General features: G+C 45.5%; 1 long non-coding RNA gene across 1 annotated transcript; it reads right to left on the bottom strand.

The window, feature by feature from the left end:
- Window positions 1–23,295: 23,295 nt before the first annotated feature.
- On the bottom strand, window positions 23,296–47,863 carry LOC135185020 (uncharacterized). The gene is made up of 2 exons (XR_010306329.1): window positions 47,792–47,863; window positions 23,296–24,106 (listed from the first exon to the last, which is right to left on the bottom strand). It is a non-coding gene; the product is annotated as an uncharacterized LOC135185020 (long non-coding RNA).
- Window positions 47,864–72,089: the final 24,226 nt, after the last annotated feature.

Here is a 72,089-nt window from a genome sequence, read left to right on the forward strand (position 1 = left end):
CAAAGTCAACTCTGAGAGCTTTTGGTTGCTTTGTTTATACTTCCATACACACACACACATATCCTTGTCTGATATGTTTTTCTGGTGCACAATTTGCTCCATAAAATCATGTACAAATACACCTGCCCCAGCCTACCCTGCCAGAATTAGCAGAGATCCAGAGCAAATCTTGCTATGGCAACCCTTCAGGTGGCTATGAAGGAACTTTTGAGAGTCCATGCTGGGTCTCATATTGTCATTTGGGTCCCCTAGTGAACGTTTCAGTGACATTAAATGACAATTACAGATTAAAGAGCCACATCCACCATGTTCATTAAGAGCTTTGAGAGCAGCTGATTGTTTAAGGAACATGTACTGCCTGATACTTTCTGACTTGCTCATCAATGTCTTTAAATACAGCTGATATTTTTGTTTTCACCTAAATTTAAACATGCTCTAATCCATGAGCAGTAGACTCTCTTAAAAGCAGCAATAGACAGAACATTTTGTCTTTTATCTGGGAATATGCCACATACACTAAAACATCTTCTCCAAATAATTCTCTAATGCACAGAGATGCTGAATGCATCAGCAAGAAAAATGCAGTTAATGCCTAAAACCAGTAAAAAGCTTTCTATGCTCCTTGAAGAGATCAGTTTTGGTGGCCATATGACTTCTGGGAAAAGTTCAGATCTGGACTATTAGCAAATGTTGGCTCTGTTAAAGCTTGCTATAGCAGCAGAGCACTTTGCCCCTGTCAGAGAAAATCAGAATAAAGGGCATTTGAGTGGAACCAAAGAAGGCTGATGCTAGAAATTTTGCACTAGTCCTCTTGAGCTTTACACTTCATTTCTCTACTGGCTCATGCAAGCCCCACGCTGATATTTCTCAGAGCATGCTGCAGGGCTCAAAACTCTGTGTACATTACAGCTCCTGATTTAGGAGTGGCTTTATGGGGAGTACACAGGATGGGTACACACAAGATGATAAGGTTATGTAGTTGAAATTGCTGCACATTTTTCATTTGCAAAATACCTCCAACTTATCAGTTTGGATGTAGATAGATAAGCCACTGAGTAGCAGTTTGGAGCAGGAGGATGTCCCTTGTCAGCCCCTTTTCTCCCCTGGCCTGGAATTGGCTTGGTTGCTGTTCTAAGGTAGGCGTAGGAGAAATGCCATCCAAAGAAGCAGAGCCAAGTGTTTAGTTTGGATGCTCAGGCAGAATGTGTCTCATCTGAGCTGTGTTGCTCTAATTACTAGCTTTGTTCCCTCAACTTGCATGCCTTGTGCAGCAAACAAATGATATGTCACTAATCATCCAGGCAGTGACAAGAGAGACCTGATACAGCTGTGCTCAGGTGCTTGGTAGATGATGAGTTCTCTCCTGAGGTTTGGTTGTTGAAGTCTCTCTTGCCTCAGTGAGGACAAGTGCAAATCTGATATTCTGCAATCTGGACGTTTCTTTGATAAGGATATTGCAGGCAAGTGGCAGATGTGCCCCCCCATCCCCATTAGGGCTAATTAAAGCCAATTAAATCGTTCCAATATCATATCCAGAGAAATAAAGAGGACTGAAGCTCCCTTGAAGAGCAAAGGATCTTGCACATAAGGCTGGGGAGAAGCACATTGAGTCTTTCTGCTACGTGTTTGATATTAGCACTTAAGAGAGTATCACAGCAGTATCTGGGCAGCATTCTCCATTGCACCTACTTCCCACACTTCCTTGCATGCTTCATTATGCACCATTCCTCAATACCATCTGCTGGGTCCCCCCACAGTATGCCTTATCACCAGCTGCTTAGCAGAAGGTAGGACAGCCCAACAAATGAGGACACTGGGTCTCAGCCAGACCTTAATAAATAACTGTGCTTCCTGAACCCCCAGTTTGGCCCTGGTAAAAGGTAGGTGATGACCCATTCTCCCCATACACCACTCCAAGGATCACAACAATCCCTCTCACAGAGATCTCTCAGGATGCTTGAAGTTCTCAGTGCTATTCATACACTTGGAGTGGGAGAAGGCAAACACACTCAGTGTATATGCAAATACACAGATGAGAAAGAAAAGCCGAGACCTGAGTTCTGCTTATGTGGCACAATAAAGCATCAGCATCAGGTAGAAGAACCTTTAGTAAGTGTGAACATACTTGCTCCTGGACTCCCAAAGCAGCATCTCTGGGTTAACAAGGTGATTTGTACAGGCTTATTGCCTCTGCTGAAAAATAGGCTACGAGAGTCTCAGCAGTGCCCAGCTTACATTGCAGCTCTACTCCTGGGTGTTCAGATCCAGCTTGGGTTTCCTCTGAAATTACAGTCTATGTGGATAGACTTTCTGCATGATTTTACTGGCATCAAATATCTTGTCTAGATTGTGGAGACTACACTGTTTTTGTTCACATTCTTCCTGGCAAGAAATTTCTCCTTTAACATTCACATCTGCCTTCCTATATAAAGACACAGGATGCACTTTCAGATGGCTCTCCACACCTACACTGAGAACATCCTTGGAGCTCCCAGGCTGGCTAGAGGATCTCTCTCTTTGCTAGTCCTAAGGAGTAGCCTGAAATATGACCTCCACTACCAACTCTTTAAATGGTAAGCAAGATGCAGAAGCAGGAGTTGCTATTTAGCACTTCTTTGCTAGAACCTGCATTATGATTCTGGGGCTGTAGGATAGAATTTGGCTGTACGACACATTCTTGCTAGAAGGAGCAGCTTTGTCAGAGAAGCCACTTTTTAAAGCAGAGAACAGTCCTAAAACTCACAGCTTCACGTGTCAGTGCTTCATGAAACAGCTCAGGGCAAACAACCAGGAAAACCTGGGCAATCTTCTTTGCAAATGCTTGCTACATGGTCAGTACCCCATTCTACAGAGATTTGGTTGTGAAACATTCATCACCAAAGACAGAGCCTTCACAGCATCACCATTCACTGCAGCAAATGCCGTGTCCTTGGCCACTCTGTTTTAATAGACTTGCTATCTGACTGCCCAAGATAAAGCTCCCCTGGTCTAATTCAAGAGATGAGTGCATCTGACATGAACACGCAGCCAAAGCCTTTCGCATAGCCTTGTTGTTCTGCATGCAACAACAACGTAAATCCAGGAATTGGCTTTGTTCTGCGAAGGTTCAAGTCCCTCATGGCTGCCAGTAAGCTATTAAAAAAGCATCAACATTAACTGCAGGGTACTGACAGGGGCCAGAGGCTGACAGCCTTTAGTTATGAGGAGGAGGAATGCTTTGAGGCAGGCTTCTAATTTATTTCCACTTCTTTTCTATCCTTTCAAACCTCCATTTACAGGCAGCAAATGCTCCTCAAGACCTGACAATGCTGCAAAGATAGGTCCTAGGCTGACCTGAGTGGATGCTGCTCTGCTTTAGGAGTTAGACACCTGCTTACCATGGACCTCCCTGAGCCACTGAACCAATTAAATTGTCCCCAGGGGTTATGCAGGATCTCAAGGGATTACTCATCCTTGGGAGTGCCTTCTCCTTCCACCGAAGAATAATTGGCAAGCATAGTCATAGCATCCTAGGTAACATGTAGTTCTACTGCCTTTTATGTGATTTACCAGGCTTGGCATCAATCCTCCCACCTTTGGAGACAAAGAGGCAGAGATTGATGTCCTCTACAGCAAAAAAAAAAACCATCTCCAGAAGTTAATTAACCCTGACAGATATCATAATCTTCTGAAAGCATTTGTTGCTGTTGTCTCTAGGTTAGGCACATGACTCCCAGCCTCTGATATTTTGGCTTAATTAAATAGCAACAAACTCACCTCTTTGGAATTTTGTCCCCACACAGGGCAAATTTTAAGTGGTGCAAAGTGCTGCTCTTCCACAAATCTGCTGAGTGGACGTATCTGTGTGATTCATCCAGGCACAAAGTATGCACTCCCCAAAAGTCTCTGCTTCTGTTGCTTTCAAATCTCTTTTTTCCATGAGCTCCTATCCTTCCTCTGAGATTTGGAGTACAATTCACTTTGGCTGTGTGATCAGGCAGGCAGGTTTCTGCAGTGGGGATGCGTGGCTGCATTGCAGAAAAGAAATCCTCTCACCTCACTGAGCCTCAGCACACTGCAGCTATATCTCCAGGTTGGATAAGCAGCTGCTCTTCTCCTGCTCTCTCCTTTCACTTTGAACCTTGCTGTAAAGACCTTGGGTTTGCAAAGAGTTTCTTTGCTCTCCCAGGCTTAGAGGGCAGCAGGCAGCTTGCCTGCAGAGGGTTGGAGAAGCCTTAATTTCACCAACACACACTCTGTTACTATTCATTACTTTATTACTTTTCAGTACCAAACCCTTTCAAAAGAATCCAAACCCTACACTGCTGCTGACTATACCATCTGAAATTGCAGCCTGAACATGACTGAGGGGCTGTGGGTTTCCCCAGCCCTGCTCCACTCCAACCCCTTTGCTAGCCTCCATCCCAGCCATTCCTCTGTCTGAAAATTAGCAAAGCAATTAAACAAAATGAAGCACGTAGGAGCTCTTCTAGCATAAGTTTTCCCCAGCATCATATGTAGCAGGCATAGATTTGTCCTAGATTCTGCTGTCACTAAACTGGAGTATTTCCATCAGATTCATGTTCTCTTCACTAGTAGCCAGCAAGGAATTAGCATGGTCAAGGGTATGTGGTTGTCACATGTATAACCATAATGTACCTGCACAGACACCCATTAGCATCTATCCTGAACAGCACATTTAATCTCTGTAACAGCATTATCCCAAAGGACACCAGTTAAGCACTACAGCGAGCAAAGGCCTTTTCCTTTGTGTTCAGCTTCTCTTGTTTACAGAATAAAATATATTTCATAATTTTCCTGGTGATTTTGATGATAATAAGCACATTAGTCAGGACAGTAGTAGGAGGCTTTATGTCCTGCTTGACAACTCTATGGAAAAATAATCACCTTTGATTTCTGGTGTAAACTGCTGCCACCACGCATTTAAATGAGAAAAAAACAAAATACAGCAATAATGTGGTAATGGTTGGTTGGGCTTGATGGGAAACAAGCTCCTCTGTCACTTCTGCTTCTATTTTGCTCCTCTCTGAGCTAACAGGACCCATATCTAACACGCCCCAGCACATTAGTGTTATACAGCGCTGCTCTCTGCCCAACGCCAGGGCTGTGACAACTGTCCTACATCATTTCCCATCTCTCTAATTTGTCTTTGCAGCCCTCTCCTATTGCTTCACACAGCAAAACCCAGCAGGTTTATTGAGAAAGAAAGGGAAAAAAAGGCCACTCATAAAAGGGTGGCCTCAAAGCCTGGGACTTTTGTGCTGAAAGCGCATATTGCCATCCCTGCAATGACTTAGTGTCTCTCATACCACTTGGGTGTCCAGTGCTATCACTACCAGTTTGCAGAGGGCAGCTCCTTCCTGCCCAGGAGTGCTCTTGTTGGGTCATCAACTCCTACTGATGCTTTCACTACAAGGAACACAAAAAAACTCCCCCCAACTCCTAAAACTACCTCTTCCACAGCCTCATGTAAAGAACACTCTCTTCTTTTTGTCAGCCAACACTTTGATTCTCACCACTGGGACCATGCTCTGTAGGTCCAGAGAAGGGCCACGATGATTACAGTATCACAGTATCATCAGGGTTGGAAGAGACCTCACAGATCATCAAGTCCAACCCTTTACCACAGAGCTCAAGGCTAGACAATGGCACCAAGTGCCACGTCCAATCCTGCCTTGAAGTGCCCGAGGGACGGTGACTCCACCACCTCCCCGGGCAGCCCATTCCAGTGTCCAAAAGGGTTGAAGCATCCCCCCCATGAAGACAGGCTGAGAGAGTTGGAGTTGTTCAGTTTGGAGCAGAGAAGCCTTCTAGGAGACCTTATTGTTGTCTCCCAGTAGCTGAGGGGGGCCTACAAGAAAGCTGGTGAGGGACTTTTTAGGGTGCCAGGCAGTGATAGGACTTAAGGGAATGGATTCAAGCTCGATGGAGGTAGATTTAAATTAGACATTAGGAAGAAATTCTTTCCCATAAGGATGGTGAGACACTGGAATGGTTTTCCCAGGCAGGTGGTGGAAGTCCCATCCCTGGATGTTTTTAAGGCCAGGCTGGATGTGGCCCTGGGCAACCTTATCTAGTGGAAAGTGTCCCTACCCATGGCCAGAGGGCTGGAACTGGATGGTGCTTGAGGTCTCTTCCAACCCTCACAATTCCATGATTCCTTGCTCAAGGAAAGAAAAAACACACCAGAAAAACCTTTTTTTCACTGTGAACATACAGCCAGGTGTGGATACATGTGATGAACTCCATCCATCCCTCTCTGCCCCAAAATCCTTAGCTCCCAGGCTTTGGGAGCACAGCTCAGAGACAGGATGGCTGCCTTTGCTCACAGGACTCTAGACCATCACATCTTCTCTTTCCTGGCCCTTCTGCTTCACTTTGCCAGTGTGGTCTGCCTCCCCAGCTGGGAACTACAGATGTAGCACTTGCTCTCTACTCCTAGTCTGCAAAATCTGGGCCAGATTTCCAAAGGAATTCCTGGCCAGACACCCGAGTACTTAGCACCCACAAGTGGGCCTGAACTTCAAAAATACTCCAAGCCTGGCAGTTCCTACCATGATGTTTCCAAAACCTGCATTCACTCCTCGTGTGCTCCCCCACATGCCTCTCTCCACCTGCCTGCACACTGGGGGGCATCTGCAGCTCAGAGTGGCACAAACATTGTTAGATAGTCGAGAAAAACAAATGCTGCAAGGGAGAGATGGTGGAGAATAAAAACCTTGGATGCATCCTGTTCTCTTCAGGGCACAAATATCTGGAGATCTGCACGTGAACCTGTGCAAGCTTCAGCGCAGTGTCTCAGCTTAGATGATAATGGAGAGGAAGAATATAGAGTGCTACATCCAGGGTGATAAAATGATTGCTCTGAAGAGCAACAGAGAGCACTTTTTGTTCCTGTGCACCTATTCATCCACCTACGTGCCTTTCCCCCCCCCCCCTCCACGTGCTCACCACCGAGTCCTCTGCTTGAACCCTCCTGATGAAGTGCCACAGAGTCAGGATGTTGCCTGTTGCCATTCAGCAGCTCTCATGCCCTGCACAGAAGGATGTGGTCTTCATTTCTACAACCCCCCTGGCAGCTCTTTCGACTATCTTTGTCTTGAAAAGAGACAAAAGATCCCCCACGAAGATACAGCACTCCAAATAAACCAAAAAGCCTTCGGTTGTAGAAGAAAAAAATCTCTAACTCCCCAGGTTGCCCTCTTACCTCAAAGTGGAAGATTAATGTTACAATTAGGACAAAAACAATCAGGAAAATTACTTTAACTGTAAAAGAAAAGGCAAACTGAAGCAATTCACTTACTTATGTTGAATTAAGCAGAGTTTCTTTTCGAGTTCATTTTGAAGCATACCCAGAAGGAGTTTGAACAAAGCCAACATCATCTCCTCTGCAAACTACCTGCATCTCAAGGAGCTGCTGCAGCCTTTGATTTTGTTTGGTGTTTGGGTTTTTTTTGGTTCTGTTTTTAAGTCAGTGGGACAAATAATGTATCATTTGTTGGTGATGTTGTTAAAAAAAAAAAAAAACTAAAGTTAATATAAAAGAAGTAGTATTTGGTCTGGCAATATAACAGCAAAGCAAAATTGCTGTCTTCTGCTATGCTGCACTTAGAACACATAGAATCAACCAGGTTGGAAGAGACCTCCAGGATCATCCAGGCCAACCTAGCACCCAGCTCTAGCCAGTCAACCAGACCATGGCACTAAGTGCCTCAGTCAGTCTTTTCTTCAACACCTCCAGGAACAACAACTCCACCACATCCCTGGGCAGCTCATTCCAATGCCAATAACTCTCTCTGACAACAATTTCCTCCTAACATCCAGCCTAGACCTGCCCTGCCACAACTTGAGACTGTGTCCCCTTGTTCTGTTGCTGGTTGCCTGGCAGAAGAGCCCAACCCCACCTGGCTACAGCCTCCCTTCAGGTAGCTGTAGACATCAAGGACTAGGTCACCCCTGATCCTCCTCTTCTGCAGGCTGCACACCCCCAGCTCCCTCAGCCTCTCCTCACAGGGCTGTGTTCCAGGCCCCTCATCAGCTTTATTGCCCTTCTCTGGACATCTTCCAGCACCTCAACATCTCTCTTGAATTGAGGAGCCCAGAACTGGACACAGTACTCAAGGTGTGGCCTGACCAGTGCTGAGTACAGGGGCAGAATAAGCTCCCTTTTCCTACTGGCCACACTGTTCCTGATCCAGGCCAGGATGACATTGGCCCTCCTGGCCACCTGAGCACACTGCTGGCTTATCTTCAGCTCTCTGCCTGGCTGCTCTCAGCCACCCTGTCCCCAGCCTGTAGCGCTGTTGTGGCTACAGATCTCTGCACTTGGCCTTGTTAAATCTCATCCCATTGGCCTCTGCCTACCCATCCAGCTTGTCTAGGTCCCTCTGCAGGACTCTCCTACACTCCAAGAGCTCCACACCTACTCCTAGCTTGTTGTCATCTGCAAATTTACTGATGCTCCCCTTGTCTAGATCACCAATAAAGATATTGAACAGGACTGAGCCCAGGACTGACACTTCAAGAGCACCATAAGTGACAGCTGCCAACTTCTGCCAGGCTATCCACAGGCTCCTATATTTTCATATTTGCAGCCTCCCTATGTCATAAGCATTGGGGTTTTTTTATTCCCATAACACAGACAGGAAAATATCTTCATTTTATGTGACTAACCAACGTCCACAGTAGGTTGAGAGTTGTCTGAAATATCTAAGGAGGTCTGAGGCAGACTCTAAAGGTCATTCATTTCAAGCACCTTTTCAAGTGATGGTCAAGGGCTCCACATCTAAGTAGAGACAAGTGACAAGTGGTGCTCCTCAGGGGTCAGTACTGGGACTAGTGCTGTTTAATGTCTTTCCCAGCAACATGGACAGTGGGATCCAGGCACCCACAGGAATTCAGCTGGCACAACCATGCTGAATGGTGCAGCTGACATGCTGAAGGGAAAGGATGCCATCCTGAAGGACTTCAACAGGTTTGAGGTGTGAGCCAAGTTCAACAAGGTCAGCTGCAAGGTACCATACCTGTGTCAGGACAATCCAAAGCACAAACACAGGCAGAGTGGAAGATAGAGAGCAGTGCTGATGAGAGGGACTTGGGGGTGCTAGCTGGTGAGAATCTGTGCAATGAGCCAGTAATACTCACAGCCCAGAAAGACAACTGTCTCCTGGGCTTCCACAGAAGAAGTGTGAACAGGAGGTCAAGGAACATGATTCTCCCTCTCTACTACATTCCCATGAGACTTCACGTGGAATATTGTGTCCAATTCTCAAGACTCCAGCACAAAAAAGCCCATGGAACTGTTAGAGTGGGTCTAGAGGAGGGCCATGAAGATGATCAGAGGGCTGGAGCCCCTCTGCTATGATGACAGGACAAGGGTTAAGTGCTTCAAATTGGAAGCAGCTAGGTTTAGATTTCACATCAGGAAGAAATTCTTCATGAGGATGGTGAGACAGTAGAACAAGTTGTCCAGAAAAACTGTGAAGGCTCCAACCCTACAAGTGTTGGGATCCAGGTTATATGGGGCTTTTAGCAGCCTGGTCCAGCAGGAGGTATCCTTGCTCATGGCAGGGGGCTTGTGACTAGTTGATCTTTAAGGTTTCTTCCAACCCAAACCACTCTATGGTTTTATGAAATATCGAGGAAGGTAGTGAATGGTAGAGTTCATTTCATCCTTCACAGGACAAAGTGTCATGGAATTTGGCTTTTTCCTAGCAGTTCTTATGCTTAAGAATTCCCTGCTGTATCCAAGGACAAAACAGCTGTAGTGCAAAGACTGCAGAGGAAACATTGGCAGCCAGCATACACTCAGGGTGTACTAGCTCTGTCTTATGTATCACAACTGGTTTCTACTGAGAGGAAAAATTGGTCAGGACATTGAGATTATCTTGGGGAAACAGTGTCATGAGATATTTAACCTGCCCAGTCAGGAGGGATGAGCTGAAGGGAGCCAGATTTAACATCTCATCTGAGGAATGCCATCTTTAATAGAAGAGCAGCCTCCCTAACTACTGTGCTGCAGTGTCATCCTTGATGCATGCTTCAGCCATGATGCTAGTCAAATTTCAACCTCCCAGCCCAGAGGCAATGGTACTACCAGTTGAATGGAGCTCTTCTGCCACAGCAATAGCATTTCTGAAGGTGAAAGGGTAAATATCTCAAGAGGTTTTTTTCTCCTTGTGGGAAACTGTGGTTTAATATAGAGATGCTGGTGATAGCTATGGTTATTTAAGGGTTCTTTGGCTGTTACTATGAAAGTCCTAATGTTCTTTAGACATATAAATACCATTTTATCAGTGGAAACATTATCTGCCATGTTTACACAGACTGGGTCCCCAAACCGAACCAGCTGCAAAGCCTCCACTATACTACCCTAATACAAAAGCCACAGCACTACTGTCATTAGTGGTTATTAACATAAGAGAGTATGAGATGAAAATTCACCCTAATCACATCAAGCAAGCAGTGACATATACTGTTATTATGGCTGGAAGGTACCCCTGTAATTGATCCAATCCTGTCATTACAGGCAAAGAAACAAACAACTCTGATATTCTGAGCTCCTGCTAATATTGCTGGGGGGAGGAGACCACTGGCTCAAAGGATGCAAGCAAGCATAGGCAGCATGTTTGTGGGGGGAGAAGGGCAGGAATGAAAGAAACAGAGGAGGAAACACTGATGTGAAGATTCCTGTAATGAATTTGAGCTCATTTTAAGAACAGGTGTTCATTTATGCCCAGAAGAAATTGACAAACAGCCTGATCCAGGGTAAGGTGTCCCTGCCCATGGCAGGGGGGTTGAAATTACATGACCCTTGTGGTTCCTTCCAACCCTGACTGATTCTATGACAAGGTATACACCAAAGGTCTTTCTGATAAACCTTCTTTGAAGTCATCCTGCATTGCACCAAGAAGAGTTGGGGGTTTCAAAACCAGATCTGAAGAATACACACAAGAGAAATGAGCAGTAAATGGCCACTCTGCATCTGGCTTTAACCATGTTCATTAAGCCCTTCCTGGCACAACCACACAATAGCTGTAACAAAACTAAAGTGTCCAGGTTGCTATCTGTAGCCTGTTTGAATGACCAAGTTTTTGATATAGCAAGAGATAAAGAGAGACTTCAGAGAGTGGCAGTGAATTCACTCCACCTAGAAGAGCCTGTTCCCTATCTGTGAATGTCAATAGAAAGACTCTCAGTAGGGTTTCTTTTTGGACTGGGTCCTAGATGCTTTCCTAATTTTTCATTTGGAGGACAAAACAGCATCTCTAATGTTTCTTCTGCTCACTGTCTTCCAGCAGCACTGTGGGAGAATCTAGTGAAGCTCTTAGGATGGTCAAGAGCTGGCAAGTCAAATCTCAAATCCTTGTAACAAACCACTGCAAACCAATATTGCTCTTGCTGCTGAGATGAATCATAGAATCAGTCAGCATTGGAAGGGACCACAAGGAGCAGCTAATTCCAACCCCTTTGCCATGCCCAGGGACACCCTACTCTAAATCAGGCTGCCCACAGCCTCATCCAGCCTGGCCTTAAACACCTCCAGCCATGGGGCCTCAACCACCTCCCTGGGCAACCCATTCCAGCCTCTCACCACTCTCATGGGAAACAACTTCCTCCTCATGTTCAGACTGAACCTACCCATCTCCATCTTTGCTCCATTCCCCCTAGTCCTATCCTAAAAGTCCCTCTCCAGCTTTTTTGTAGCCTCTCTTCAGACAGTAAAAGACCACAAGAAGGTCACCTTGCAGCCTCCTTTTCTCCAGACTGAACACAGTAACAGAAATAGAGACAAGTTTGAGGAAGGTCACCAAAGAGAAATTTAGACTCAAAGTGCACAGAGAGCTCGATGCACGATGGGAGAGGTGCTAGAAAGGATCTCAAAAGGCCAAGACAGAATCCCTTCCTAATTGCAGTAAGGCAAACTGCAAATGCAACAGAAGAGCTTTTGTGCAAAGTAGCTGTGCCTCTCGGTGTGCCCACCATTTATAATGCTGATTGTGTCATTAGTCACCTCTCCTTTTCTGGGTGATCAAATATGCATGTGTTTTGAAAGATGGCTTCAAAGAACATTGATACATAAATCTCTGGGAAATGAAACACCCAGTGCTCTGGACAAAAAGAAACTCCCTCTCATCAGCTTATTTTCTGGCTTTTGAGGTTGTTAATAGATTCAGAGAGAGGACTCATGGCAAGGCATCTGGACTCCTCAAATGCTGCTTTAATGGAAGACAAGTGCTGTACAAATCCTTTTTAACACTCCAAGACAAAGCAATTTGTTTTCTTACTGTCAACTTTTATTAGGAGATAAATTGGGTTTCAGTTAAAGAAGGTCATTGGAGGGGGGGATGGAGAAATGAAGGAGTGAACAGAATGCACTTCTGTTGGCAAGAAAAGCAAGAAGCCAACTGTGAGAAAGGTTAGAACTGCTAAAAATATGCTAGAACAATGGATCATCCTTTCTCTGCAGTTTTGCTTCCCCCCCCTTTTACATCTGCACTGTCTTCAGAGAAACTTATTTATCTCCTTCACTGCCTCCTTATTTGTGCAACAGAACCAAACATGGCCTTCTCAGCTAACAATCACATTATGAGCAACTGGAATGCTAGCAACTGAAGAATTCATTTGACACCTACAAAACCAGTGTCCCACCTGGAATGTTTCCTCTGCTGGTTAACTGCTAGGTCACTGCTGCACAGTTCTGAAAAAGGGTAAATACCTCCCAAAGCAACCACATGCAAATATGCATTCAAAAAACAACCAACCAAGGCTACAACTACCTGAAGGGAGGCTGTAGCCAGCTGGGGTTGGTCTCTTGTCCTAGACACCCAGCTACAGAACAAGGGGACACAGTCTCCAGTTGTGCCAGCACAGGTCTAGGCTGGATGTGAGGAGGAAGTTGTTGGCAGAGAGAGTGATTGGCATTGGAATGGGCTGCCCAGGGAGGTGGTGGAGTTGCTGTCCCTGTAGGTGTTCGAGCAAAGCCTGTCTGGGGCACTTAGTGCCATGGTCTGCTTGACTGGCTAGGGCTGAGTGCTAGGTTGCACTGGATGATCTTAGAGGTCTCTTCCAACCTGGTTGATTCTATGAACCTACCAACCAACAACAAAACAAAAACATTCCAAACACACACACAAAAATCCACCCAAACCAAATAAAACCAAACCCAAGCTAAACAAATCAACAAACAAACAAACCAACCAACCCCAAATGAAATAAACAGCAGCAAAAAACCCAACCCAGCCCAAACAAACAAAACCCAAACCAAAGCCAAAATGAAACAGAAAAAGACCACACCAAAACAAAAACCAAACCTTGAGATTCACTGTATTGGGACAGTTATGAAATAACTGTGAAATGCTCAGAGGATATATAAAGGAAAAGAGGTTCAGTGGGACTGGAGCCACAGACTACATAGCAAGGCTTATACAAGTCGATTAATGTTACAACTTTGCAGCCCCAAAGGTGCTCAGCTTTGTCAACTTGCCCTGCCAAGACGAAATTAAATGACATTGAGCCAGAAAAGTTTCAGAACACAAAGTGAAAGACTGTTGCTTCATTGACAGTTTTAGATCCTTTTGTGTTGAGTGTCATTTTTCTTCTGCTCTAGTCTGTTCCCTTTCTTTTCTCTGATACTTTTTAATAAAAGCCTCTTTTGTAACATAGAACAAACTGTTTTCAAGGGATGTTTAGTCCTTCCTGGAGCCTTACACCCACTGGTTAGACCTGCTCATGAAGGCTCAGGAAAGCTGTAGAGTACAGCTCTTCAAAATGCAGTTATTGCAAGAGGGACAAACAGTGGAGAATAAAAGCTGTCTCCATGGCATCCTGGGGGGCAAAGGAACCTTGCTAGTTTGTTATTCACAACTGATGGTTTGGGTTAGTTTGGGGATTTTTTTTCCCCCCTCTTTTTCATCTGCAAGTTGTTTTTTTCTGGCAAACATCCAAAGGATTTGCCATTAGCAGTCTTGATCTCTTTATTACTGCACAGGCTTTTTTAGCCCTGACTTGGGAGCTCTTATTAATAGTCAAGAGTGAGTCCTTGGCCAGGCATGGTGCTCACAGACAAGAGGAGTTTTTTCTACCTTAGAACTGCAAGCATCTGCCCACTTGATAGGAGTGGAAAGGATAACATTTTGCCAACTGAGTACTGATGATGACCTGAAGGAGAGACTAATCCCTGTGGAAGTATCTGAAACTCATCTTATTTAGGGAAAGTTTCTGCACATTACACAGAAACATTTCATGTTGCTTTTCATCTTGCTTTATTGATAAGGATATTTTGCTAACAGTAGCTCTATGCAGAATCCCTGTTAGGAGCTCCTGTATCCATTGTTGGGAGCTCTAATTCTCTGAAATAGATTCAACATTCTTATAACTGGGAGAGAATTACTACAAGAGTTAAGTTTCGTCTTCCCTCCAACATGCCACAGAATTCCCTTGTATATTCAGAGAATCAGAAACATGCTGGCTGGAAGGCATGTCTGGAGTGGTTTAGGCTGGAGAAGAGGAGGCTCAGGAGTGCCCTCATTGCTGTCTACAACTACCTGAAGGAAGGCTGTAGACAAGTGAGGGCTGATCTCTTCTCCCAGGCAAGCAGCAACAGAACAAGGGGACACAGTCTCAAGTTGTGCCATGGGAGGCATAGGCTGGATGTTAGGAGGAAGTTGTTGGCAGAGAGAGTGATTGGCATTGGAATGGGCTGCCCAGGGAGGTGGTGGAGTTGCTTGTTCAAGGAAAGCCTGGCTGAGGCATTTAGTGCCATGGTCTGGTTAATTGGCTAGGACTGGGTGCTAGGTTGGACTGGATGATCTTGGAGGTCTCTTCCAACCTGTTTGATTCTATGAAAGAGGTCATCCAACCTTCTCCTAAAAGAAGACCATCATCAATGATGGACCAACTGTGACTGCATCTAGCTGAATTCTTAAAACCTCCAACAATTCAGAACCCACAATTTCTCTGAGTAAACTGTTTTAGTCCTGCAACACTCTCTAGAAATAAGTTTTTCCTGACATCTATCTCCTTAGCTGCAACACACACTGGCCCCTTGCTTTGCAGCACCCATTAAGAAATAGAATTCAGGTCCATTGTCTTGCTCTACCACTTGTCATCTCAACCCTGCCATCCTGTTTTTCATTGTCCACACATTCTCAGAGATGCCTTCTCTCACTGCAAGTTGTTGGTGTAAATGTTGAGTGCTACTGGCTCTGGTATGACCCACAGAGTATTCTTACAGATGATGTCAAGAGGTTAAAGGCACTGATGGCTACTCACAGCTTGAAAATTGGCTGGGCTATAACAACCTGTTTGTCCAGACCACTCTTTGTCAGCTTACACATAAGAATGTTGCAGGAGTTGTCAAAAACCTTGGTGAAGCTGAAGTTCTGACAGTCATTTCATGCTAGAATGATCTCAGCTTAGTCAAGCATAGCCAGCCCTTAGTAAACAAAGGTTGGCTTTTCCTGGTTGCCTTCTGCCTTCCATGCCCATGGACCCAAATCCCCAAATGAATGATCTTTTTGCAACGACATGAGGCTGACAGGCAGGGATGACTCAGGGCACTGTAGGTCATTCTCAATGATCACTATACCATTAGCCTTTTTCCAGTCACTGGGTTGACTTTGTTTGTCTTTTCCACTCAGCAACAGACTTGCCTGTTTTCTCTGAACTTGCTTTTGCCACCAGCTCACTAGAGACCTGAAGTGATGAATTTACTTTGTTACTCCATCACAGTTCTGCTGTGTGATGGCAGGCTAATTATGCAAAAGATTTTTCCCATCTACCAAGATATAACTAGTCTGTTATCTAGATTCCAGCCCAGCTACAGTTCCCTTCTGAGTAACACATCCCCTTCTTCACATAGGTTGAATGAGCTGCTCCGTGGGCATGATTACCTGCAGTGATTACAGGGAACATTAAGACCACAATGTTATGTGACTGAGTTATGCAAAAGAAGCCTTTGCCACGATCATTGAATGGAATAAAATGCACATGGCCCTGCTTTTTGAGTCAATATTGCACACAAGAGACCTGCACAGACTACTTTTCAGAGCCACTAAATATCAGAGCTGGTAAAAAAAAAAACAACAACCAAATAAATAAATAACTGACAAACCATTTTCTTAGCTCTGTTCTTGGAGAAACACAGCTTGGATTTGATTTGCTGCTATTCATGAGGGTCATGCTGTGCTCTTTTTTCATGCATATTTAAGTGGCTGTTAGTGTTTTGCAAAACATTCCCAGAACTTGCAAGTATCATGGGTTTGTCCTGTAAGTGGATTACATTAGATTTCACCATCAGCCCAGTAAAGACCTTTTGGCATACACCTCACGGTCCAAGTTCAGAGCTCTGAGGTGCAGAGAAGCAACAGGCATGTTCACATCCTCTGTACATTTCATGCAGTCATAGAATCAGTCAGGTTGGAAGAGACCTCCAAGATCATCCTGTCCAACCTAGCACCCAGCCCTAGCCTGGGTCCACCAGACCATGGCACTAAGTGATTGGCATTGGAATGGGCTGCCCAGGGAGGTGGTGGAGTTGCTGTCCCTGGAGGTGTTGAAGCAAAGCCTGGATGAGGCACTTAGTGCCATGGTCTAAGTTGACTGGCTAGGGCTGGGTGCTAGGTTGGACTGGATGATGTTGGAGGTCTCTTCCAACCTGTTTGATTCTATGATGTTCTTTAAGCCGTAAGCTAACAGAGAGGGCAGGCTGAATTGACATTCCCAGTGCTGTGAGTGAGGAAGACGGTGAGGACATTTGTAACAGCAGGACTTCAGAAGTAACAAATCTTTCTTGTGCAGATACTGTTGTTTTAATAAGAGGTTAGATCTGGGATACATCAGTGTATTCCTGTATCACAGAAGACCACAGCCCTGGCAGAAAACCCTCAAGCTTTGAATACTGAAGTGAGAGAGACCGATATCCTGAGCTCCCAGGGTGAGGAAAATAAGCTGCTAAAGAAAGAAACTAATTCTGCCCCCTCCCAGGCATGGAACTTGCTGGCACTCTGTGAAAAATCAAGGGAGTATCTCAGAAAAGAGGTACTGAGAAGATAGAGAAGACAGAGGCAGTTGTAGACATTCCTAAATATGCTTGTATGATTCACAGAATGAAAGAAATCACAAGGAATCTCTGAACCACAGCAGCTTGGGTGTGTGCCTTGCTTTAGGATGTGTTTTTTGTGTGTAAGAAGTAGTTTGTGAGTTTACAGGCACTTAGCACTTCACAGCATCCAGTCGTTTCCTTTCCTGGCCACAGGGTTTCAGCTTCTCTGCCACATGCACAAGGCAGAAGAATTTCTGTAGCAGTTTCTCAAAGCTTAGATCGAGTCCAGGCTTATTAGCACATGATTATCACCTTAGATCATACCAACAGCAGTACAATCTGCTTCTGGGATGCACATTTTGCTAGACAAGACTGCAGACAAGTCACTGGGGCTGTTTCAATTACTTCAAAGTGACAACACTTAACTGCTCCAGAAAAAAGACACAGGTAAAACTCATAGAATCAACCAGGTTGGAAGAGACCTCCAACATCATCCAGGCCAACCTAGCACCCAGCCCTAGCCAGTCAACCAGACCATGGCACTAAGTGCCTCATCCAGGCTTTTCCTGAACACCTCCAGGGATGGTGACTTCACCACCTCCCTGGGCAGCCCATTCCAATGCCAATCACTCTCTCTGCCAACAACTTCCTCCTAACATCCAGCCTAGACCTGTGCTGGTGCAACTGGAGACTGTGTCCCCTTGTTCTGTTGCTGCTTGCCTGGCAGAAGAACCCAACCCCACCTGGCTACAGCCTCCCTTCAGGTAGCTGTAGACATCAAGGAGGAGGAGGTCACCCCTGATCCTCCCCTTCTGCAGGCTGCACACCCCCAGCTCCCTCAGCCTCTCCTCACAGGGCTGTGCTCCAGGCCCCTCACCAGCTTTGTCACCCTTCTCTGGACATGTTCTAGCACTTCAACATCTCTCTTGAATTGAGGAGCCCAGAACTTGCGCTCTTGCCTTTTTTTTACCTCTCTCTCCCTCATTCCTGGTACATCATCATTCACGATTCAGAGCATTGAAAAATGCAGTGTTGTTTTGGGAGCTTTTACTTTTGCAGCTTGCTAAGAGGTCTAATTGATGCTTTGCCCAGTGGCCCTGTTTTCTTTCTGCCTCTTGCTACACAGTAACAGTTGCTACCTTGCTTCTTGTTCTGAGTTTCTGGATACTGAGCTGTTCAGACAAATCGAGCCTTGAGCCCCAGCGATACTCTTTCAGCTGAAAATATCCAAACAGCCAAGCAGTGCTGAGAGGTTTGTAATGTCCATTGTCAAGTACCGCGGGACCTGACTCTGTAAAGTGACTCCTCCAGAGGAGGAGGAGTTCCTGTTTGCAAGCACCCACTGGAGGGTCTCTGAATGCTCTGAGGCACAAAAAAGAACACAAACTTAATTACAGCTCTTTGCTGAATTTTGACAATCTTCAACTCAGCCACAAATGGAAAAATGACGTCTTTGCTTCAAGAGCGGAAAGCAGCTGGGTGAGACAGCTCCAATCACTTGAGCATGGAAGTGGGTGTTGTGAAGAGATCAGAGATGCTAAATGTCCTCCTATTATACTGTGTAAGCAGGCTGGGGATGGCTTTGCTGCTTAATGATTGTCACAGGTTTTGAGGTTAGTTTATGGACCACCAAAGAGAACGAAGGTGGTACTCGGCAATGTAAACTGAACCCCAACAGGGATGGTTTGGGAGTTATCTGCCCCCACAGTTCTTATGAAATCACTCAGACTAGACTCAGCTGGCTGGAAGTTAGAATCATAGAATCAGTCAGGGTTGGAAGGGACCACAAGGAGCAGCCAGTTCCAACCCCTCTGCCATGCCCAGGAACACCCTACCCTACAGCAGGCTGCCCACAGCCTCATACCTCCAGCTATGGGGCCTCAACCACCTCCCTGGGCAACCCAGTCCAGCCTCTCACCACTCTCATGCTCAACAACTTCCTCCTCACATCCAGTCTGAACCTACCCATCTCCATCTTTGCTCCATTCCCCCTAGTCCTGTTGCTCCCTGAGAGCCTAAAAAGTCCCTCCCCAACTTTTTTGTAGGCACCCTCTAGATACTGAAAGGCCACAAGAAGGTCACCTGAGAGCCTCTTCTTCTCCAGACTGCACAGCCCCAAGTTAAGGGATGAAGCTTTATATTCACAGCTCAGCATGGTATACAAACAGGGCTATGATTATCTATTAGCTTATTAAAGACAAGGTCAGGGAAACACATTTTGTGTTTGGCATTGGAACTGGTGAGGCTGGAAATAGTTTATGGATCTCACAGCATGTGTCTGTCGTTCTTAAATCCACCAAAGCTGCTGTCCTAGCAAAGCTGCTGACATCTAGTAAGAGTCAGTAATGACCAACCAAGTCTACTTCATTGCAGAGTAGGTCACAGTTATTCAGTCATTGGGTCAGCTTTTAATATCTTCATCTACCATCATGCTGCTGTTCCACTGACATCAACTAAACTGCACAAGATTACACTGCTAGCAAATTTGCCCCAATATAGTCAAAACTGAAACAGTTTGAAACTTACTGCAGTTTCTCTGCTGGAATGCATCAAATCTTACAACTCCAGGGAAGAGCTGTGAATTCCCCTTGGCTTAGGGGAGGATTTCAGCTGAATGCTGACTACAGCATGACAATTTGCATTGCACATTGGCACAGTCCTGCCTTTTGTTTCCAGACAAGTGTGGATTTAAGAGTAGATACCCAGCATGCAAAAATAAAAGCATATATTAACACACATACCTTTTGATTTCATCATCTGACTTCATCAGGTGACATAAACCCTACAGACAGCTGCTCTTAGACAAGATTACTTACAAGAATGTGTTGCATGCAGTGTCAAGCATGGAAATATAGAGCAAATGATCAGAGCTTCATTTGTTTCATTATTTATTGGTTCTAGATTGGTCTTACCATGAAAGACAGGGGCAGGAACTGTGCTTGTCTCCTTTTTGGTTTGTGTGATAAAGCCCACAATGCAAAGAGAAAGCAGAGCTGGCTATTTATATCAGCTCCATCGGAAGTGGTGACAGGTATAATTACAGAGGAGAAATTACAGGGCTTATTTCAGTGGCATTTCTCCTGCTGTTCCAGAGAAGATAAAAGATTGAAAGTGTTCCTGACATATCTCCAAAGCAAAGATGCTTCAGTGCACTGTTCAGGGTATTTTCAGGTTGATTAAAAGCTGACTTCTCCAATAGTTAGAATCATAGAATCAACCAGGTGGGAAGAAACCTCCAAGATCATCCAGTCCAACCTAGCACCCAGCTCTGTCCAGTCAACCAGACCATGGCACTAAGTGCCTCAGCCAGGCTTTGCTTGAACATCTCAAGGGACAGTGACTCCACCACCTTCCCGGGCAGCCCATTCCAGTGCCAATCACTCTCTCTGACAACAACTTCCTCCTAACAGCCAGCCTATGCCTTCCCTGGCACAGCTTGAGACTGTGTCCCCTTGTTCTATTGCTGGTTGTCTGGCAGAAGAGACCAACCCCATCTGGCTACAACCTCCCTTCAGGTAGTTGTAGACAGCAATGAGATCGCCCCTGAGCCTTCTTTTCTCCAGGCTAAATGACCCCAGCTCCCTCAGCCTATATAGCCTCAGCTAGCAGAAATAGTCCTTGGGATTCATATGAAATCACAGAAAGAAAGATGTCAGGTTAAGACCCATTACACCATTTCCATTCCAGTACTGCAGGGACAGCAGACAATCTGACAATAGTGAAGACTGAGCCAAGTTAAGCCTGGATGACACCAGAGCTTGCTGCTTCAGGGCTGCTCTTCAGTGATTTCAGTCTCCAGGAGTGCATCACTTCACAGCACTGAGACAGCTGCTCTCACAGCCACTGTTCCAAAACCATGTTTGTCAAATGAGACACTATGCAAAGGTGCCTGCTTGAAACACAGCAAAACCTTTACCCTTCCTCCCAGAAAATCAAATACTAAGGAGAAGACATTTAAAAGGCTCTTAAAAGGAAGCCTGAAGAAAAAGAAGCAAGAACAGAGAACAACAATAGCTCAGTTGCTTCCCCTTTATTGGGTTGTTTGAAATAATGCTGCCTTGTTACCTAGCAACATAGAGCTTATTGCTGGGCTAGTTACAACCTAATTCCTATTTGTCATAATTTGTGTAATCAGAACTGATCATAAATAAAGACTGAATACAATCAACTGACTTATGTTTGCAATTAGAATCAATCTAAATCAGAGAAGGACATTAACATCTCAGTCATTGGTTTTGGCTGACTTATTCCCATTCTGATACTTCCACTTGGGTATTTACCATATTGTCCCTTACTCTAATCACCAGTGAGGGTTCTGGGTATGTTCATCAGCAGGATCCACAGCTCCAAACAAGCAAAAGGAAGCATTATACCCAACTTTGGCTAGACTTCCTTGGTCCATTCACTGTCCCCTTTCAGTCGTAGAATCAACCAGATTGGAAGAGACCTCCAAGATCATCCAGGCCAACCCAGCACCCAGCCCTACCCAGTCAACTAAGTGCCTCATCCAACCTTCTCTTGAAGATCTCCAGGGATGGCAACTCCATCACCTTCCTGGGCAGCTCATTCCAATGCCAATCACTCTCTCTGCCAACAACTTCCTCCTAACATCCAGCCTAGACCTCCCCTGCCACAACTTGAGACTGTATTCCCTTGTTCTGTTGCTGCTTGCCTGGCAGAAGAGCCCAATCCCACCTGGCTACAGCCTCCCTTCAGGTAATTGTAGACAGCAATGATGTCTGCCCTGAGCCTTCTCTTCTTCAGGCTGCACACCCCCAGCTCCCTCAGCCTCTCCTCATAGGGTTTGTGTTACCAAATCCCCCAGGTCATCCACATCATCTCAATGAAACTTCAGGTAACCACCCCCTTGCTGTCTTGCATTTGTTGGCCCTGACCACTAGAACACAGCACTGCAACTGATGCTGAGTGTAGAGCTCACAGAAGCAACAGCACTAAATTGCTTCAACACCTGTCCCAATATCTCTATGTAGCATCTTCTCTTGCTGTCAACAAATGGCTTTGGTGGCACACTGGTATAATGCTTACACAGCAGCTCTCCTTACAGCTGAGCTCTTATATACAAGACTCATCTGGCAGCTGAATATCTATCATACAGCCTGGGAAGCAGCTGAGTAGCAAACCTCAAGAATCTGAGGGTGCTTAATCAAGACATAATGGGAAAGTCTTCAAATATGTAAAAGGCAGCTGCAGGGAGCTGGTCTCTGGGATACTTATAGATGGAGCAAGGAATCAGAGACTACATACAAGAAGAGGTACTTGGACAGCAGCACTGCCTGGGGTTTAGGGCCACAGAGCACAGGAATAGCACCTGGGGAGGCTGTGAAACAGAACAAGGATTGCTTTGGAGTCACAGCTGACTGATGGACTCTCCATTCAGTAAGCAGGGGAAGCCCTTAGATTCTTGTACACTCTATCCCTGTCTGAGTCAGTTGAAGCTGGCAGACTTGAGGATGGTGGTTGGGTATGACACATCCAACCTGTGCAGCAAGGGTTGCTTCACAAGCATTGCTTTTCCAGAGCTGCTGGAACCAATCTCTCTGCATCTTCACTACCCCTTTGCATGGATGTGTCTGGCCCTGTTACTCTCCATTTCTGTGTTTTGCTCTTGGTGGATCTTTATGTTACAGAAAGAGAATCTGTTCCTATACATGAATAAATCATCTGAGCTGCCTCTTTGCAGCACAAGAGTGATTTGCAGAGTAGTAGATTAATCTATGTACCACATATGGTCTAAGCACATTGCCTTGTTTTCCCAGCATGACTGCAGAAACGCTTAACTTTGAGATTTTTCTGTTCACATGTCACATTCACAAACCTCCAGGCTTATTCCACCCTGTGCATGGCATTCCCCTCACTCCTTCCTCCTAAAAGGGAAACCCTTTTGTGAACAGATGCAATGGGGGATCATGGCGTGAAGTATTGGCCTGTGCCACTACACAAGGAGGGCCCCAAACACTCCCAGGAGCTGTTGCTGCCTGCCAGGAGCAGGAAGCCCACTGCAGGCTGTGCTGTGGAGCTCAGAAGTCAAAGCAGGACATTCAGCCCCTTAGTGTTTTCAAGAAGCCCAAATCATGTGCAGCTCTCCAAAGAGAACAGTCCTGGCTCTTTTCTGCTGTTGTGTGAGCCCAGGGCAGGCTTCACCTGCAAGTGGGCTCCAGCAGTTCAGCAGAAGTCATTCTTGTCCCATTTTTGGAGCATTGCCTGGGATGCTGCTTTTCTAACTGCCCTCCTTTCTCCCTTGCCATGGGGATATCTAAATAGCCCCATTTTTCTGGAGCAGCTTGCTCAGCAGCATGCATGGGGGAAAGCAGTTTCTGTTCTGATGTCCTGCACTCACATGAGGAGGGATGGTCAAATTGTTCCTATTTCACTTAGCATGCTTTGATTCCTTCCCTTCTTTAAATGCCCTGCCTGCTCAAACAGAAACTGTGCTAGCACTGGCCCCAAGAGCTTCCCCTGTGGTACCCCACAGCAGAAGTGAGTTACCTACTTTCTTCCTCCTCCTCCTTTGTACTGGAATAAACTCAACAGGCCCAGACAAAGCCTTTTCCATCTGTGCCTATCCAAATTAGTATAAACAAGAGATGTCAAAACAACTTGCCCATGTAACACTCACTCTCCTTTTTGCCCATCTGGAACAATTTCTCACAGGCTGCAGCCATCACAAACTGCAGACATCTTTGCAAAGGGCATCTCTGCTTCTAGCTTGTGGAAAGCTACAATGCTATAGGCAAAGATCTCCTCCTTCCCTGAAGTGCACTCAGTTTAACAACTGAGGGGGAGAATTGATTCTTGTGACTTTAGACGTGACCCAGGTGCTACATTCATGTGCATCACCAAGACACTTGGGATCAGAACGTGCTGAAAACAATACACATCTGTGGCAGCAGCAGCACAAGCAGTACTCAGGCCAGGTGGAATATGGAGGGAGGCTGCTCAGAGTGCCTTTCCCCTTCATTTGGATGCTCTGTCTCAGCCCTTTGACAGGCAGCAGCAAACAGAGAAGCATGGCTTTCTGTAAATGACTGCACATGCTGGCTCCTGCTGGGAAAAAGATGAGATGCTAAGGAACACAAGCAAAAGCTATCCTTCACGGGAGCACATTCCAGGACCCATTCCAAAGGACACACAGCTCCCCCCAAAGCTATCACCATCCTCCTTGAGGCACAGGAACATCAGCAACCTCCAACAACATAACTTGCTCAGGAAGTGGACAGACTTTCCTCAAGGGCTTTTAAGGTGGGTTTCTGAAAGAGTCCTGTCATGGCAGGAAAGAATAGGAGCAGCTGTTTTGTAGTATCTTAGAGGTGATGATCTCCTTGTGTCTTTCTGGAATAGTTTGTTTTCAACCTGCAGTTCTCCTCAGAGGAGCAGGTCTGTAATGGGCAATATCTTTTTAAACACACAACATATTCATCTGTAGCTCAGCAGGTGTCTTGGCAGGATTAGAGTCTCAGCAACTGTCCAGCTTTCCTACTTGAGTTAGCAAAGACAGCTAAGAGAAACCTAAAGACTCAGATATGACCTGGACTGGGCTGAGAGTTGGAGAGATGATCCTTGTCCTATTTCTGTCTGTGTAATCCTTAATATGAGGCACAAGTGTTGCAAATGTATGAGCCTTAAGCCCATTTCCCTGCATAGTACTTATCACAGGCTCTAGTTTACTGAAGCCTGGGTGCTGATCTCCCCTGCCCTGCTACAACTTGTCCTTCTGTACACACCAAATCTAAATCATATTACAAGCTGAGCTTTGCCTCCAGTGATCCATCTGCCTCATCCATATAGAATCTCAAATGCAGTCTCAGCATCTGCTTATTAAAACATAACTGCATTTTTTTACTCCTAAACTTTGGGAAGGTTATACATACATATAAAGGACACAACCCTATTGAACTTTAAGGCTCAGAAGACCAAAGATTGAGTATTACTAATGTGTGTTTTAAGCAACCTCACAGCTTCTGGGATTCTGACTCAGGAACTGGAACATCTGGTACAGGCAGCACTTCTGCCATGAAAGAGGTTGGCAGGCAGGTTTGTGCATCTCCAGGGTGAATTTGGAGGAGTTTGTAGCTAAAAGAATAAGTCTTATTAACCAATAAAGGTAATCCCATAGTATTCCCTTCATTCCAGGGAATTCCAGTTGTTAAACAAAAATAGAAGCTTTAAAGAACACTTAAGCCTCAGGCTGATCCATATGGAGGAGACTGAAGATAGCTGAAGACATTAATATAAAGCAAATTTCTTGTCACTCCCCATGTGGCAGTCAGCACAGGCTACAAAGAGATGTTAATAACAAGACAAGATGGCAGATGAGTGACAGCTACACAGCAGACTCTCCTCAGGAGCCCTACACTTGCTCAGGGAGCAGTCTGGGTCTCCAAATGGGGAATACTTCCCCCCACCACCCCTTTTAACATTGAGAGAATCAAACCAGAATTCTCCTATTAGATGTTAAGCAACTCAGTCCACAGTTCAATCTCCCATCACAAAGCCTGCAAAGAAAGCACCTGGGGAGTTCAGCTGCATGAGATTTGGGTGCTTTGATAGGCACCTAGTTGATTTTTTTTTTTGAAGGGTAACAGCTGAGAACACAATCATAGAATCAGTCAGGTTTGGAAGGAACCACAAGGATCATAGAATCAAGCAGGTTGGAAGAGACTTCCAACATCATCCAGCTCAACCTAGCACCCAGCCCTAGCCAGTCAACCAGACCATGGCACTAAGTGCCTCAGCCAGGGCTTTTCCTGAACACCTCCAGGGATGGTGACTCCACCACCTCCCTGGGCAGCCCATTCCAATGCCAATCACTCTCTCTGACAACAGCTTCCTCCTAACATCCAGCCTAGACCTCCCCTGCCACAACTTGAGACTGTGTCTCCTTGTTCTGTTGCTGCTTGCCTGGCAGAAGAGACCAACCCCACCTGGCTACAGCCTCCCTGCAGGTAGTTGTAGACAGCAATGAGCTCTGCCCTGAGCCTCGTCTTCTGCAGGCTGCATACCCCCAGCTCCCTCAGCCTCTCCACTTAGGGCTCTGCTCCAGGCCCCTCACAATCACCTATTTCCAACCCCCCTGCCATGGGCAGGGACACCTCACACTAGGTCAGGCTCTCCAGAGCCTCATCCAGCCTGGCCTTAAACATCTGCAGGGATGAGGCTTCCACCACCTCTCTCAGCAACCTGTTCCAGGGTCTCACTACTCTCATGGTGAAGAGCTTGTTCCTAACATCCAGTCTGAATCTCCCCATTTCCAGCTTTGTTCCATTCCCCCCAGTCCTATCCCTACCCGACATCCTAAAAAGTCCCTCCCCACCTTTCTTGTAGCCCCTTTAAGGTACAGAAAGGCTACAGTAAGTTCCCTTTGGAGATTTCTCTGCAGACTGAACAGCCTCAGCTCCCTCACTCTCCTCATAGCAGAGCAGCTCCAGCCCTCTGATCGTCCTCGTAGCACTTCTCTGGACAGCTTCCAGCACATTCATCTCTGCCTTTTGCTAGGGGCTTCAGAACTGGATGCAGTCCTCCAGGTGGGCTGCTCCTGTCTCACTTCTGATAGTAAGATGGACAAACTAATGTTCTTCAGGTGCCTTCAAAAATACCCACCTCATCAGCTGGCTTTGTGCCATCATCCAGCCACTCCAGCTTGTTTTTCTTTCAGCAGTGTTAATTATTGTGCTGCTTGTTAAAAAGACATTTTCATTACCCTTCAATCCCACGAAATGACAGCAAACTGCTGCAGCAGACAGCAGCATAAACAGTGGAAAGAAAACTGTTCCACCTTTAAAAAATTCACAGTGGTCTAAAAGGACAAGGAATAAACTCAATTTATTATTCACTAGAGAACATATTTTGTTATCCTGAATAAACACCTCATCAATGCTCAAAATCTGCCTGGAACAGCAGGGAAAAGGAGCTCACAGGATAACAGGTATTTATGCACTGCTTTTTAAAAGCAAGCAGACAGTGATGTGGCATGAATGTGAATAAGAAAAAACTGTGGGTTTGCTGGCTGCTTTTCTTTTCTTCTTCCTTCCTTTCCTTCTCCCTTTCCTCTTTTCTTTCTTACTTTTCCCTTTCCTCCGTCTTTTCCTCCTTCCTTTCTTCCTTTCTCCTTTCCATCTTCCTCTTTTCCTTCCTTCCTCCTTCCCTTCTCCCTCTCCTCCTTCCCTTCTCCTTCCTTTCTCACTTTCCTCCTTCCTCTCCTCCTTTCCTTCTTTTCTTCTTCCTTTCCTCCTTCTCTCCTTCCCCTCCTTCCTTTCATTCTTCCCTTCTTGCTTTCCTCCTTCCCTTCCTCCTTCTCTTCATCTCCTCCTTCCCTTCTTCATTTCTTTTTTCTTCCTTCCCTCCTTCCCCTCTTCCTTCCCTCCTTCCCTTCTCCTTCCTTTCTCACTTTCCTCCTTCCTTTCCTTCTTTTCTTCTTCCTTTCCTCCTTCTCTCCTTCCCCTCCTTTTCTTCTTCCTTTCCTCCTTCTCTCCTTCCCCTCCTTCCCTTCCTCCTTCCCTCCCCCTCTTTTCCTCCTTTCCTTCCTCCTTCTCTTCTTCATCTCCTCCTTCCCTTCTTCATTTCTTTTTTCTTCCTTTCCTCCTTCCCCTCTACCTTTCCTCCTTCCCCTCTTCCTTCTTCTCTTCCTTCCCTCCTTCCTTTCTTCTTTTCCTCCTTCCTTCCCTCCTTCCTATCCTTCTTCCCTTCCTCCTCCCTTCCTCCCTTTATTGAAACAAAAATCCCATCCAACCCCTGCCCTTGTTGGTTGGTGTTTGAGCGTAGAAGGTTTGTGGAGCACTGCCCTGCCGTTCTGCAGTGGGATTTCACATGGTCACGCTGTGATGCACCAGGGGAGCGCTGACTGCTTTGCCTTAACACACCAGCCAGAGAGCTGCAGTGGTTCAGGAGCTGATTCATGAGCTGCTCATACATCACTAAGGGACAGTGGCATCTGGTAGGGAAGGCAGGCAGATGGATAAGGGTGGTGACAGTTTCAAACATCTAATTTTAATCTGCTGCCACAAGCTTGCAGAGGCCCTAAATGACTTATGCCTTGCCTAACTGTACTGAGACAGGCAGAGAGGTCCAGCTTGCTTTGTGTAAAGAGAATAGTAACAAGGTGTGAGTTTATAGCAGCATGGGCTGGAAGTAGGAAGAGGCAATCAATTACTCCAGGAAAGATGCTAAAGCAGCATAGCCATAGTCACCTGGCACAACTACAGTACTGAAGAGCAGTTACAGAAAGCAAAACAGAGGAACTTATGTTAGCAAAAAAGGAAAAGTTTGGGTCTTTTCCCCATGGTGTTCAAAAGTATTTTTCAGATGGAGTGGAAAAGTCACGGAGCTTACTCTGTACCAGGGTGCTGACTGAGCCTTTATACATTGAAAAAGCACCATAAGCACTCAGATCCTATCGGAATCTTCACCCAGGCTGATCCAAATAGGGCCTGTGGCTTTGGGGAGCCCTCAACACTTAGTCTTCAGGGGATTTTCTTATTGTTACTGAAGGGAAGCTGATAGTCAGAACACAGTCACATAGTGGTCAGAGTGGAAGTGTGAAATCTCACTGCAAAGCCTGTCGTCACAGACTGCTGTGGAGGTACTCCACGTGTACATATGCACCTGTGCTGCCTGCTGTAGGGAAGTTACAAGGGACAAGCATTTCTATTGGATTGCAAAATATCTTCCTGGGGATCACAGAATGTTAGGGGTTGGACAGGACCTCCAGAGATCAGAGCCCAATCCCCCTGTCAAAGCAGGATCACCTAGAGCAGATCACAGAGAATGCATCCAAGTGGGCTTTGGAAGTCTTCAGAGAATGAGGCTCCACAGCCTCTCTGGGCAGCCTGTTTCAGCACTCCAACCCCCATTGTAAAACAGTGTCTCATGTCAAGGTGGGACCTCCTGTGCTCTAGATTGTGCCCATTTGTGCCTTGTCCTGTCACTGGGCACCACCAAAAAAGAGCCTGGCACCTTCAGCTTGACACCCACCCCTCTGATATTGATGGGTGCTTCTAAGGTCCCCTCTGAGCTTTTTTATTCCTGCCATGATCACTCAGGGAGCTGGGGTTGGTAAGCCTGGAGAAGAGGAGGCTCAGGGGTGACCTCATTGCTGTCTACAACTACCCGAAGGGAGGCTGTAGCCAGGTGGGGTTGGGCTCTTCTGCCAGGCAACCAGCAACAGAACAAGGGGACACAGTCTCCAGTTGTGCCAGGAGAAGTCTAGGCTGGATGTTAGGAGGAAGTTGTTGGCAGAGAGAGTGATTGGCATTGGAATGGGCTGCCCAGGGAGGTGGTGGAGTCACCATCCCTGGAAGTGTTCAAGCAAAGCCTGGATGAGGCATTTAGTGGTCTAGGTGACTGGCTAGGGCTGGGTGCTAGGTTGGCCTGGATGATGTTGGAGGTCTCTTCCAACCTGGTTGATTCTGTGATTCAATTTTTAATCCCCTTACAAGTGGTTAGGTAGAATGACCTCCCTTTTGCACTCCATGACTTACCACATATTGAAAGTATCATAGCAAGAATAAAACCATACTGTTTTGCTCCTCAGCTGACCCTCATATTTGTGCACAACTCGTACATCAACACTGAGGTCTCAGACAGCCTTGATTATCCTGTACTGCCATTGTATTTTGATTACTGCCTATTGTCCCCTGGAGATGTGCTCCAAGAAATATCTGCACTTACATGCCAGAAAATTGCTTTATTTAATATAAATTGAGGAATATGAAAAAACCAAACAAATAAACAACCTCTATGAGTATGAAGGAAGCTTTTTTTTTCCCTTCAAGGACAGCAAATATTGTTAGAGATCAAATAATAAAAGCAGCACATGCAATTGCATATGCTTATGTGCTGCTGCATCAGTGGCTACCACTGCTGGGATACATAAACTAAAACAGCAAGTGAAATTATGCAGCTGCTTCCCTATCAACACAGCTTAAATCAGTGCTTTCATCCTTCTAAACCTGAAGCATAGCACACAACACCAAGCCCTTGCCTTCTGCACTCAGCTATGTTGTCACTTACACATTGCCTAAGCAGGAAGCTTCAGGACACATTTTAATGCCATCAACATATGTTAGAAACAGCTAATACAAGCATCAGTTTTGCAGTGTGGGGCAGAAAACTCTTGCATTCATTTGTCGAAACAAGAAATCTCAGCAGCAATATGCAGTTCTGCCACACAAAGCCTGGCCACTGCTGTGGCTCTACTTGCAACAAACCTCTCCTCCACAGAACTTCAAGCTTCCAACAAATAATCAGTAGCAGAGACTCAGCTGAAAAGTTTATTTCAGTAGTAGAACCAAGCCCAGAGATAAGTTGGAGGAGAGCATCCATCTTCGAGCAGATTTTGCCTCCAGAGCTCTGGGTGGACAGGAGCTTTTCACTGAGGCTCCTGTGATGACAAGTTGCTTTTCTGGGTGATCATCGAATCACAGAATCAACCAGATTGGAAGAGACCTCCAAGATCACCCAACCTAGCACCCAGCCCTAGCCAATCACCTAGACCATGGCACTAAGTGCCTCATCCAGCCACGGAGTGGCTTCCTTGGCAGGTGGCAGTGAGTTGACTGCTTAAAAGTGGTCTCTGCAGAAGAAAAGGCAGCAGGCACAAATGGCTTTTTTGACTAGGGGAGATAGAATTGGTGTGGCTGAAGTAGGCAGTGGATTCTCCAGGTGAATCTGTTGTGCAAAGAAACTGCCTGAAGTCTGTTTGGGGCTACACTGCCTGGATCATGGAGGGTTTAGAGAGTGAGGTAGGAGGAAGTGATAAACTTTGCTTAGAGAATGGGGAGTCAAAATGGTTGCTGGCAAGTTTGGTCAGCTTTGCCTGTTCAGTGTGCTGCTACCAGCTGATGCTTTCATTAATTTTCTTACTGTGTCTTCCTCTTGCATAGAACTAAGCAAGCTGGAAGAGACCTCCAAGATCATCCAGGCCAACCTAGCACCCAGCCCTAGCCAGTTAACTAGACCATGGCACTAAGTGCCTCATCCAGTCTTTTCTTCAACACCTCCAGGGACAGCAACTCCACCACTTCCCTGGGCAGCCCATTCCAATGCCAATCACTCTCTCTGACAAAAACTTCCTCCTAACCTCCAGCCTAGACCTCCCCCAGCTCAATTTGTGTCCCCTTTTTCTGTTGCTGGCTGCCACTGAAGAGAAACAGGCCAAGAGAGAATGTGTCAGGTAAATGCTCTTACTCCAAAGTTCAGCAGAACTATTCCCAGGTCTGGATGCTGCAACACTGTTAGAACAGACAGGGAAAAAAAAAGGCTGTAGCAGTCTCTCATGTAAATTTAAAATAGGGAGATTTAATAAATGAAGCATGCTTAAAAATCCATCAGTAGCCCAGACTTAGTTCTCAGAGTTGATTCACTTTATTCAGTGATGTCTTATTTTCTGCTCTCTGCATATTGAACACTTTTTAGTAACACAAATGTTGAAAAATTATCTTACTATTATAGCCCGAGGATAAGGGAGGTAAAACTTGTAGGGAGAAGTTATACCTTGTAATAAACCAAGAGATCTTTATCAATGATACTCCAGAGCTGCTGGCTACCCTTCCCACTCCATGGTTCTAGCTAATTACTATAATTGGGTCATACCTACAATCCATTTTTCTCAGCTGAGGTTGGCTTGATATTTGTATTCATCTCTACCTGAACAAATGAGGCACTTGTGTAGCCAAAATCTTCTGTGTATTTAGGGCTATAATTACCTGCCTAAGACATATTCTTAGACAATCAATGACTTTCTGCCCAAAGTGCCACACAACAGCACAGATTTTCTCTGCTGTTATCTGAGAGTCGTTGATTTTGATGGCAGAAGAGAATAGCACAAGCCTCCTGGTAGCCACAGCAGCTAGGAGCTGTAGGGCTTGCAACCAACAACCCTTTGCTGATGGGGCCTGCAGTAGCCTTCATCTTTAGATGCAACTCCCAACCTTGCTTTGTATTGAATAGGTGGTCTTATCTCTGGATTCTTTCTTCAGGCTGTCTCAAAAGACAACAAGTGATGCTATGTTAACCTCTGCATTCTTCACATTCTCATGCTCTCCTTGCTATTAAGGAAATGTGTTGCTGCTTCTACTGAAAGGAAAGCTGGACTTTAGAAACAGCTCTACAACAGTTGAATTCTTGCCTGATACTATGGCTGTAAAAGTGCTAGCCCTGTTGGGTGGCCTGGATGTCCTAGATAGAAGCCCATATGTCCAGCACCTCTCAAGATGTCTTGTGGGAAGGTAAGAAAGAGAAATGCAAGGAAGAAAAATGATGAGCTGTGTTGAAAGTAAGCTGTGCTGCTTCCCAGGAGTTACAGGATGCCTCTGTGAGAGAGAAGGCCAAGACAATGGGCAGGTGTCCCAGGGGAAAAAAAACAAGGCATGGAGGGGAAGAATCTGTTAGAAAAACAAGGTTCTACAACATCTGGTTTACATTGATGCTCTGTGTTACAGGATGAAAAGAAGTAGCTCTATCAGTAATAAGAGGGGATTCTGCTGCTGCCCTGGTGGAGTCTGGCCACATTTCTCTCCAATGTCCTGCTCGACTTAGTGGGAAGCCTAAGGAACCAAAAATGGTAGCACAAAGCAAACCCACTTAGTGAGAAGCCTAAGGAACCAAAAACCAAAGCAAACCCTGTAACACTGCAAGGCAAGAAACAAGAACATCAGGTTGGCACTTACTGCACACAGATGTGCACAAAGACAGGGAAACTCAAACACTGTGCTAGTGACCTCACAAAACAAAGTAGTGGTATGAGAGTGTTGAATAAGATGCTTATTCCCCTCACTGTCAAATCTAAATTTGATCCAGGACTCAATCCCAAGTGGAAAACTTTCTGGGTGCAAAATTATCTGCTCCTTATCACTCCAGGAAAGAAGATGATAATTTCTATGAGGATGCTTGTAGCTAAATATAGCTCTTCCTTAGGTGACTGATTTTATGCTGAAATGCCTCCTTCAGAGCTGGGGAGAAGAGGGTTGTTAGACCTTTGGACAGCAGGAGTTATCTGTTCTTCACTCTGTTTGCCTTGGTTATTCATCTACTGAATGAAGTTAATAGCTCATTTCCAAGAAGCATTGTGAGAATGACATTAAAAACAGTGGGGCAAGCTGATAGCTCTGGATGTGCCAGCAGCTTCCTAACGTGTCTGAGGAAGAGCACAATCTCACTGCATTATTGCCTCCAGCACAAAAGCCTTGTTTAGAGGGGGCAGAGTTTGAATGTCGATCACGTAGGAAGGAAAGTTTTCATTTCATTAGAAATGACCAAAGCCTTTTATTGTTTGTCAGTGGCAGTATGTGGACTGCAGCCACTGGAGTTACACAGGTAGTAAGGGAGTGGGAATGTGCCTGTAGTAAGGGTTTGCATTTTCTGAAATCCATTATAAGCCTGCTGATGGAGTTGTAAGAACTGAGGATGCTCCAGCAGCAGACTGCTTATCCATGAGTGCTAGATTGTGTAGTCCTGCTCTAGCAGGAGGACTGGACTCAATCTCCTTGAATCCCTTCCAACCCCTCAGACTGAACACGAGGAGGAAGTTCTTCAGCATGAGAATAATGAGAAGCTGGAATGGGTTGCTCAGGGAGGTGGTTGAGGCCCCATGCCTGGAGGTGTTTAAGGCCAGGCTGGATGAGGCTGTGGGCAGCCTGATCTAGGGTAGGGTGTCCCCACCCGTTGCAGAGGAGTTGGAACTAGACGGCCCTTGTGCTCCCTTCCAACCCTGACTGATTCTATGATTCTAATATCCTGTGATCAGGGATGGTTGATCTCCCCTGATGGCTCTGTACCCATCTATGTGGGAATGCAAAGTGAAGAAGGATGACAGGCAGATGCTGACCTTGGCTCCCACCAGCTGCTGGCTACCTTATCTCAGAAAGGATAGATAACAGACACCTCATTAATGAGGAAAACAAGGTGTGGTTTATGCTGATGGAGGGGGTTGTCCTTGTCTAATTCTGCTAATGTTTAGGCATGTGCCTTATGCCCTGAGGGTATTTATTGAGAGCTGAATGATCAATAAAGGTCTCTGGCATAATTCACATTGAATCGCCTGGAGTCCATGTGGCATTGCCTTGATCACACTGATCTGTGGGGCCTTGACCACAGTCCCCACAGCAAGCTAAACAGGTTCTGCAACACATCTGTACTGGTCACACTGGGAGTAGTGGTGCTACTCCCAGCAACAAGCAACAACCATCCAGCTGTAGCAAAACACAGGTCACCACAACACATTGCCCATGGTCCAGGTATGGGCTCTAGGAACAAAACGGGATCTGCAGGATCCTGTCACACCCTGGGTTTAGAGCTTTAGCAACAATTTCAGTATTTCATCCTTGAGCACAAGCATGAAATTAACTTAGATGCTAGCACTTGAACCAGCCAACTCTAGGATTTCAGGCAGAAGACAGAAGTCCATGGTGTGTGCTGGCAAGTGGCTGTGCTTCTACAAATATGCCTGCAGACAGCTGCTGGTGTGGAAACAGGAGTGGGTTAGGCATAGGTGAGGTTCAGCCCAGGGCATGCAGCAAAACTGTACCAGGTGCTCTGAGCCAGTTTATCTCCAGTTGACATCCACAGTTTTGGCCTTCTCATCTGTTAGCAAATTAATTCTCAGTAAATGGGGCTTTGGAATAATTTGCTAGCAACTGTATTACTCCATTTTAGCAAGTCTCAATTAAAAGCTGATTTGCTTTCAGTAAAGGGCTTTACTTCATTCCTGTGCTCATCAATATTATCATTTCTGGGCATTATTAATCACAGCCATATGTAACAGGCAAGGGAAGAACAAAAAGTGGCAGCTGCCTGAAAATGGGTTTACAGTAAATGGTTTTCTCCTGTGGAGACCTCCAGGATGCATTTAGCAATGCTCTGAAAATAGATCAAAAGTGAATTAGTGAAACAGATCGAAGTGCATTTACTTTAATCCAGGGGAGTTTCCTTCATTCTGATTCCAAGTCCTGATAAAGTTCTGGTTTTGATGCCCATCCTGATAAGATTCTCATTCTGCTTCTATTTGCTCCCTGATCCTGCTGTATCTCCACACTAAGGCAGCTATGAACACAGTGCAGCCTGGTAACAGGTTGCTACACTAGCAGCAGGCTCAGCTAGTCTTGAATAGCATTTGCTGCACTGTTGAAAGTTTAGTTTGCAGTGTTTCTTTATATACTACACAGACGTTGCCACTTCATCCCTCAGCTCCTTTCCAGAATGCAGATAAATAGTTTAGAAACCTCACCAGCAAAATCCTTCTCTGATCCTAGTATTAATCCCAGTTTCTAGTCCATGGCATAACTCTGTCTCTCACCTCACATTTCTTTCCTGAGCAGCTACAGAAATGCTTATTGAAGTAGCATGACTCCAGCATTCACATAGCAGAAAAGTGCTCCATATAGACAGTTTGACATAGAGTGAGGTAGTCTTCAGTCTTAAGAGGTCTGGGGTGACTTTACTGTTGATAAATGATGCTTGTTTCCAATACCCTGGGTCCTTCAACACCAGAAAATTCTGCCACATGAAGCTTAGCAAAGAGAGCTGGGGAAAGGATCCTGCTGAACTCCAAGAGCATGCTTGTGCTCAGTCATGACCTCACATACTGCTGTCTGCCTTGGCATAGTCACATTTCCCATGTCCCAGCACCAATGTTTTGACTTTCAGCTTAGACTCAGCTGGATAAGTAATTTTCCCCCCCTTCTAATCTAAGTCAAATGTAGAACAGCAGCATCATACCCTAAAGCTAGTGAGTCACCAAAAATTGTGCGAGACCTTGGCCCACTTTTCACCAGGTTACCTGGCTCTAAAGGATTTAACATCACTGTTGTGTCATGAGATATTCTGAAGCTCTTTCTGCAGTGCCTGTAGCCATATTTCTGAATATAGATTTTCACTTTCCAAGTTTAGAGATGTAGTCACTGTGGATCACACAGCTACTACATGTGCAAACAGAGTGGGTAATGAAAGAAGTTTAGAGCAGGTCAAACAAACTTGTACCTTATACTGAACTCTACTCCAGGAGGTAATAACTGCAGAAGGTCAGATCTGAGATGTGAACCTTAGCCACAAATTCCCTTTCCAACTGTTAAACAGCACCTGCCAAATCCAGTAGGAATCCTTTCACTAACACTGCTTTGCATAAAGCCTTGCACTAAGGCTTTGGATAAAGCCCTCAGTTACCACACTGTGGTGAAGGTTAGTGTTCATTGTATTACAAAAAGTAAATCAGCAAATATTTAACTAACAATAATCATTCTGAGTAAAAGAGAAGTGGCAACGCTCCCCTCGGAAGCTAACCAAAGTAAATTATGTGAATGATTTAGAACAGCCTCATGGCTGGATTCTGAAGAGACAGTTCTATCTCTACAGCACTTCAGTTTCTAGTGCTGGTCAGTTGGCACAGTGGCTCTCAAGGCAGCTAGCACTGACACAGAGGTGGAAAAGGGACAGAACATTTGAGAGCTGCAGAGCTTGTAATAGGAGAAAGTTTGTTTGGAGAGTTGCACCCTGGTGCATCTAATCTTCAGGAGTAGGAGATTGTTTCTTTTTACAGAATCATAGAATCAACCAGGTTGCAAGAGACCTCCAAGATCATCCAGTCCAACCTATCACTGAGCCCTAGCCAGTCAACTAGACCATGGCACTAAGTGCCCCATCCAGGCTTTGCATGAACACCTTCAAGGACAGTGACTCCACCACCTCCCTGGGCAGCTGTGTCATGTTCCTTCCCTGCTCCTAGAGTTCCATGGTCTATTCTCAAAGTTTGGCCAGACAAGGTGAGCTACTCTGACATATAAAAAAGCAAAACCTGTGGCTTAGGCTGTTTTAGCAACAGTCACTGATGTGGACAACATGACCTCTAAAAAGAACTCTCACCTTCTCCCTCACACTTAAAAAAAAATAAATCACCCAGACTAGACTCAGCCAAACTGGGAATTGGAATGGAGCTTTCTGTTTTACAGCTTAGCACAGCGTACAAGCAGACATTTACAATATATACAGCTAGGAGGAAGTTCCTCACAGAGAAAGAGATTTGCATTGGAATGGGCTGCCCAGGGAGGGAGTGGAGTTGCAGTCCCTGGGGGTGTTGAAGAAAAGCCTGACTGAGGGTGACCTCATTGCTGTCTACAAGTACCTGAAGGGAGGCTGTAGCCAGGTGGGGTTGGTCTTTTCTGCCAGGCAACCAGCAACAGAACAAGGGGACACAGTCTCAAATTGTGCCAGGGGAGGTCTAGGCTGGATGTTAGGAGGAAGTTGTTGTCAGAGAGAGTGATTGGCATTGGAATGGGCTGCCCAGGCAGGTGGTGGAGTCACCGTCCCTGGAGGTCTTGAAGAAAAGCCTGGATGGGGCACTTAGTGCTGTGGTCTGGGTACTAGGTTGGCCTGGATGATGTGGGAGCTCTCTTTCAACCTTGTTGATTCTATGATTCTAGTCCCACAGAAACGGACCTTATTATCTGCATTTAAAGCACCTTAGCTCTTGACACTACAGCAGCAGAAGGAAATAATTCCTGTATTTTTAAAATGTCTTTGAGCAAATCTTCTAGAAAAGTTATTTCAGGTCTTTATTAGATGTGATTCTGCTCCTAGAGATAGTGACTTTTTCTTTTTTTAAACCACCAGCTGAAAAGTTACTTCTATTTTAATGACTAAGAAGTGGGCTTAGGGCTTGAAAATATGTCCTGTGTATATAGTACTGACCACACAGATTTCAGCACTGAGTCCCTGTACAATGTTCCAAGTAGATTTTTTTCCTAGGGCTTTCCTTCAGCTACAACAGAAGTCTCAACAGGGTTTTTCTACCCTTAAAGAAGTTTCATTCAGACAATGTTCTTACTTTGTTAAAGGTTATTTGGTCATCTGCTGCACCCAATTAATCAGAAGACTAAAGATACCCATCACTTGTGTTGATCCAAGTGTCTTTTCAAAGTCAATTTCTTTCAATTCATTTACTCAAAGAGAGAGAGAGAGAGAACTCCTTTTGCCCTACATGGAGCGAGCAGTTCACTCAGACTATAAAACAAAGCATGAAGCTCCAAAGCCCAGCTTTTCTTCACCCTCATTAGTTCCTGAGTGGTTAAAAGGTCACTTGAGATGGAGTCTAGGTATGGATTTTAGACCTTGATTAGAAAATAGTCTATAGTCATAAAGTCAAGCAGAAGAAGCTGCTACGAGTCAAAGCTGACTGCATAACACTTTGGAATATAAATTCCTTGGAGCAGAAACAATTTTTTACTATAAAATGGCATCCTGCCAGCCCAGTGGGACCAAACTTGGTCAACCTGTAGGCATTATGGTAATGTGTGAACTTTAAAAAGTCTGGAAATAAGGTTGACTGAACTCCATAGAGCAAGAAGTCTCTGTTGTGGTGTGCTCGAACAGCATTCACTAGGCTGAGGTCCCCAGTGCCCTATCCATACAAGAGATACAAGACAAAGAGACTTCTCTAGAAATGCCAAAGCAGTGTCAGGAGTCTGCTGCATGCCTCAGGCTGCCATAGTTAAGTCAGACCAGGTTCAACTGCCAGGGGCATGGGAGTCAGGCACTGCATCGCTTTTAGCCTCCTTGAATTCCATAGCGTGAGTAAACAGCTTACTTGCAGTGGAGCTGGGAGGGGCTTTTGTGTACAGGCTCAAACATGCTTTAGATTTACAAGTGGAAGCTTTGAGCCCTGTCATCTCACCATCCTATTGCATGTGGTAGGATAACAGCCACTGGCCTCCCACTGCAATAAGTACTGGAGGAGTTCTCATCTCTCCCAGCCCTATTATTTAAGGATCTACTAACTGGAAAGCAAAGAATCGTAGAATCAGTCAGGGTTGGAAGGGAGCAACCAGTTCCAACCTCCCTGCCATGGGCAGGGGCACCCTATCCTAGATCAGACTGGCCAGAGCCTCAGCCAGCCTGGCCTTAATCCCCTCCAGCCATGGGGCCTCAACCACCTCCCTGGGCAACCCATTCCAGCCTCTCACCAGTCTCATGCTCAACAACTTCCTCCTCACAGCCAGTCTGAGCCTACTCACCTCCAGCTTTGCTCTATTCCCCCTAGTCCTGTCACTCCCTGAGAGCCTAAAATGCTCCTCCCCAGCTTTTTTGTAGGCCCCCTTCAAATCCTGAAAAGCTACAAGAAGGTCACCTGGGAGCCTCCTCTTCTGCAGACTGAGCAGCCCCAGCTCTTTCAGTCTGTCCTCATGGCAGAGGTGCTCCAGCCCTCTGATCATCATCTCTTTCTAATATGACTTTCAGGTCTTAATACATTTAAAAGCAGATGAAGGTTAACAAATCCAAGTTCTAGTATAGTAATTTGGGAGTCTTCTTGAGGAACACCTCTCAGCAGTGAAAGGGTATAGCCAAAAGACAATACAAGGGCCTCCTTTCTTCTCCTTTCATCCATTTTCAGACATTTGGAATTTAGCTTCCCCAGCTGCTGATACTGTAAAAATGTTGCTTGGCAACATGGCAACAGGGGAAAAAGAAAAGCTTCAAAAACATTAGGAGTTTTTGTCCTTAGAAATGTACTAGTTCAGCACATCCAACCTCCTACAGATCCATTTTAGAGGAAAAGAGGCACAATGATTTCACCCCTGTGAGCCAGTTCCAGCAGTCTCTAAGGCAAAGCACTCAAGATGGAAGAGAAGAGGTGCCCTGAGATGAAGGGGTTGGAGAGGGCCCTACATGGGAGTCGTAGGCAGTGTGCCAGCTCTGCTCCCCTATCTAATGCTGTGTTGGACTTGATCTGTGAGGTCTCTTCCAACCCTGATGATACTGTGATACTGTATTCATCTGCTGTCTCAGGCAACAGATGACACCTGTGGGCAAGGCTTTAATTGCATGTGAAGAGGCTACATCTTCCTCCAGAGGGTTCTGCCATAACATCAGAGTGTGCATCCTCAGTAACAAGATGCTCAAACAGTGACTTGTGGGGAGATAACTCTGCTGACAGAAGTGATAGTAGTAAGGTTGAGAAGCAAGCACAGGCTGCTGAAGAGACAGTAAACCCAAGGCCTTAACTCTTCAAAGCAGTTCTAGAAGCAGTCACACAAGGAAGAGACAACCAGTTAATTGTAGTTAATAGTCACTTAAGTCAGCATTCACAGAACATGTTACAGAGTGATTGGTATTGGAATGGGCTGCCCAGGGAGGTGGAGGAGTCACTGTCTCTGGAGGTGTTCTGGAAAAACCTGGATGAGCCACTTAGTGCCATGGTCTAGTTGATTGGATAGGGCTGAGTGATAGGATGGACTGGATGAGCTCGGAGGTCTCTTCCAACCTGGTTGATTCCATGATTCTTTCCTCCCTCTCTCCTCTTGCACTGGAACTTATTTCAGGGCATTTTTGACCTTCACAGATCTGTTTCTGATTTATACTGCTGAATCAGGGTTATAAGTATCTCATCCATAAGTCAGAACACAGCTTTACATCCAGACAAGATATTCTGATTTGTTCAATCCAAGGAGCAAGTGATGCAAGTTCTTGCAAACACAGAAGTAAGCTTTTTAAAGCAAGATTCCAAAAGGCATCGATCTTTATTTAGCTGGAAGTAAACAATAGTCCAACATAAAGAGTTGTGATGGCAGCACAGAGACTCTTCAGCATTGTAGGGCACCATTCCTGTTGATATTAATACAAAGAAGAAATCTAGATGGAGGGTTTCATAAGATCAGCGTCAAGGAGTTTGCCAGGTTTGAGTTGTATCTATTGAGCCTTGCAGTTAACAAAACAGAGGGAAATATGTAAGGACAGGTTGTAGAAGTGGGAGATTCTAAGCAAATCCCATACAGTATCATACATAGCCCCTAAACAATGGTGGAAAACTGCAGAGAAGCAATCTCTGAATGCAGTGGTGTGAAGATCAGGACAGCTCACCTGCAACAAAGAGCCATTGGAACACCAAAACATCAGGCCAAATCAGCAAGGATTTGGGAAGTCTTTGAACAGTGTGTAGGGAACTTAACACTCCTCCAAAAGATTGCTGGTAGCCTGCTAACTCAAACTTCTGCTGCAATGCCAATTTAATTAACATGCTTAACTGCTCAGAGATCTCCAAGATTATTCATGGGATTGGCAGACTTTTCTCACTGCTAATTGTGTTACTTTGCAATGAACAAGAAGGAGATGAATGAGTACAGTAGCCCCATCTTTTCCTGCCGAAGGAGGAGAGTCACACCAAGTAATTTGACTTTGACATACTGTCTTGTTTTCACAGGTTTGGGTTGTATAAATAAACATGTGTGAGCTGCTGAAAGCTAATGAGCTGGATGGCAGCAGAATGAAGTCCTCCAGTGGCTGCTTTCAGCACAGCGACTTGGCAGCGCATCCTGGTGCAGCCATCCGACACAGCAAAACTCAGTTTACCTTCCAAAGCACCACACTGTGCCATGCAGGCTCCTTGTCTGGACAGCATCTCTGTCTGTGAACACTGCCCAGAGGCTCTGATCAAAGCTAAAGTCTCCCTAGCTGAACTGCTGCCATGAGAACTCTTCTTGTTTGACCATCACTTCCTAACAACAGGAGGGGACAGAAATACAGTGGTGGGAATTGCTGGCATGGGCAGAGCCTGAGGTTAAAGCAGATAAAACAAAGGATACTTAAGGGATGATGACATTGCAGAATCTCAGAATGGTAAGGCTTGGAAGGGACGTCTAGAACATGCAGTCCAACCTCCATGCCAAGCAGGTACACCTAGATCAGGCTGCCCAGGATTGCATTCAGGCAGGTTCTCAAAGTCTCTAAAGAAAGGCTGAAAAGCCTTTCAGGGCAGCCTGGTGCTCCATCACCCTCAAAGTCAAGAAGATTATCATCAAGCTCCAGAGGAACCTTCTGTGTTCAAATTTGTACCCACTGGCCCTTGTCCTATCAGTAGGCACCACTGAAAACAGCCCAGCCCAGTCCTTGTGACCTCCACCCTTTAGATATTCACATGCATTTGTAGTAGGCACCCTCAACCTTTTCTTTTCCAGCCTAAACAGCCTCAGGTCTCAGCCTCTCCCCCTGAGAGAAATGCTCCAATCCCCTAATCATCTTCATGGCCCTCAACTGAACTCTGCAGCAATTCCCTACTTAGTAGTTTAGAACATCCTTCCTAAAGAGCCTGATGCTCCCCGAGTCATTCATCTGTTTACACTGAGGCTGGAGCAGCCAGAAAGGAGACTATCAGCAGCATAAAAAGGCACAGAACTGTTTTGGGTCCTTGGGGTCCTTCTTGCTTTGAGAAGAGGCCTCCAGCTACACCAAGGGACAAGCTTGCAGTTTCTTTGTTCTGTGAAGATGAAGTTTGGAATTGAGCCTCAGGGCTCTTCTACAAGGAGTCTAAATATAAACTTGCACCCATAGATTTGGTGAAGGCTTCGATGCTGATTTCAACCCTAAATGTCAGTGCAAGATTAAATGTTAAAGTCAGTAGTTATGGCTTGTAGCTCCTGGAAATACACACACATGTCTAGAGGCATCCAATTCCTTCAGTTTAATTGCAGACATAATTAGCTTCTGTACCTAGGCATAAGGAGTGAAGAGCTAAAGGCAAAGTTAATAAAAGTTAACAACAGCTCTTACTCAAGTGGTACCTTCAGGATTTCTCCTGTCAACCTCCAAACACCCTTGCACAAGTGTAGAGGTGCTGTTAATGTCAAAGTTTCTAGGGGATCTTTTTCAGGCTCCGTTCCCACTCAGAGGGGAAAAAGTTTGACTCGTTGGGCATTTAAGAGAGGATCAAGCTCTGATATACCACCAGTGCTCCCCCACCATCCCCCATGTCCATGGAGAAGCTGTTTTCTCCCAGGCTGAGCACTGAATCAAAGCAAGCTCTGCAAGAAAGCAGTGCTCCCAAACAGGGAGTGAAACAGAATTCCAGACAGGCACTCCTTCCCATATAGCCTACATATATTTGCACTCTAATGCCTCTTGACCAAGCCCACTGAAGCTTGTGGATTCAGAAGCAATATTAATGTGTGTTTGGCTGAGCTCTGACTTGATTTCTACAGCCTATAATACCATTACAATATTGCATTATGACAAACTAAGCTCAAATCACTGAGCATAGTGGTCTGTACTTTAGACCTCTACTGCTCAGCAGAGAAATCACATTTGAAAATAAGATTCAATTCCAAGTAGCTCAAGTTTTCAGCTCTTTATTCCCTTCAGGAATTAGCTCATCAAATTGCTCTGTGTTTTACTCTTAAATAAGTATGTGAATAACAAATCATTCTCTTCAGTTGCCATTAGCCCTACTGAATAACAAATGATTTCTGATGTTTCTTATTCCTTTCAGAGTGTAAAGCTTGGCAGTTAGCAGAGGAACATCACCACACACAAAAAAACCGAGTAAGACACTTTGATGTTCCAGATGAGGGAAACAGCCATGCAGAGGCACAGACTCAACATTGCTCTACATGTGGATTCTGCAATTTGCATAGACAAGAAGCAAGTCCTTCCCTTCCCCCCAGTTATACTCATACTGAATTTGCAGTGTGATCATAGAATCAACCAGGTTGGAAGAGGCCTCCAAGATCATCCAGCCTAACCTATCACCCAGCCCTGGCCAATCAACCAGACCATGGCACTAAGTGCCTCAGCCAGGCTTTACTTCAACACCTCCAGTGACAGCAACTCTACCACCTCCCTGGGCAGCCCATTCCAATGCCAATCACTCTCTCTGTCAACAACTTGCTCATAACATCCATCTTAGACCTCCTTTGGCAGAACTTGAGACTGTGTCTCCTCATTCTGTTGCTGGTTGCCTGGCAAGAGACCAACCTCACCTGGCTACAGCAATGAGGTCAGCCCTGAGCCTCCTCTTCTGCAGGCTGCACACCCCCAGCTGTTACTGTGTGCAACTACCTGAAGGGAGGCTGTTGCCAGGTGGGGTTGGGCTCTTCTCCCAGGCAACCAGCAACATAACAAGTTGAGCTGGGGGAGGCCTAGGCCGGAGGTTAGGAGGAAGTTGTTGCCAGAGAGAGTGATTGGCAATAGAATGGGCTGCCCAGGGAGGTGGTGGAGTCCTCATCCCTGGAGGTGTTGAAGAAAAGCCTGACTGAGGCACTTCGTGACATTGTCTACTTGATTGTCTAGGGCTGGGTGCTAGGTTGGCCTGGATGATCTTGGAGGTCTCTTCCAACCTGCTTAGTTCTATGCAAGAGGAAGACACAGGAAGAAAATTAATGAAAGCATCAGCTGGTAGCAGCACACTGAACAGGCAAAGCTGACCAAACTTGCCAGCAACCATTCTGACTCTCCATTCTCCAAGCAAAGTTTATCACTTCCTCCTACCTCACTCTCTAAACCCTCCATGATCCAGGCAGTGTAGCCCCAAACAGACATCAGGCAGTCTCTTTGCACAACAGATTCACCTGGAGAATCCACTGCCTACTTCAGCCACACCAATTCTATCTCCCCTAGTCAAAAAAGCCATTTGTGCCTGCTGCCTTTTCTTCTGCAGAGACCACTTTTAAGCAGTCAACTCACTGCCACCTGTCAAGGAAGCCACTCCGTGGCTGGATGAGGCACTTAGTGCCATGGTCTAGGTGATTGGCTAGGGCTGGGTGCTAGGTTGGGTGATCTTGGAGGTCTCTTCCAATCTGATTGACTCTGTGATTCTATGATCACCCAGAAAAGCAACTTGTCATCACAGGAGCCTCAGTGAAAAGCTCCTGTCCACCCAGAGCTCTGGAGGCAATATCTGCTTGAAGATGGATGCTCTCCTCCAACTTATCTCTGAGTCTCTGATACTGTTTTTTTGTTGGAAGCTTGAAGTTCTGTGGAGGAGAGGTTTGTTGCAAGTAGAGCCACAGCAGTGGCCAGGCTTTGTGTGGCAGAACTGCATATTGCTGCTGAGATTTCTTGTTTTGACAAACTGCAATAAAGAGCAATGAGAGTCCTAAACTGCATCTATATGACACAGGAAGATGACAGGCAGGCCTGGGATCTCTAGCAGCTCAGGAGCAAGTATGGGACCAATCAAACCCATGTAGTGACATTAAAATGGCACCCAGATGCCTCTTAGTAAGCCCTGCTGATAATAATAGCATCAGCCTAAGACAGCTTGGCTTTCAGCTAGCTTTGCCCACACCCTGAGCCAGTATGCACTCCCAGACCACACTGGGAGACTTTGCCAGTAACAGTGCTGCCAATATGCCAGCACCAAAGCCTTATGTGAGGTATGATGTCCACAGAGAAACTGTAAGTAGGATGCTTAAAGACCTCCTTGGCCACCCTCAAACAGAAGAAAACAACTGACTCATTTTTCCAGGGCTGTGGGGTGTAAGATGCATAAACAGCTTTAAAAACTTCCTTGCAGCTTTTAGAAGTTTTCCTCAGAATGACAAAAAAAAAAATCCCAAACCAACAAACCCAGGCTTTGAGCCAAAAAAACAAAGCTCTTAGCATAAAACTTTAATAAAGAACAAAGAATATCTATTTCATCTCTCCAAGGTATCTCCAGCACTACACAGAAAGGGATTTCAGCAGCTATTAGCTGACTAGTTTCATTGTAGTTTGAGAGACTCATTACAGTGCTCTACAATTATTGCCAACTCAGACTAAATTACTGGCTTCTCTGGAAGTGAGAGATGTAAACAGCACTTAGGAGACAAAGACCTGCTCCTGTCAAGTCAATACGAGTCCAGCAACGTCCCCAGTCTGTGGAACAGCAGTCAAATGTGTGTCCACTCCCCAGCAACAACCTCTCCACATCACTTCACCTTCAATTCGAGCAGTAGAATGAAGCAGAGGTATTGCACAGGTTCAGCTGAAGGCTGGGAACTGACAATGCTTCAACCAAAGCATTTTTACTCATCTAAAAACCTTCCTCAACCCTCATGTTCACAGCCCAAACCCTCCCTTGGTCCTCCAGTACTGGATACAGTCTCACAGCTTACTAGAGGAAGGGAAGGAGAGATTCCAGCGCAGAGCCACAACGGTGATGAAGGAAGTTGAACATCTTCCTTATGAGGAGAGCCTGAGGCAGCTGGGGCTGTGCTGCTTGGAGAGGAGGAGACTGAGGGGGGACCTCATTCATGTTTGTAAATATGTAAGGAGTGCCAGGAGGCTGGAGCCAGGCTCTGCCGGGGGATGCCCAGTGACAGGACAAGGGGCAGTGGGTGCAAGTTGAGGCATAGGAGGTTCCATGTGAACCTGAGGAAGATTTCCCTGTGAGGGTGGCAGAGCACTGGAATAGGCTGCTCAGGGAGGTTGTGGAGTCTCCCTCTCTGGAGATATTTGAGAACTATCTGGATGCATTCCAGTGTGAGCTGCTCTAGGTGATCCTGCTCTGGCAGGAGGCTGGACCTTTCTAGGTACCTTCCAGCCCCTGACATTCTATGAATGTGCATTACAGGAAAGGGAACAGGCAGCTGACCAGTGGAGATGGTGAAAGGGAGGATGGGGGCTCCCTTTTATAATCTGGCACTATGACCTACAGGTCACAAAACCTCAGTTTCCTTCTGAGTGAAGCTCCAGCAGAATGCATCATTGGGTTATTTCAGAATACCCTGAGGTGGAGCTCAGAGCCCTATGCAAGGAGAAGCAGCCTAGTCATAGAATCAGGGACCACAAAGATCAGCTGCTTCCAACCCCCCTTGCTATGCCCAGGGACACCCTACCCTACATCAGACCACCCACAGCCTCAGCCAGCCTGGCCTTAAACACCTCCATCTATGGGGCCTCAACCACCTCCCTGGGCAACCCATTCCAGCCTCTCACCACTCTCATGCTCAACAACTTCCTCCTCACATCCAGGCTGACTCTCCCCACCTCCAGCTTTGCTCCATTCCCCCCAGTCCTGTCACTCCTGAGAGCCTAAGTCCCTCCTCAGCTTTTTTGTAGCCCCCTTCAGATACTGGAAGGCCACAAGAAGGTCACCTGAGAGCCTCCTCTTCTCCAGACTGTACAGCCCCAACTCTTTCAGTCTGTCCACACAGCAGAGCTGCTTCAGCCCTCTGAGCATCCTCATAGTCACCTGCCTTTCTTCAAGGACCTGCAGAAAGCAGGTCAAAAGAATTGACCTCCAGCTTTCCTGGTAACTACTGAAGGAGCTGCAGATTGGGGGTGGTAGGAATTAGAGACTGATTTGATATAAAAGACAATGAAGTTTTTAATCAGAACTGGAAGAAAAAAACCCAGGATAGCTCATGCCAAGACCACCAATGGAGCCCAAGTGATATGAAATGAAGCAACCAGAGCAGATGACTGAAACAAGGCAGTAGAACCACATCACTGAGAGCAGCCTGTGCCAGCCTGGGGCAACTTAATGCTTTGGTTTTGTCAGAATCAATTTTTGTAAAGCAAAACCTATTCATTCAGAAGATCTCCCATCAGTTACTCTGCCATGCCTCCTCTCCACCCCCAATTTAGTACCTTAAGGAAGCAATTTCTTGCAGAAGAAAAGGGGAGTAGCTCACTGCTGCCATAACAGGGCACCCCTGCAAACCCACCTGCCTCCCAGCACTGCAAATTACCAACACCAGACACAGATCCATAACGCTCCTCAGCCACACAGCAGCTCAGAACCCAGCTTTAAATAGCCTTCCTTCTTCTCTACTGGTCTTTGCCACCTCCAGTTAAACCACCAGGCATCAAAGGAGCCCAATTCCAACCTCCACATCCCTTAGGAAGCAGCCCAGTCCTCTCCACACAACCTACAGAAGTGCTTCAAAAGTATTTCAGCAAGAGCTGATGAGCAAAGGACTTGCTTAAGCTTGTACAACCTCAGGGTAACAGACACAGTTTTAGACTCTCAGTAGTAAACACCTTGTGTCCTACCTTGCAGTTTTAAGCTGGCTTGAGCCTTCCAAAGGTGGAGAAAAGCTTGCAGCAGACACTTGCAGTAGCTCAGCACCCACACAACCAGCACAGCTTTGCTCTCTTTATAATGCCTACCCAGCACCACCTGCAGCTAGCACCTCCCTTTCACCAGCTGTGTTGAGTTGAAGGATAACAAACGTTTCACCTAACCCATCATGTCCAGGTTCATGTTCACTCCAGGGCAGTGTGTTGTAGGTGCTACCTGCCCACTGGAGAAGCAGCCTGTTCTGCTGAGTGGGATGTGGCAGTTCTTTGGCTTGCTGTCTTGCCTTGTCACCTCAGGACAAGTCTCTTGATCTCCCTGGTCACCCAGTGGTCAAAGTAATCTTGGGCCCAGCAAGCTGGGCAGGCCAGGAGTTCAGACAGAAATTATAACCCACCTGGAAAACACAACCCCCACTTAAAAATGCAATTACAAAGGGCACCAAAGCCAAGATAACTTCTGGTATCTCAGCTCTGCGGACATCCTTTCAGGGCAGAGCTCAGACCCCAGCACACAGCAAACTGGTGGTTGTTAATCAGAGTTTCCCTCCTCTGCAGCCCAGGAGGGAAGGTTAAATGCCAGCAAGACCTTATCTTTCTCCAAGCAGCCATTTTGGGTCTCTGTGCAGAGTGGTGATGAATAAGGGAGTATTTCTCCTTGGCAAGGCTCTCCATCATGTTAAGTGAAGGCTTGACAGGCTCTGCTGCATGCAGTCTGCCCTGCATTTTGACTTCAGGAAAGAGTGAGCAGCAGTTTTGCTTCCAGGGTCATGGTTTCAAGTTGGCAGTAGCACAAACAACGGCACAAGGGTTTAGAGAAAGCAGAAAATGCATGGAGTAGGTAGGATCCCAGTTGGAGAGGTGCACAAGTCCAGTGAGTGGGAAGGATGTGCCTGATTCTCAGTTTAACTGAGCTTCACTGCTGCTAACCTCTCCTTTCTCCTCACGATCTCACGCCTTACAGCAAGCAGATCTGAGTGTATTTGGTACAGATAAACACCCTGTTTGCCCCACTGTGTTCACTATCCTCTGCATTAGACTGATAATAACTAGGTTAGAGGGTACTAACCAGGTTAGGGAGATGTTTGTGAGCCTTGGAAGGTACAGAACGTGCAAGGGTAGGGTGGCTTCTTGAGAAGGACTGCAGAACAATAAACATGCACTCAGAAAGTGGCTGAGTTGCTGGGCTGGGAATCAGCTGCATTGCCCTGCCCTTCTATGGGGGCATGTTGGGAGAGAGGCACAAGTTAATGAACACACTGTTTTAATTGTCTGTCCTCTTTTGATTTTTATGTTAATGTAAATTAACAGTTGCAGTTTGCAGTCCAATAAACACTGAGGATTTACTTTTAAAGGCTGTTCACATTTCTGATACACTCACAATTAAGGAGATGTTTAAACAACTCCCAGAAGATCTCTAAAGCTTTATCTGAGAGTCCCATTATATCTCTTCTCAGGCTCCTGTCCCACCTTGGCTAGCACTGACCTCTCTCTCCTCTGCTTTCCCTCCTTACTGCCAGCAGGGTGAGTGAACCAGCACATGCATAGCAAGCACAGCTGCTTCAGCTTTGGGAAATAGTATTCCTGATGCTGTTGCACCATCTCTTCAATCCAAGCATTGCCAACATGCACGTCAAACCCTCTTACCCTTTTTGCTGTTCTCTTGGCATCCCCTAAATACCAGTTAGGCAGTCTTGTCTCAAAGAAGCTAAGCTGACAGCTAGACTGGTGGTATACTACAGTGCAACCTACCCATGAAGAGGTTGGAGCAGTGTTAAGCTCTGCCAGTGCCAAGAGAAAACTCCTCAAGGCTGTATGGAATTCAAGCTCTCTGCAGTCCTGATTAGACATGGCCAAGGTTTTCCCATGCTGTCCTGGCCCATACTGTCTTTAATGTGCATAGACTCACAGAATCATAGAATCAACCAGGTTGGAAGAGACCTCCAAGCTCATCCAGTCCAACCTAGCATCCAGCCCTGTCCAATCAACCAGGCCACGGCACTAAGTGCACTAAGTGCACGGATGCAAGTGATCCATTGCACTGTGCTGTCAATCACAACAACTCTTTCACCTTCTAGTAATAGTTTCTTTCATGGTCTCCAGTATGTTTTCAGATGCTCTTGCTCTCCTGTGCAGTTTTGCTCACAGTTTCCCCTATCAGTGCAATAAGCATGTTGAGCAGGAGGATGTAGGTAAGGATGACACAGAGAACCAAAAGGCTGACAAACACAGGCTGCAAGCTGTAGTTCTCTGTCAACTCCAGGTCCCCCATGCCAATAGTGAACTTGAAAAGCTCCAAGCAAGTGTAATAGAGACTGTTGTAGGACGTGCAGTCTCATTTCACGTGGCAGCACCTGGGCATATTCCAAGCTGTTTGTGCCTTGCCCCTCATTGTCATCTCCAGTTAAAGTCACCACAGCTGTTGCCAAAGAGGGGTCACATTTATAGGATGAAGAATCAAGCGGGGATCATAATTGCAAGCAATGAAAAGCAGCACAGAGGTAAGAGATTGTATCTTCACAGTCCATTCTCCCCAGTGACACTGCTCTGTAAAATACTCTCCATAAATGATGCCAGCCTGGAGAAAAGAAAGCTTGGGGGAGACCTTAGAGGGACCTTCCAGTACCTGAAGAGGACCTGTGGCAAGGCTGAGAAGGGACTTTTTACAAGGGCTTGTAGTAATAGGACAAGGGGGAATGGATTGAATGTTGAGAGGGGCAGATTTAGACTGGAGATTAGGAAGATATTCTCTGTGATGAGAGTGGTGAGACACTGGAATGGGTTGCCTGGGGAGGTTGTGGATGCTTCCTCCCTGGAGGTGTTTGGAGCCAGGTTGGCTGGGCTTGAGCAACCTGGGCTGGTGGAGGGTGTCCCTGCACATTACAGGGCAGTCAGAACTACATAGGTGTTGGCTAGGGCTGGATGCTAGGTTGGACTGGATGATGTTGGAAGTCTCTTCCAACCTGCTTGATTCTGTGATTCTACGATTCTATGTGAAGGGTTCTATGTAAGACTGAGCACACAGCTTGACCTAAATGTGGAAATCACACTACAGAGGGATAAATATGTCTGTCACATAGCTAGAAGATAATGTAAGACCTTCACTGAAGTGGTACAGAATTAAAAGGTAAAAAGGTTCCTGTTAGAGCAGCTACAGGATAACAGAGAAGAAAGACAACTTAGACATTTGCTGTACAACTCATACATTTGTTGTACAGCAAAAGTTAGTCAATTATTCCACACCACACTCCCCCAGAAAAGAACATTAATATTTGTAAATTAATATTATCATAAAATCATAGAATCAACCAGGTTGGAAGAGACCTCCAACATCATTCAGTCCAACTTAGCACCCAGCCCTAGCCAGTCAACCAGACCATGGCACTAAGTGCCTCTTCCAGGCTTTGCTTGAACACCTCCAGGGATGGTGACTCCACCACCTCCCTGGGCAGCCCATTCCAATGCCAATCACTCTCTCTGACAACAACTTCCTCCTAACATCCAGCCTGAACCTCCCCTGGTACAGCTTGAGACTGTGTCCCCTTGTTCTGTTGATGGTTGTCTGACAGAAGTGTCTGTTTGTGTTTATTTGTCACCAAATTCTATCCTCATTCCTCCCCTTTAAGACTATTTTGATGACATCTCAACTTTTCTAAATCCTTTCACATAGTTCAAAGGCTCAATGCTGGGCAGCTCTGTTACTCAGATATGCTTTTTAATATTCAGGCCATAAAGCTGTTGAACTATGAAGTTGATTATTATTCTGTGGGAACAGAGAGAATTTGGACAGCCAGAGTGGTACCACTGGAAACAAAACAAAAAGCAAAGCAAAACAGAAAACCCCTAACAGCAAAACAAAGCCAAGCCTTTGCTAGGTCAGCTCCTGTGCATTGCCTTAGGGAAAATAGATGCCTCCGTTGATTTAGCAGTTTTTATCCCTCAGTTCAGGAGGAGGCATTTGGGAGGAAATTATGGATGTTTCCACTTGGAGGAAGTTTCATTTTCAAACGGCTCTACCCTCATCAGCTCTGCACAAAAGGCACTCAAGGTCTCTTTTTGGTTCTCGTGCTAGGAAGGAAGATTTCAGCTCTTCAGGGTAGTGTGGAGCAGGATGACCAAACAAACGGACTTGCAGATTGTGTCTTAGGTTAGGAGGAGATTCCAAGCCTGGGTACACTGTTTGAGGTTTGTTGCTTGGTAACTTGATCATAACCATGAACTCAGGCTGGTGGCTTCACATCCCAGAATCATAGAATCAAACAGTTTGGAAGAGACCTCCAAGATCATCCAGTCCAACATAGCACCCAGCCCTAGCCAGTCAACCAGACCATGGCACTAAGTGCCCCATCCAGGGTTGGTTTCAACACCTCCAGGGATGGCGACTCCACCACCTCCATGGGCAGCCCATTCCAATGCCAATCACTCTCTCTGACAACAACTTCCTCCTAACATCCAGCCTAGCCCTCCCCTGCCACAATTTGCTACTCTGTCCCCTTGTTCTGTTGCTGGTTGCCTGGCAGAAGAGACCAACTCCACATGGCTACAGCCTCCCTTCAGGTAGCTGTAGACAGCAATGAGGTCTGCCCTGAGCCTCCTCTTCTGCAGGCACCCCCAGCTCCCTCAGCCTCTCCTCATTTGCTCAGACTCTATCAAGCTCATCCATTTCTGGACTACACATTTGTGTTTTGCTGTTTGTCCTGGAATTTAGAAACAGGCATCAATGTTTTTCATTGCTGCTCAGGGATCAATATGGAAGTGTCAGAAAAGTGTCTGGCAAGATATGCCTTTGAATTCTCCAGAGAATTTGATGTGCTTAGACTAACACAACACTGCTATGTTCCATCCATGAGAACATTCCTCTTATCCTAGGAATGGAGAGATGCTGATGAAGTACCTCAAAGGGTAAAGAGCACCTGGGCCTGTACACGAATAGCTGACAGTCCCTCAGCAATGAATGTCTGCTCCTCCCTGTCAGTTTTCTGCTCTTCAAAGTCTTTCCACCAGGTTCTCCACAGATGTAATCCAGTATGTTCTGGCTGAGTTTTATCAGGCATTCCCAGATGGTAGCTTTTCAAGAGAGCTACTCTAATTGCCTGGGGAATGAGGACGTCAGTGTCCTCACTAGCCTCTGGCATGGCACATCTCAGCAGAGCCACTACTGCTTGTATCTGTTCTAGTGCCATTAGGTTACCATTTTTGACATATTCTTATTAGACCATTTTGAAATGTTCAGCACTTCTGGCAAACCCTTTCTAAAAGGCTTTTCCTCTTACATACCCCATAAGTTTATGGGAAAGCAGACAAGCCAGTGCCTGCCAGCACCTGCTAAAACCTCTGGCCAAGACAGAAGAAACAAGAAACTGTTTGCATATATTCCTCCCTTGGCTCATTTATCTTCTTTATATGCCACTTAAGTGTGAATTGATGGCTTGGTCCTGTGCAGTGTTTCTTCGAGGGAGCTGCCAGTGCAGTAATGAAATGGGTGTCCTGCCTAGCCAGCCAACAATTATTGCCCCCTCTATCTCCAGCCTTCACAGCCTGAGGCACAGTCCATGAGTCTCACAGAAATTGCTCCTCTGACATGATGGTTTTGTTCCTCTTTTATGACCTGTAACACAGCTGTGGAGTCACTGGAGAGTCAGGTTTGCCCGGCATTGCTTTGGAGAGTGGAATTCCTTCCAGTAAAACACAAATCCCACAAACAAGAGCACCTAAAGCTCTAAGGCCAGGTGGCTGGAGAAGGCAGAGGGCAGATGGACTCAACACTGACAGCCAAGCAGCTTGAAAAGATTTTTTAGCTGTTGCATGCAGAGTCAGTGGGCTTGGCAGTACCTGCACACCAGAAAACAAGCTACAGGCTTCACCAGAAAACAAGCTACAGGCTTCACCAGAAAACAAGCTACAGCAAAGAGCTGGAAAGCCAGGCAGGGAAAGAGTATGAGTAAATGGGAGAGCTGTGGCACTCCAGACTCACCAACAAATTTAGATGGACTTGATGATCTTAAAGGTTGTTTTCAACTGAAACAGTTCTATGATTCTATCATAACCTGTCTCCTGCCAGGAGTTCAAGAGATGCACGCTGCAGGCTGGCCACATCTTTGCAGATGGTCCAGGAATGAACCTCAGCTATGAGCCCACATCACAGGCATCAGGGGCTAAATGCATAAGCCAGTGTGGAGCCATCAGTTTCAAGGTGGCTCAGAGTGTCCAGCACAAGTTCTGGAGAAGCTTCTGAAAGCTGGAGTAGACCTGACTTTTCTATCATGGCAGGATTATATGGGTTGGAATACGTAAGAGAAAAGCATGCAAAAACCTATGAGAGAGTTAGATCAGCCAGTGGAGTCTCTGACACTGGCTGCAAGAACAAATGAGCTTTCACAGCTGCCCAGGCTTTGTTAGCCCTCTGCTCCAATGGAAAGGTAGCAGTGTCTTGTTCCCCTTTTGCTTGCTTTCTTTGCATGTTTTCTACTTTTCCAGTGTAGCTTGGACATCACAGAATCACAGAGTGGCATGAATTGGAAGGCACTTTAAAGACCACCTAGTTCCAACTCTGCCACCATGGGCAGATGCACCTTCTATGACACCATTGTGTTGGTTTGAGGCTAATTGGAATATTTTACTGAGAGAAATTAAATCCTTAGCTGTGAGAAGAAAGAAAAACTAAGACCAGTGCTCTCTATCACTCATTCTTCTGCTGAGAAATGCAACTGGCCAAAATATAGATAAGACACTCACTGCTCACACACCTCTCATTTAGTTCTCAGATCTCCTCCTCCTGTCTGGTGGTCTGTGTGGTTGCATCTGCCTTAACTCTAATCTGACCTAACCCTTCATTTCCTCTAGCCTTCTTGTTGTCTTTTTGACATCTCATCTCAGATCTCTCCAGATTTATCATGTGAGATATACCAGGACTGATCTGGCTACTTCTGAAGGGAGGGAAAGAGGGGGAAGAAGGTTTGGGATGGGAGCCTCCGGGCAGTCTGATTGTTTTGGGAGGGATTTTGTGTTGCTGTATTACTTTTAACTTGCATATTTTGGTATATAGCTGTAAATATCTGTAATGTATTGTAAATGTCTGCTTGTGTATTGTGCTAAGCTGTGAATGTAAAGCTTCACTTCTTAACTTCTGGGTGAGTCTAGTCTGGGTGTATCACAGTATCACCAAGGTTGGAAGAGACCTCATAGATCATCAAGTCCAACCCTTTACCACAGAGCTCAGGGTTAGACCATGGCACCAAGTGCCACGTCCAAGCTTGCCCAAAGCCTCATCCAGCCTGGTCTTAAACATATCCAGGGATGAGGCATCCACAACTTCTCTGGGAAATCTGTCCCAGTGTCTCACCAGCCTCACAAAAAAGAAGTTCTTCCTAATGTCTAATCAGAAGCTCAAGAGATGTCCAGTTTTCCTCTCAACAGCCTGGATGAAAACTTGATGTTCCATCAGAATTAACCTAGAGCACCACAGCAAAGGGAGGCTTAGAATTTTCAGGTCTAATTGAGTATGTGTTTTTAAAAAAAAATCTTTGGATGCCTTCTTTTAGTTATTTTGGAAACCTCTAGGGAATTACTGCCTGGTCAGGGAGGGCTAAAATTATTCCAAGAGCATAAGAAATCCTCTAAGAAACCTACCATGCTTTTAAACAATGTAAACTGTGGTGAAGGCTGAAAAACTTTGGTTCCTTTCCCACCACTTCACATTTTTTATGCACTTCCCATTTCTAGTGGGAAGCATGTTGTGAACTTTCCATTCTCCAAGGTGCTTTCAGCAAGTCTGAAATGAAAATTCAGTGGCAAAAGCTGTGTCTGAAGTATATCCAACTAGGAAGGTTTTAGCTGAACAGTGAGGCTATTTTAAAGCACTTATCCAGACTGAGCCTGGAAGCTTGTATGTAGTTTTAGCAGATCCTTGAAGGCTCACATCACAATGAGGCAACATTACACAGTGCATCCTTTTGCCATCTTCTCCTTGGCTGATGGTTTAAAAAGAACAGCAGAGTGCCCAAGCTCTGTGAGAGGTATTGAATGGTACTGGTATTAAAAGGTACAGGTAGTGAATGTTGATTTCTGTAGGAACATTTAGATAAGATCCAATGGCTGTGGTGAAAAACCCTTTAGAAAAGCCATTGCAATGTTCCTCACCAACAAGAGCTGCAGCATGTGCCAACTATTACTGTGAAGGTGAGGAACTGCTATTTTAGGTGTTCACACAGGAGCTAATCCCTGTCCTGCTGCAATCAGCAGCTCTGTTGAAGCTGATTGCCTCAAAAATTAAATTTTAGCCACCCTGAGAAGATGTGTTCTGTGCTTCAGATGGGAGGAATCACAAAGGCTGGGTGAGCAAGGAGTGGGGCTTTGCTTTGGAATGAACAACTACATCAGAGCATCTGTGAGCACCTTAGGCTGAGGGACCATGTGATGGCACAGGGCGAGTGGATGTCACTGGGACCCCAGAGGGCTTCTGGGCCAGCTTTGTGCCAGTGGAAGGAGATAAAAGGATAAGTCAGCAGGGCTTCTAGAATCGTAGAATCAACCAGGTTGAAAGAGACCTCCAACATCATCCAGTCCAACCTGGCACCCAGCCCTATCCAATCAACTCCACCATGGCACTAAGTGCCTCAGCCAGGCTTTTCTTGTACACCTCCAGGGACAGTGACTCCACCACCTCCCCGGGCAGCCCATTCCAATGCCAATCACTCTCTCTGGCAACAATTTCCTCCTATCACTTTCTTATTCCCCTTTTATTTTTAGTATTTATTTGTGTCATTCCTATGTTCTTGTGTCCTCCATGCTAATTTGTTATTCTATTATCTGTGAAGGTGGCTTTGCAACACAATTATGGAAAAGAAATCAACATTCCCAGCCTGCTGGGTTCGACTTGCTTTGATAACTGTCGTTTGAAAATCTTTATTTAATTAATATACAACATTAAGTTGCTATTTTGGAAGTTTGCAAGCCTGCTCTGTCTCACATCCACTGAACTCGTTACTGATCTTTCCAGACTGCTTGCATCTGTAGTAATTTGTGATGCATTATGGTTTGTGTTTTTGTCAAAAGCTAAATAATAATGAAAGGACACAAGGGGGGAGGGGGGGGAAATATCTCCCAGATGTTTCTTTTTATTCTTGAAAGCTGCATCTGTTTGTTTCTATTAGAATAAGAAAGGCACTTTCCCAGGCACAAATAACAATAGGCTGACCTTTGATTATTTATTTGTCTTAGGGTTTAATTTATTCTGTTTAATTATGAGATTAATATTCGGACCTGGGACGTTGCTCTTTTATTTTACTTTTCTTTTCAGACAAGTTCTACCTGAGTGCTGTGGAAATGACTCATTGAGCTGATTCCCTTTGTGCCAAATAAATGCTACTCCCACTCCTTAGGCATTATTTCTGCTGGAAACGCATGTCAAAAATTAGTGAAAAGCCATACGGGAACGGAACTGTTAGAGACTGCAAACCCAAGATCTTCAACTCATTTATGAGAATGCAGTGACTCAAAGGGTTTTTTTTCCCCCATTTTTCCTCTTTCACAGCCTTGAAGTACATAAAAATTCCTATGTTGAGATCAGGGGAGGACTGTTCTGCATTTACCACTGACTGTGGGACTGGTGCCAAACTGCTGCTGCCCCTGGGACAGCTCAGGCTTTCTCACAGCTACCCAGGGGAGCACAGCAGGATGTGACCACAGCACAGCCCTGCAGGTGAGGAGCTTTGATCACTGCCATGCCAGTGAGGGCAAACCAGCACGGGAAGGTGAAAGAGGCTTCACTCTTTTGTCCATCATTGTTAGTTTTTTAATAGGCATCCTTAAGGCAGATTTCCTGGGAAGTCAGGGCACCATGCCAGTGCTATTAAGAATGTAAATGCAGTAGTGTTTCTTTTCCTCTGCTTTCTAATTGCCTTTGCCCTCTGAGAAGAGAGCTGATGTGAAGAGGGACCCATTACTATGAAACCAGCTGGGTCTAAATTTAAGCTAATAAACCTTTTCAGAGACTTCATTTCATAACACAGTGATGGAAAAAGGAGAGTTCATCCAAGAGTTAGGATCACAGCTAATACTTCCTCTTCCTGGAAATGATCATACTGGGTTACATTCTGTACCCATATAGGTTTTACTTAAGAGTAAAAACATGAGAGGGAAAAATGTACATATTATTGATGTGACTCTAGAGTGGGGAGAGATTGTCACTCAGTATAGCTGTTCAGTGGTTAAACATACAGCTGTGGAAACCAGGAGAGGTCTTTGTGGCTTTGCAGTAGTAGGTTTCCTCCATAGAATGATAGAATCATAGAATCAACCAGGTTGGAAGAGACCTCCAAGCTCATCCAGTCCAACCTAGCACCCAGCTCTGTCCAGTCAACTAGACCATGGCACCAAGTTCTGCGGGGGTGGGACATAGGTGTTTGGACAGATGTCCTCAGAAGATCCTACTCCCATTACCAAAGAAGGTTTGCCTAAATTTGTGTGCACTTGCAGCCTGGAGGGCCAAGCAGAGCCTGGGCTGCAGCAGCAGAAGGGTGGCCAGCAGGGCCAGGGAGGTGATTCTCCCCCTCTACTCTGCTCTGCTGAGACCCCACCTGGAGTACTGCATCCAGTTCTGGAGCCCCCATTACAAGAAGGATGTGGAGATGCTGGAGTGTGTCCAGACAAGGGCCACTGGGAAGATCAGAGGGCTGGAACAGCTCTCCTATGAGGACAGACTGAAAGAGTTGGGGCTGTGCAGGCTGGAGAAGAGAAGGCTCCCAGGTGACCTTCTTGTGGCCTTCCAGGATCTGAAGGGGACTACAAAAAAGCTGGAGAGGGACTTTTAGGCTATCAGGGAGTGCCAGGACTAGGAGGAATGGAGCAAAGCTGGAGGTGGGGAGATTCAGACTGGACATGAGGAGGAAGCTGTTCAGCATGAGAGTGGTGAGAGGCTGGAATGGGTTGCCCAGCGAGGTGGTTGAGGCCCCATGGCTGGAGGTATTTAAGGCCAGGCTGGTTGAGGCTGTGGGCAGCCTGATGTAGGGTAGGGTGTCCCTGGGCATAGCAGGGGAGTTGGAACTGGCTGCTCCTTGTGGTCCCTTCTAACCCTGACTGATTCTATGATTCTATAATTCTAAATTTCTTGCTGAATACCATAGCCAAATGAGGAGATTTGTGCCTTGAACCCAAGAAACAAATGAAAACCCTGAATCTGCAAATCTTTATGTGCACAGAGTAACTTCTAAAAGAAGACAGCTCTTTGTGTTCAGGTGTTCCTTACATGCTTCTGTCTGTTCCACCAAGGACATAGTATAAAGAGTGAAATACCCAACTCAAGGAGGAGGGTAGTTTCCAATAAACAACTTCAGGGTCATGTATTTCTCTGTAAATCTCACCCTTAAATATATATATATATATGTTTTAAATCACTGCTGCAATATTCAGTTTCCAGCTATAAAAATACATAATCAGCCAGGGCTGTGGATGAGCTTTGCCCTCTGACACTCTGTCACTCCTCAGTGGTACTTGCTTTTTCACCTTCAGACCTTCTTTCCCTCTTTGGCTTCTGCTTGGTTTTCTCTGCAAACTGTATTTGACATTTTGCATGACAGATGTGTTACGAAGAAAATAAACCCACAGCATTTCATTGTCCTTAAGTATTCTAGAAAGCCTCTTCTGTTGCTTTCCTTAAATGCAGATGTACCTGCAGTTGTATCTTGAGTAAAGTTTCCCTCTAAGTAGATTTGAAGACCCTTAAAATTCATGAGTCCTTTCTGAGGCAAGACTCAGGTGCACATCCATCACAATTTCAATATTTTATGCCTTCCCTCCTTATGTTTTTGGGTTGGGTTTTTTTTGCTTCTGAGTTGCTGTTTGCTCCTGAAATCGCTGAATTGTCAGCCTGATACTGCTAAATGAGCTGTTCACCTGAATCAAAATTGTTGGCCATCTGGAGTCCTGTTTGAAAAAAAAAAAAACCACCCAACCCTGGCTTAGGTATAGGAATAACTCTCCCAGTTCCTCTCCTCAGCCTCCAACGAGACAGAAAAAGATGCGCTGTCGGGAGGCTGACTGGGAATGGTTGTTATCTGAATTAGTGATGGGCTGTGATTATCACGTCCTCCGAGCTGCCTTCCCTTTTCTGATTAGCAGATGCCTTTCTGTCTGAAAGCACCAGCCACTCTCTTCACTTCCTTGAAGACAGCTGCAGCTTCCCGGGGAAGAAGGAGCAAGAGAGTTGCAGCTGCTTTACCCCTCACCGGAGACTCTGGCGCTCACCGAGCAGAAGCATCAATAAGATAAAAGACGTCTATAAGATTGATGTTTGCCTTGGCCATGCATTATGCTCTCTGTACAAAGCAAGTCTCACCCAAGAAAGTTCTTTGGCAAATACTTTCTTTGCTCCTGCAATCTTTTCACAGTAAACACTCTCCCAAGGCCAGGCTTCATTTGCTAAAGCAAAGGGTTTTTTTATCAGAGAGCTGGGCTGAAGGTCTGAGATAATAGTAATTGGAAGCTATTTAGAATCATATAGAATCATAGAATCACAGAATCAACCAGGTTGGAAGAGACCTCCAAGATCATCCAGTCCAACCTAGCACCCAGCCCTATACAATCAACTAGACCACGGCACTAAGTGCCTCATCCAGTCTTTTCTTGAAGACCCCCCAGGGACGGTGCCTCCACCACCTCCCTGGGCAGCCCATTCCAATGGGAAATCACTCTCTCTGTGAAGAACTTCTTCCTAATATCCAGCCTATACCTACCCTGGCACAACTTGAGACTGTGTCCCCTTGTTCTATTGCTGGTTACCTGGGAAAAGAGGCCACCCCTCACCTGGCTACAATGTCCCTTCAGGTAGTTGTAGACAGTAATAAGATCACCCCTGAGCCTCCTCTTCTCCAGGCTAAACAGGCCTAGCTCCCTCAACCTCTCCTCATAGGATTTACAGCAAGAAGATGAGAAGGATTGGTGTAGTTTTGCCATCTCCAGTCTGTACTTCACTGCTTCTCACCAGAACACAGGTGACAGAGAAGAAAGTGTACATTGTATATGTGCATTGTACATTGCAATGCAACCAGCATATGCATTTTCCCAACTGTGACCATTAGTCTCCATTTTCCCTTTGCTACTCAGAAATGAGAACTAGAGGGGCAATGAGCCTGAGATTTCTAGTCATGAGATATTGCAAGCACCTTTATCTCTTTTAGTTAGGAATTCAGGAGACCACCCTGTAGCATATTTTTTGCTATCTAAAAAACTACCAAAAGTACAGACAGATCAAATGGGGAAAAAAAAAGGAAAGCTTCAAGAATTCCTGTACTGGTTGGTAAAGACAACCCAGAAGTTCTTTGTTTCTCAGCACAGATCATCAAAATGTTTACCCAGGTATTCAAATGCTTGTTCTGTTAAGAGCTGTCTTGACTATTTCCTCCAGCATGACCTGTTGGACACAGTGAATTAAGAAAGCATTGTGTGAATATTGGAAAATGGTCACTCAGTGCAGGATTATATCACAGACTCACAGAATTTCTTAGACTGGAAAAGACCTTCAAGATTATCAAGTCTAATCATTAGGTTCACACTGACAAGTCCTTGACTAAACCAAATCCTTCAGCACATCTAATCACTAAGAATCGCTGTTGTTGGAAAGGACCACCAGGATCATCCAGTCCAACCTGCATCCCAGCATCCTCAATCACCAGACCATAGCCTCAAGCACCACATCCACTCGCCTTTTAAAGACCTCCAGGAATGGTGACTCCACCACCTCCCTGGGCAGCCTGTTCCAGTGCCTGACCACCTGCTCAGGAAAGAACTTCCTCCCAACAGCCAACCTAAACCTTCCCTGATGCAACTTGAGGTCATTTCCTCTTATCCTATCATTAATTTGGGAGAAGAGACCAGCTCCAGCCTCACTATGACCTCCTTTTAGGTAGTTGTAGAGGGCAGTAAGGTCCCCTCTCAGCCTCCTCTTCTCCAGACTGAACAACCCCAGCTCCCTCAGCTGCTCGTCATAGGCCATGATTGCCAGACCTCTCCCCAGCCTCGTTGCCCTTCTCTGCACCTGCTCCAGCACCTCAATGTCCCTCCTATACTGTGGTGACCAAAACTGGACACAGTACTCGAGGTGTGGTCTCATGGGTACTGTTTTGAGCAAGCACTTTCAATCCAGTTTTAGAGAGCTAGAAACAGCAAGAACAGCTCAACTCACAAAGCGAGGGCAGAAAGGACATCTCCTGGTGTATGAGCTGGGGGGGCTACACTTAAACACACACAGCTGTAAAAATTTGTGTGGCCAGGAAGTCCCTGGAGTCACTCCTGAAGCATTCAGAAGCATCTCCTTCTTAATCTGAAATTCCATATCCAGAATTCTATCCCTATTTCATTTGGATCAACCAGCCCCAGCACTTTTCCTCCTGGTTTTGCTCCCTATTTATTTTTCAGGTAACAAGTCACAGAACAGAATTCTTGCTTTGAGAAGTCTGCTGAGGCAGCTGAAGCAGAGATTAAATATTGGTATTTCTGAAGGTCTCTTTTGCTTGTTGCTATGACTTCCTGCACATCTCCTTCCACTGTCTCCCTTGTTGTCTGTGCAGTACACTCCAATCTAGCATCCTCTTGGCTGACTCTACTGCTATATACTGGAAAAAAAAAATCAGTCTCCAACAGAAAAGTGATAGAAATGGGGAGAGAGGGAGTGAGGGAGAGGAAATGTGAATGTTGCTATTAATTTTCTGTATAACAATTTAGGGCACACACATTCACCTGACCAGTCTGGCAATGAAATAAAAGAGCTTAAGGAAATCCCTCTCTCTTTGCTGGAGGAAGGGGTCTGTTGTTTGACTTCTTCATAGGAAAGTTTGCCTGCAAGAACTGCCACAAATCATTCCTCCAAGCTGAATATGCAAGGAGAAAGCAAAGTATGGAGTGGCTAAGGAGATGAGCCTCCACCACTGCAGCAAAGCCTGGTGCTTAGGGAGAAGGGTTGTGCTTCAGGAAGAAGCTGGCAGCTGCTCACTGTCTGCCAGGAGAAAGCAAGAACTGACTCAGAGTTCTGTCTTGCCTTTTGCTTGGAGGGAAGTGTCTGGTGGTCTAGGACTGGAGGAAGCAGTACCACCCAGGTCTGCACAGCCCTCCAGGTTCCCTGTTCTGGAGGCAATGGACCACTTTGACCTTGCAAAATTTCACAGATAAAATCTGATTCTCCATTGTCCCTTAAATATTACCATAAGTATAGAGGGGGACCCTGAGCCCTGGCTGAATCTTTGCAGTGACATCTCCCATTCTGTCACACAAAACACAGAGGAATTTGCAGTGTTGAAGCCATCCTCCATCTCCTGCTTCCAGCTACAACTCTGAAAGAGACAAATTCTGTTCCAAAGAAGCAACTTACAGTAGCATCCAGTCCAAAGGACACTTGACTAAGTGCCAAGCATCCTGCACCAGAAAGGTTTCAAAATGCATTGATAGAAAGAACTGCAGTGAGATATATTCTGCTTGATGAAAAGAAACAATCTATGCAGCAACTTTTGGAGAAACAACCTATGCAAAGACTTATCACACAGGCTGATAAGGGAACTGCTGGTGATAATGCCCTCCTGATGTTACTTAGCCATAAGAAATCAGGATAAGGGTGATCAGGACAAAGAAAAGATGCAGCTGTTGCTAAGAAAACTGCAACGTCTCACTTTCACTTCAGTTATTAAATAGCCTATAGGAGTGAGTGGATGTCAGGGGCTAAAAAGTGAAAATATTCTCAATTTCATTTATTTTACTTTATTTTGTGTGTGTGTGACTGGAGAGGAAAATGATGACTTGATAGAGAAAGGGGATCTGGGTTTACATACTGTCTCTTGTTGAGCTATACACTGGAGATATGGAGAGTCACACTACTTGTGATTATTGTGATCTAGTGGTGACAGTACCATACCAAACTTCCTTCCTTAAATGTCCAATGGATATCCTCCTGGTATGAAAATGAGCAGTGCACATCTTTCCTGTCTGTCATTCCCTGGAGGTGCTCAAGGAAAAGACTGAATGAGGCACTTAGTGCTATGGTCTAGTTGGGTGCTAGGTTGGACTGGATCAGCGTGGAGGTCTCTTCCAACCTGGTTGATTCTATGGTTCTGTGATTCTGGTTGTAGCCAGGTGGGGTTGGTCTCTTCTCCCAGGCAGCCAGTGATAGAAGAAGGGGACACAGTCTCAAGTTGTGCTGGGGGAAGTATAGGCTGGATGTTGGGAGGAAGTTGTTGCCCCAGAGAGTGACTGGCATTGAAACAGGCTGCCCAGGGAGGTGGAGGAATTGCTGTCCCTGGAGGTGTTGAAGCAAAGCCTGGATGAGACATTTAGTGCCATGGTCTAGATGACTGGCTAGGGCTGGGTGCTAGGTTGGACTGGATGATTTTGGAGGTCTCTTCCCACTTGCTTGATTCTATGATTCTATGGTTCTATATCCTTGGTCCCTCTGGGGCTCTCAGTGGAAGGGGTGTTGCAGAGGTGTGCTTGCCCATAATGTTAAGCATGTTCTTTGGGAAAGCAGCCTGAGCTGAGGTTGAGATGATGGTAGATGTTTAGTCAGCTTGGTGAGCAAGATGAATCAGAGAGGTAGGTACAGAATTTAGTCAGCCTATTTTACTAGCAGCTTAAGGATATGTACAGCTTGGGACCAAAATTCTGGGCAGAAAAAATGCAAGCCTAACCCTAGCAATGTTGTAACCTCATTTTTGGACATGGTAGGTAGTACAGCAACAGGAACTCGTGAGACATGAAATCCAGAATGCCTCTGAACTTATCTCAGTGGTATGCTTTGGAGAGCACTAGCAGCAGGGGATACATAGGGATCTCTCTGCTCTGAAAGAGGAAATTGAAAGTTTGACCTAGCATTCACAACTTCTTGGCCTGCATATATCTGCTTTCTAGTGCTGTCCTCCCTCTGAGAGGGAGCTGGGAGGCTCTGCTCCATCCTTGTAGTGCTTGTATTTTCTTTTCCCAACACCATCTCCTGTACTAGTTTGTTAAAAAGGAAAATCAAATATCTAATCCACTGCAGCTGTGTGAATAGAATCCTGCTCAGGGCATTAGCTCTGTCTTGTCGAGGAACACAATGTGCCATTAAAACAAAAAGATGCCTCCAGCCTTGGGACAAAGGAGCAATGAAAACTGAATGCTACCCACTTGTGTCGTGTGTGCTCTAAGCCAGGGGACAGGCCCAGAGGAGTGATGTAAGTGAAATGTCTCCCTCTGGTCCGTGCCAGCCTGGGAGAGGATATAGTCATATGAAAGTAATACTTCAAAACCTCCAGAGTTTAATTCTAAACCTTCTTCTTCTTTTTTTTTCCCCCAGCATAAGCAGATCTGCAGTAGCTCAGAAGAAAGCAATCCTAACCTGCCCCTCACTGTCAGTCTCTTGGGCATCTCTTTGTACCAGGGCTGTGTTTGTCTCTGAAGACACATGGAGCATCATAGAATCATTAACACTGGGAAAAAACTCTAAGAGCATCAAGTCCAACTGTCAACCCAACACTAGCATGACCCTGAATATGTGATGTGTGCTAAATCTTCATAACTAATCACTGCCTGAGTTCTCTCAACGCCTATAACAAGAGAAAATAAAGATGCTGTTGTGGCATTTAAAGGTCTTCCTAAAGGCTGATCTCTTAGAACCCAGTGAAACAATGAGAGTCTCACTGGGTTTCTTTCACTAATTTCCACCACCAGTGACTTCAGATGTGCCCATGGAAAAGAATTCTTTGGGGAACATCTGGATGGGAAGAGATGGAATGCTTGCACTGGGAAGAAGATGACTAATAGCACAGTTTCCTCAGTGGCCTAAAGGTTTTATTTTGCTTTCTTCTGAAGGAGCTTTGTTGATCTTGCAGCTGCTGGGTGGCAGATGTAGATTTGCTGGGGTAAGGCCCCCCTCTTCCCCTCCTGGGTCCCTGCTAGCTGCGTGCCTGTACAGATTTCCCTTTAAATACGTGGCTGCATATGCGTCATGGATGCTGCCCACTTGTTTGCTGGCAGCCCTGTCTGCAGATGCAGTAATTAATCATCGGGTGACAGGGTGGCAGTTCCCCTCATTGACTTTGGGTGATTAAGAAGGGCTCTCTTTCTCCCTGCCTGACAAAGAAAAGCAGTGAGCCGAGAAAAGCTGCTCACTTTGGAACCCCCTGCCTTTCCAATGCCTCTAGTTTCAGAGAATCAGAGAATCAGTCAGGGTTGGAAGGGATCACAAGGATCATCTAGCTCCAACTCCCCTGCCATGGGCAGGCACACCTCACACTAGATCAGGCTGTCTGGAGACAATTTCCAAAGCCATTTTCCATACAGAAGGATCAAACCAGCTAGCTGGGACCTGGAGGATGTGCTAACTCCAGTCTTCTGCAACTTCCCCATTTGCCACATCCCCAAGGGTCTGTTTTGGGCAGCAGCTGAACAAGCCCAGCATGTTGTATGGCTACCAGACCCCAAGCCGTGCGAGAAGCTCTGTGGTACAGCTGAGGATTTTTCTGCAAGAGGACTTTTTATTGTTCTGGGACAGATTATTTGCAGCTCCCCTGAGGCATTGAAAATACACTTGCCACTATTGAATTTTGGTTCTAAGTGCTAATCTAGTGCTGGAGGCAAAGAGGAACAGGAAACTGTTTTCCGTGGTATGCATTTAAAATCAGTTCCTGAACGCCTGAATTTGGGCAGATCTCCCACCCAGCTAAATGAGAGATTTTTTTTTTTCTGGGTAAGAAGGTTAGCATTTGGATATAAGCTGCTATTAAGAAATGGAGCAGTTTTCACTCATAAATATTCATGTGGCTAGATGGAAATGTGTATTTATCAGCAGAAAACTTTGCAGATCCTTTATTTCAGTTTATACTGGGGAAATGAGGCAGCTTATCACCAGTTCACCCTGCAAGCACCTGCATTTACCCAGTGACTTGCACAAGGTAGCAACCACGTCAGCCTAACCCCCTCCAGCTGCTATCATTCTTCTTTATTTCAGGTAGGAAAGAGCCATTTCTCATCCTAGTAGTTGCTTTCTTTCACCTGCTTGCATAGGAAATCGGTTTTTTCTCCTCTTTTAAAGGTCTTGGTGTAATAATTATTAATATTATCATTATTGCTCAAATGAGTAAAAAGAAGAGCAATTAGTCAGATTTCACTGAGGATGATTACATTTAATAATAGTGAAAGAACAAACCTGCAGATTAAATATAGGGTGGGAAACATCATTCTCTAGCTGCCCTCCCTTTAACTACCTAGAATCATAGAATCATAGAATCAAGCAGGTTGGAAAAGACCTCCAAGATCATCCAGTCCAACCTAGCACCCAGCCCTATCCAGTCAACTAGACCATGGCACTAAGTGCCTCAGCCAGTCTTTTCTTGAAGACCTCAAGGGACAGTGCCTCAATCACCTCCCTGGGCAGCCCATTCCAATGGGAAATCACTCTCTCTGTGAAGAACTTCCTCCTACTTGTTGCAGAGGTTGGCTTTTAGAGGGCATCTACTGGGCTAAGAGTCCTTATGTACAGAGATCAAGCTGGACCATTTTGTTATTTCAGCTCTTTGTCTTCAATCACTGCTAAATCAAAACTCATTATGACTTGAGATGAGTTTGGTACCATACAGACCAGTGGAGTGGAGAGAAATTTAAGGCCACACAAATTCCCATGGTGTGGCTGACGGGGTTGCACAGTGGCAGGAAAAAGCCTCATTGCCCACATCAGAAGTCAGTATCATCTGCATGGTCACAGCAGTGGCTATCACACATCTGATCTGTTTCAGGCTACAGCATACCAGAACATATGTGTTTAAAAGCCATGTAGATGTGGCACGTGAGGATATGGCTTAGTGGTAGACTTGGTAGAGCAGGGTTAATGATTGGGCTCAATCATCTTGAAGGTCTTTTGCAATTTAAATTATCCTGTGATTCAAAGTCTTCACCCAGGCAGTGACAATGGGAAGGATTTGGGGGTTTGGAGGCCTTGAAAACAGTTGTATATATTTATTTTAACCTCTTGCCCAACTAATCCTTTTTAATCCAACTTAGTTTATTTCCTCCTTGATTTGTTCCTCTGGTCTCATTTCATTTCGTGTCCTTAACTCTTGGCCTAGGCTGTGGGTGGGGTTGGGGTTCTTTTAAGTATATTTCTTTCCTATTTTTACCTTTGTTTCACCGGTGTCAATGAATCCCTCACAACCTAAGCTCAGCCTTGTGGAAAACAAGAGACTAACTACTGCTCACGCCCCAGGGTTCACCAGACATTTACAGAAGCTTCACATTGTTGGCTTTGAGTTCTCTTAGTGTTTAAGAGGATTTCAGAGTGTTCTGTACCAAAAAAAAAAAAAAAAAGAAAAGAAAAGAAAAAGAAAGACAAAAAGAAGAAAGACATCAGTCTGTCCACCTTGAGCAGCAAACCCATTCTGTCAGCTAATAAGGACCCCCTGCTAGTTGTTGTAAAGATGCTCTCTCCAAGCCTCACATGAAGGGTGTGCTATACAGGCAGATATTTACTATCAACGACCAGAGAGGCTCTGGGAGGGACAGAAGCAATGTTTTGCTGTCTACAACTACCTGAAGGGAGGTTGTAGCCAGATAGTGGGTGGCCTCTTCTCCCAGGCAACCAGCAATAGAACAAGGGGACACAGTCTCAAGTTGTGCCAGGGGAAAGTATAGGCTGGATGTCAGGAGGAAGTTGTTGTCAGAGAGAGTGATTGGCATTGGAATGGGCTGCCCAGGGAGGTGGTGGAGACATCATCCCTGGAGGTGTTCAAGAAAAGCCTGGATGAGGCACTTGGTGCCATTGTCTGGTTGACTGGATAGGGCTGGGTGCTAGGTTGGCCTGGATGATGTTGGAGGTCTCTTCCAACCAGCTTGATTCTATGATTCATTTCAGTGTCAGTGTTCAAGGAATGAAAAAATCATAGCAAAACTAAAGTCTGTTCCAAGCAGCAATCCAGCACTCCAAATCATTTCATTTTTAATTACATGGCTGTAAGAGGTTACTTTTAATAATTGAAGCAGAGATTGTTCCAGGAGGATTAGAGCAAGTGTTTAGAAGATAGGAATACTTTCATAAAGCAGAAAAATAAAAAGCCATTCCTGACAAGCCGAGTGGTACTATGATTTTGTACCATATTACCACACAGGAAATAAAGAGTGTGGCATGAAGGAAAAAAAACCCTGAGCACTCTGTGATAGAAAAGATCTTAATCACCTCATATTACAAGGAAGAGCAATTCACTGAAGGATTTGTTAGCATCTGAAAACACTAAATGAAAAAATAAAAGCTCAGAAGAGCTTTAAAGAGATATTTCATAGAATGATAGAATTTCATAGAATCATAGAATCATAGAATCAACCAGGTTGGAAGAGACCTCCAACATCATCCAGCCCAACCTAGCACCCAGCCCTATCCAGTCAACTAGACCATGGCACTGAGTCCCTCATCCAGTCTCCTTTCCACTGTTGGCCATGTTTCTCTTGATGCAGCCTAGGATATAGTTGGTCGTCTTTGAACTGTTTTTCCAAACTGGAGAATAAACCCACAGACTTAAAGACCTAAAACTCACAGAAGCAAATTGTCTTTGAAACTGCTTTCAGTCCTAGTAGAGCTCAAGATATCCCACAGCAAATTCCTCCTGAGGTGTGCTGCTGCTGTGAAACGCATGCTGCAGGCTTGAGATAGTGCTTCCCCCCAAAGGAAGACCCAGTCCCTGATGTATCAAAGCAGTGGCATGCAACTGATGCTATTTAAAAATAGTAATAAAGAAAAGCTCTTATATCTACATTCCAACCTAGCAAGAACACATCTCAGGAGTCCAACGAAGGCAGAGCAGCCAGGTGACTTTTAGTGTTGGTTTTGGTGTTGTCTGGTTTTGTTTGCTTGCTTTGTTTTGCTTCTCACTTGTTTTGTTTGGTTGTTTTTTACTTTATAATGAAAAATAAAACTTGTTAAAAATGAGTTCTGCATGATTTTTGTTCATTTGTGAGTCTTTCATTCTGGAAAGACAGGCTATCCCTATTTCAAGTCTGCTTGAGCTCATTCCGTGCCAAAAAAAAGTCTTTCTCATCTTAATGATAACAAATTTGGACTCCTCAGGTTTGTTCCTTCATGTGAGTGTGAAGATAACTACAAACCTTTGCATGATTCTAGCTCTGCTGGTGTGGTTGTGGGGACAGTGAGTTATATTATGCAGAAACTGACTCCTGGGAAGTGCTGCTCATTTTTTCCCCCTGAATCTCATTGTGGTTTTCCTAAGGTTCTTATTTTTCTGCAGAGAATTGGTTTTGCTGGCCACAAATCCTTCTTCCTGCACCCACTTAGTTGTGCCTGTTTTCCTGACTCTACCCAAATGTTCCTGATGCTGAAGTGAAGGTGGTACAAAGCTGTGGTACCCATTCCTGCATCAGGTTGTGCAGCTGCCTCTGAACAGGACATGTTTCCAACTGGAAGTACATTCTTCCTCAAGAGGCTTGCCTCTGCCTCGAGGTGCTGCTCTGTTCAGTCCCAGAAGTTCACCGTTGCTGCATATCAGATGAACTTCTCAGCAGGGGCTCTCCAGCTGAATCTGTCACTCAAGATTCCCACTTTGCAAGAACACTCAGAACAGCACAGCAAAACTTAGTATTTTAGGAGAGGGAATGCAGGTCACAGCTCTGTCAGAGTAGGCTTAACAAGTTTTCCAGCTCTCTTTGACCTTCACTCTGTTTGTGTTTACAGGAATCTCAACTTCTCATCTCCAGAAGATGCCTATGCAATTGCTTACCATCTCCATTGACATCTATAGTCCACTGTCAACAGCTGAGAAAGCAAAACCAAATCCCTCTGATTATCCCTCTGAGCAAGGAGAACAAACCAAGAGGGATCATGCATATCTTCTCACACATGCTGCTTGGAAACTTTTTCCCCTTAGCTGCCTCTTTGCCCCTCAAATCTCCCACTTGTTATAACAAGCCACCATCCTAGTTCTCAGCTGCTGCATCCAGCAGCAACAAAACATATTACCCTGTAATAGTCAGAGAAAGGTTTTGCTTAATGTGGAAGAAAACCCTCAATCTTTTCTTACTTATCACCTGGAGGAGGATTTATCCTTTTAAACTTTCCTGATTGGCTTGCAAAGACAGTAAAACTGACCTTCAGTTTAGTCCTTTGGAGATAGCTAAAAGAGATCCATGAGAGTATAAAGTCAGGTAAATCCTTTTGCTTTCAATTCATCTTAAAAAGTACTTTTATCTGATATAAATTAGATCAGCTCCTCCAGCAAAATAACAAACTCAAGCAAAGGAATATTCCCCTCTCTGAAAGTGGCATCTCTCCAGCTAGGTTTTTTCCTAAATGTGATGGTTTGGGTGTTAGCTGCTACCCTACACTTAAGAAGATCACTCAGACTAGACTCAGCTGCTCTGGAAATTGAATGAAGCTTTATATTTACAGCTTAGCATAATATACAAACAGATATTTGCAATCTATACAGGAGCATACAAGTTAAAAAGGTAATGCAGAAACACAACAGCCCTCCCAGAAACCAAAGTCCTCAGGAGGGGCTCCCAACCACCCTTCCACCTTCTCCCCACTCCTCTGCCTTACCCCAGACTTTGCCTTATGTTCAAGGTGAGTTTGGAGGGTCGGACAGGGGGATTAGGAAGCAGAAGGATTAGTCAGCAAGTTAGGAAGAGAAGTGCCAGCAGCCAGAGCCAGAGATCAGCTCCCTTATCTTTGTTTATGTTCTTGTTCTTATACATCTCAGCAAACCTATGAGTGCAGCAGGCATAACCATTGTTTCATTTTCACAGCCTACAAACTAATTCTTCTCACCAAAATATCTCAGCTAGGCTAGGAGGAAGTTCTTCACAGAGAGAGTGATTGGCATTGGAATGGGCTGCCCAGGGAGGTGGTGGAGGCACCGTCCCTGGAGGTGTTCAAGAAAAGCCTGGATGAGGCACTTAGTGCTGTGGTCTGGGTACTAGGTTGGACTGGATGATGTTGGAGCTCTCTTTCAACCTTGTTGATTCTATGATTCTAGTCCCATAGAAACGGACCTTGGTCTGGTTGATTGGATAGGGCTAGGGGATAGGTTGGACTGGATGATGTTGGAGGTCTCTTCCAACCTGCTTGATTCTATGATTCTAACTCCAAAAACCTGTTCCACTCCCACCCCCACCCCTCTTTCTTTGTTTTCTTTTTCATTCAAACCGGGGCTGGGGGGTGTGGAATTAGAAGTCAAAATGTGATCTCGCAGTGCTTTAGCGTTTTGCACCTTTATCTGATGTAACTGCTCAGATAGAAAGATCTCAGGGACACTTGAGA

This window comes from Pogoniulus pusillus, chromosome 22 (genome assembly GCF_015220805.1).
Source record: "Pogoniulus pusillus isolate bPogPus1 chromosome 22, bPogPus1.pri, whole genome shotgun sequence".
Taxonomy (NCBI): Eukaryota; Metazoa; Chordata; class Aves; order Piciformes; family Lybiidae; genus Pogoniulus; species Pogoniulus pusillus.